The following is a 72,089-nucleotide window of genomic DNA, read 5'->3' as shown; positions in this document are numbered from 1 at the left end:
CCCGTGCCCGTGGGTATCACCCGAACCCGTCCCCGTTTTGACGGGGAATCCCCGCTTTGACTGGGTATGGGTATGGGTATGGGTAATATCCGAAATTTTCAACTGGGGATGGGGATGGGGATGGGGATATATATATACCCGCCCAAATACCCGTCCCCGCTTAAATTACTAAACTATTTATAATTTATTAAATAATCTAAAAAATATATATAAATAAATAATATATTTACACATAAAATATAATATAATATAATATAATATAGTATATATACATATAAATAAAATATACTTTTATATATATATTTACACATATACATGTAATATAATATAATATAATATAATATACATATAATATATATACATAATAATATAATATAATATATATAATATATACGTATAAAACAAATTAATCATTTAACTAGTGAGATCTTTTATAAACAAATTTATAACATTACAAATTTATAAAAATTTAAAAGAAATATATATATATATATATATATATATATATATATATATATATATATATATATATATATATATATAAAAGCATAAAATATCTACGCATATACATATAATATATATACATAATAATATAATATATATTATTATATTTATATTATTATATAATATAATATAATATATACTTAAAATAAATATATATCTATAAATATATATATATATATATATATATATATATATATATAAACATAAGATATCCACACATATAATATATATACATAGTAATAATAATATAATATATAATATAATATAATATATATAAATAATTATATATATATATATAAACATAAGATATCCACACATATAATATATATATATACATAGTAATATAATATATAATATAATATAATATAATATAATATATATATATATATATATATATATATATATATATATATAACATATTTCTCATTCTCTTTGTTTTTTGTTATACACTTTGTTTACTCTCTCAATTGTCTGGTTTGTTTTTTAAGATTTAATTTTGAAGGTAATTTTTCTTCTTCTTATTACATAATTTTTACTCTCTGTACATGGTTATGTTCAAATAGGTGTTCCTCAATTTCATTCTATGAAATAATTTCTAGGTTACACATTTGATTATCTTTATTTATTTATTTATTTTCATGAAAATGTTTGACTCTTATTTTGTAGCTCTTCTTTTTGTTACTTTGGTTATACACTTTTTTACTCTCTTTTAATTGTTTGGCTTGTTCTTTAAGGTTTAAGCAGATCTTCAAGGTACTTTTCCTTTTATCATAATCTTAATTATACATTTTTTTTCCGTTATGTTATGTTCAAATGGATATTCTCAAATTTGGGTCACACATTTAATTATCTTTACTCCTTTATGATAATTTTATTTATTATTTATTTTTTGTTTCATGATAATGTTTAATTCTCAATTTTAAGTGCTCAATTGCATAAATCCTTAATTTAATTCAAGATCAAAAGATGAAGAATCTATGTTTAAATTTGAATTATTATTAATTTAATTTTGTTATTTGTGCTATTTCGTTTAAGTGGTATAATATAAATTTTTAATAGTATAAAAAATATTTGAAATATTTTTAAACTTGATTATTGGTTTTCCTTTTATATTTTGTTAAAAAAGAAATTAACCTTTTTACTTTGTTTGATTTTTTTTGTTACGTATGTTAGTTTCTAGAGAAAATGAGCACAGGAGATCAAGATTTGCAGGTACCAAGTCCACCACAGTGTTCACAACAACCAACTCCCTTTCAAAGTTCCAATAATGACAGTCAATCTCCATTGAATCCATCTACGCAAACACCTTCAGAAGTTCATGATGAAATACATTCAACAACACAAGTAGAGCCTGAGAAAGGGAAATTGAAAAGTGTTGTGTGGGAACACTTTGAAAAGATAAAAGTTGATGGAAAATACAAAGCTAAATGTAACTATTGCAAGAAACTGCTTGGTGGAGAAACAAAGAATGGAACAAAGCACAAATGATAGCATGATTGAAAAAATTAAGGATAAGTTGAAGTTGGACACACTCATTAAGAAAGGGTCTTTGCTTCATATGCGTTGTTCAGCACATATCCTTAATTTGATTGTGAAAGAAGGGTTAGCCGTCCTAAAAGAAGGGGTGGAAAAAATTCGAGAAAGTGTAGCATATTGGACAGCAACTCCTAAAAGAATGGAAAAATTTGAGGAAACAGCTAGACAATTGCGAATTTCTTTCACTAAAAAGTTAAGTTTGGATTGCCCAACTAGATGGAATTCTACTTACAAGATGCTTGATATTGCCATATGTTATAAGGATGTGTTTTTTAGGTTAAAGCAACGTGAAGCTCAATACACTTCTTTGCCAACTGATATGCAGTGGGAATTTGCAAAGGATGTTTGTCGAAGGCTAAAATTATTTAATGACATCACAGAAATCATTTCTGGCTCCAAATACCCAACTGCCAACATCTTTTTCCCAAAGATTTGTGAGATCAAGATTGCAATAAATGATTGGGTTAAATCTCCTGAGATAACCATTCAAAATATGGCAATACAAATGTTAAAGAAATTTGAAAGTTACTGGAGTGTTATTCATGATATATTGGCAATTGCTTCAGTTTTAGATCCAAGGTACAAGATGGACATGTTAGAATATTATTTTTATATATTGTATGGTAATGATTTTGATCTGAAACTTAGTAGGATTCGTCAAATGTGCTATGATTTGGTTTTGGAATATCAATCAAAAAAGAATGAAACTTCTTCTTATAGAGCTACATCATTGGAGTTGGGAAAGGATGTTGATAATGATGCGAATGAATTTTTAGAGTTTATGGCAAAAAAGAAAAAATCTAGAACTACAGTTATGAAAACAGAGTTGGATTATTACTTGGAAGAAGATAATTTGCCGGTTACACAAGAATTTGATATCCTATCATGGTGGAAAACAAATGGGTTAAAGTTTCCAACCCTTCAAGCAATTGCAAGGGATGTTTTAGCTATTCCAATAACAACTGTAGCTTCTGAATCTGCTTTTAGTACTGGTGGTCAGATATTAACTTCTCACCGTAGTCGACTTCATCATATTACTATAGAGGCTTTGATGTGTACAAGAAGTTGGATATGGAACTCAAACCATCTAGGTAAGTTACTCAAATTTATTAATATTTTTTGTTAGTATTTTTTGTGAATTCTCATCTAATATTCTACATTTGGTGTTTGTAGGTGTTAAAAAATTAAAAGGAAAAGATGTTCTCATGAGTGAAAATGAATCTGATGAAGAAGGTACATTATATTCTAGTAATTAAAATTTTCAATTTCAATTATTATATCATATCTAATTTTTCATTTTTTTTCTATGTGTAGGTGGATCGAATGCAAATGAAACCACTGATCATTTGTAAAATTATAAATATTTTGGTTATTATAAAATTTTAGTAATGTGTAATTTTTTAGCTTTTATATAATTATTTGAATTTTATTTAGTTGTTATTTGATACTTTAATTTGAGATTTATACTATTATAATATTTTTCTTAATATTTGACATCATGAAAATCAAAAAGAGTATGTTATTTTAATATTAAATATTTTGATAGTATCATGATTCCGTTGGTGTGATTTTTAAATTTTTTTTATAAAAAATATTTAATTGATATATGGAACAATAAAAAAATGGGTATGAGTATGGGTATAAGAAAATACCCGTTACCCGGTGGGGATGGGGATGGGTCAAAAGTTGTATACCCGTTGGGTTTGGAGATGGGGATGAATTTTTATTATCGGGATGGGGATGGGATCATGATACCCGTACCCGCCCCGCTCCGCTGCCATCCCTACCAACACTATCTCCTTCTGCAACCTATATATATGCCCTTTGGAAATCTGGGCACTGTTTTCTGATGCAGCAAATTGAAGAATGGATATATGGATGTGCATGTGAGACTCTCACGTGGGGAAAGGACGTTGTTTTTATATTTGAAAAGACATGAAAATATAAATAACAGTTTAATGGTAAAGCTGAGACACATACATGGGATTTGTATGGATTCAATTCAACACGACACTAATGTTAGATACGACAACATAGGACAGATATGACTATGATACAGTATTAATACTTGAATACACGATTTTAGATGTTCGATAACTCAATTTTAAGAAGCACAACTATAACTATAATGAAATATTTTATTAGTTTGTCGCATTGTTTTGATATCCCGAATATGTGTCGGTGGTACATAGGAGGTAAATTTGATGGTAGGTAACCCCATTGATAAATCATAAGTGAAGTGATGAGGTTGTTTGGTGTGGCATTATTTGATAATGTTGAGAAGAGAGAATGAAGATGATGTTTTGAGTTCAGAGATGGGAGTACCAGTGATGGAAATTGAAGTACAATTTGAAGCTAAGGACATGAATTTTTGTAGATAAAGTTGAGTAGAAAATTTGTGTGTGCATGAAAGAAGTGCTAATAATTTAGGTGAAGTAAAGGAGTGATAATGTTGATTTGATTTGGAGATAGAGAAAAGGTGTGGACCCAGTCTTAGTTATGTGATGGTACCAAGGATTCAGGGTCTTAACTACAAATAGGACTCAGCATTGCTGTTGTGTACCCACAAAACAATAATACAGATCATACACAGCTGGGTTATTCATGTTCCATAACCAAGCAACAAACACTCTAATTGTTGTCTAATTAAACCAAGGAAAATGTTTTTTTTTTTTACATTACAACGTAATTACAGCTCAAGGGTATTTTAGTAAAAAATTAACCTTTATATTTGTAAAAAAATAAAAATTGAAAGGTAAAATAGTATATATAAAGTGTGTGTGAAAATTTATTCAAAGTCTCCTTAAATGAATTTTTCAACTTCTTGCATCTTCTTCACCTTCAACTTACAACATCACAAGTTTAGATTATTTTTACTGACTTTTTGAAAGTGTTCTTCTAAAGTATCAATCGATTTTGATGACAGAAAGAATGATATAAAAAATTCAGTTGAGAATCTAAATTTCGATATCACCTCTCAAAGTCTTATTAATTGGTTTTTCATTTTCTTTCTTATATGGTATAAAGGAAAATATCTAGTTACTTAAATGACTTACATTTAATACTTTGTACAATAATTAAAGATATTAATGTTTTAGGTTCAAAATATGTTCTTCTATAATAATATTCTCTTATTTTACTTGTTGTAGATATGAGAAATATTTTTATTTTATCTTATTTAAAATCAAGCAAACTTAAATATAATTAAATTTAATTAGTTTACCTTATGTCATTGTTCTTGTATGGAATCAAATTGTCTTGCAAGATGTTGTATTATTTTCTTATTGTTTGTCAAGACATACTTTGTCTTCAAGATTGAGATATCCTCATCAAGTCTGACATAATGTAATTTATCCAATATAATGCTAATGACAGTGATGATGGAGCGAAGATTAAGTCTCCTTACTATAATTATTTATATTTGATAATACTACATATTATAGAAATTAATGAACACATTTTGTTATGACTTTCTTTAAAATTATAAACCATTGATGAATTGTTAGATTTATCAAATGTGTGCCAAATTGAAGAATTTGTTTATTTGAGGATGGATGATTGATTGGAGGACACAATGTTAAAATAAAATATTGTACTTTAGCAAATATAAAAAAATATGTTAATGATGCAAAGACTCTAATATTCTGAATCAATTAATTTCGCATTATTATTAATGGTGTTAATGTTTAATAAATTTGATGACATTCGATATGAGAATTGATAAAAGCTACACATAATTCTTTTAGTTGTTAAATGACATACTTCTAACAAAAAATATATTACTAAATTTATAAGTATAAAGTATAAATAACTAAACATGTACACTGTTAATTATATCACATTATATAAGATGACAACTATTTACTATTTTTTTTATCCAAATAAAGCTAGAGAATGTTTTCAGAGAAAAAAGCAATTTGCTTAATTTAAAATGTTGAAACTTAAAACTTTAAATGTCATAGATATTTTGAAACAAGAAGTATCAAAATATTTTCAAGAAAGAAAGTAGGTGAGAAGAAGAAAAGATGAAAATGATATGTATAAAGATAATGGATTCCACTTTTCTCTGCTTTTAAACTTGTTTAAGTGGCTTCCCCTACCTCCAAAAAATTAAAATTGTCTAAGTATAAATTTATAATTATATGCATATGAACAAAGTCATAAAATTTTAAAAAGATAAAAATTTTTATTAATAGTTAATTTATTAGACACGAGTCACGACACAGGGAGTAGCATGTTTTTATATTAAGAATAAACTCCACCAACAAGAAACGTTATTTCATAATAAAAGACAATTATAAAATCTTATAACGAAGGATTTATTTTTACAAACATCAATTGAAGCCTTAACAAGTTTAACAGACTCAACTTTCAATCAATTAGACAAAACTTGGTGGATGCAATTATTTATATTATACTTTTTAATTAACAAATCTGACTTATATTTTCATGATTTTGATTTATAATAAAATATATTAAAAAATGTCTTTGTAACTTTTTACTAGTGGGAAATCTTGCTTTTCTTTTAGCATCAATGCCTTCGTTGCTTGTAAAGCATAGATAGTTTAAGTGCATTGAATGGTTAGATTTCTAATTTCAAATTGACCATACTTTAGGTAAATTCCCATCCAATTTGAATGATGAAAGCTAGTGCATATGAGGCAAATCTACCCTCATTATTTTCATGTTTCTCTTTTATCAAAGAAAAGCAAAGAATAATATGTTTATTGTGATTTTCAACTGAGATTTCCTTCACCATGTTTTTCAAAGTGCTAATAATATATGGAATATATTCCTAAGGTTAACATATGTGAAAACATTGTGTTCGTCAAACCAAAGTGACACATTAATTTCTAATGAAAACGATATACACAGTGGTATAGATTTTTTTTCTTTTCTCTTTTTTTCCTTTGAAAATGGCATTTAAATTTCAAATTAAGTATTGCATTAGGGCAAATTGTGTTTAACCATTAACTATCTTTGTTTTTCCCACATTAATGGTGTGTTCTTTATTGAGGAATGATCTGAGAGAGACGGAGATGATTGATTTGAATGGATTTGAAAGTGTAATTTATGTAGTTGAGTAGATTTGAAAATAAATTTTGTGGATGATTTGATTGATGTGACTAATAAAAAATAATATGTAATTATGAAAAAAGTTTGATTACCAAATTGTTCCTAGTGTTAAAAATAATTTAAAATAATAATTAGATAAGTTGTAATTGATTTTTAAATTTTTGTGTGGTAAATAAAATTATTAACAATATTTATTAATTTAGAAAAATAAATATTATAATATATTTGATTTGAAAAAATATATAAATGAACCAAGATAACTCATTATTTTGGAATTGGATACAAGAATATTGGAACCGGACAAATGAGATAAAGCTTTTGAAGTTGGAATCTGATCCAACTGTAATGTATCTAGTTCCATTACTTCTTCTATAACAAACTTGCAGATTCACTTTGTCACTGCTACTATCTCTCTGAATGACCATTAACAATTGTGGAAAGCTAGAGAAGTGTTATGGATTACAAGGGACAAATTGGTAAAATGATAAAAACCTCTCTCAAATATTTCAAAACAACAAGATGCAAAATGTTGGTGTATCTCGCAAATCAGCATTTTTCATTCCTTTGCATTCATTGAAAACAAACATGATTATTCTCTACAATCATTGCTCTCTATCACAGTCCTACAATAAATCAGCTAAAAAGAATACGTCCTAAGGAAGGATTGGTAAAAGATATTGAATAACTTTATATTAATTTTGCTAATATTTCTTCATATATCTGTTTAAGTGGTGTATAATTATTTTTAAGAATTTTCATATATTAGTTAAAGCTACGTGTTATTTGAATATTCAAAAGCTAAAAAGGAACTTTTTAAAGGATGAAATAAATTTTCAGTTTCTAAATTTTAAAATGAAATTTGAATTTGTCTAAAACATTTATACAATTTGATCTTTAAACTTAAAAACGAGTAGATATAGTCCGTCTAACCCAATTACATTAAATTTTATTAATGTGTTAAGTGAAATTTTGGATTACCGTTAAAAAAAGGTTAACACATTTGAGTTAAGAGAACCATATTATTCATTTTTTAAAATTGGAGATCAAAATGTATTAAATTTCGACCATAGATAAATTTTAATTTTTTGTCCAAATTTAAAGACTAAAAATATATTTATTTAATATTTTTAAAATATTATTACAAAAATATTATTCATTACTACACAATAATAACTATTAAAGGTAAGCTCAATAGATATATATTAAAAGTTTACTCTTTAGAGTAAATGACATTGAGCTTCGTGAGGGACTTTGGCACCACTAGCTTTCACGGGTCAGGTCAGTTTTTTTTTTTGGCACTTCACGGATAAGTGTTGGTTTGGTAATTACACACCGCATACAGGGCTAAATAGGTAATTAACCTAACAATTTCACGTAATTCCACGTTTTCTCTTCATTTCATATTATATTTTAACTTTTCAAAATTTGTCTACTAATCATCCTAAATAACATAAATTAAATATTTATTACTCTCATAAATCATCTCAAATAAATCCTCCAAAATAGTAATTTATAAATAGTCTAAAATCTGAACTTGGGGAATATAAAATTTATATTTTACTGTTTTGTTGTTCAGTATTTTTGAGCAAATTTATGTGATAAGAAATTGGTCCCAAACGGAAGCCAATAGCAGTAAGAGATCTGAGTGTGCATGTCTGATAAACCATTGCATGACATCCACTTTTCACAATTCTTCTTTCTCTTTTCCTCTCTTCAAAGCACACACCGTTTGCCCGTGATGTCATTTTTTTTTTCTTTTTCTTTTTAAATTCATCAACTTTTTTTTTACAAAATTATTAACAACAAACTCTTTTCATATACTCTTTGCAACTATAATCAAATAATAACACGTTGGAGAAACAATCTTATATTTTACAATATCATGTGGTTCAAGATTTCACGTCACAACTCAAATTTGTATGTGTGAGAAAAACATTTGTTGAGAAAGATCGATTTCTTCTATGATCTTAACATCTTAATTAAGGAGTTAGTTGATGGTTTCCACCTATGTTTCAATTAAGAAAAAAAACACACATTCTTTTTTTAAATACCAACTTGTATTGATTAATTTACTAAGAAAATGCAGCTGTGTGAGTTATCTCTTCATTTTATTGTTTTTAATAAATTTTAATTAATTAAAAGTAATGTGTGAGAAGAATATCTTAAATAGTGTTCCTAATTTATCAGCCGTCTATTTTAATAAGATTATTTTATTTAGTTATACACTATATTTTTTATAGTACAAAACTCACCATGAAGGACACCTATGTAAAAAAAAAAAAACCTTATGTAAAAAACGGAAAAAGAAATTAAAATACAGTGAATAAAAAAACAGATAGAAAAGTAACTAACAGATAATACAAGGTGACCCACATGCATTAAAAAAGTAACTAACCGTCAATGTTATACACAGAATTGAAGTGTAAGATTTTAAAATAGTTGATTCTTTATCGTGAAATTGTTAAATCAGATTTGTCTAATATAGTCTAATCAAAAAATAGGTATGAACTGGTTGTTGAATCTTTTACTGATTCTAAATAAATCTTGAAAGTTTCTTTAACCCTTATGATCCAATTGACCAGTTTTACAGTTATGTGTTAATGGATTGTGTAAAGCAATTAAGAAAATGTGTAAAAGAAGAGAGAAACAAATAACATAACAATTTATACGGGTTTGATTTAAGATGAATTTACGTCCAGTCTTTTCCTAAGCAACCCACGTAGGAGGATTCCACTAAATCAATAGAGATACAAGAATTACAAGAGCATTTATATAATTCAAGACTCTAAAGACTAAGGAGTTTGATCTACAAATCAAGAACTCCCCCTAGATGCAATGCATCCAAACAATTGCACCTAGTCCTTCACTTCACACAATGAATCAATTGTAAACATAAATACAATAAGAAAAGAAACAAGCAACGAATACACCTAGTGGATGTGCAGATTTGTCACTTGATCCTAGATGCAAGCTTGACTCATCAAGGTTGAATCCACCATCAATCTTCTTGAATGTCCAATTGAATGATCTCCCAGGCAAGCACAAGAACTTTGTGAATCTTGATCTCAGAAAAGAAGTCTCTCAATTCGTTTATCAGTAATTCAGTTATTTTTCTCTCTATTTCAAAACTGATTTCAGAAACTGATTTTATACAGAATTCTGCTGCAGTTATTAATAGATTAGGAATTCACCTAATAGAGTATCGTGAGTGTATTTTCATTGCATCAGTGCGGTGCTCTCAGCTAATTTATTAGTTAAGTAGCTAATCTATTTACGAGTTCTGCCTTTTGGTCATATTCAAGAGTTTGATAGCTGATACAATTCAATGCAAGTTTGTTTTACATGTAATTCTAGATCTACAACACCTAATGCAAAAGATAGAAAATCAGGATTAAGCCTAAACCACTGATGTAGATGTTTGTATAGCTTTGGACATCATCAAAATCATCTTCATTGGAGTTGAAGAAGCTCCCCCTTTCAACACAAACTTTTTATTACATCATAATTTATAAACAGTGTAAAATAAACAGTACATTTAATCATATTATTTTCATATAATAAATAAAATTATATTAAATAAATTATTATAAATATATATTTATATAATAATTAAAAGTAATAATACAATAAAAAATTTGAATGTAAACATAAAAAAGTTGTTTTTTTAAAATTAATTTTTTATATAAACATTTTTTTACTATTTTACTAATGTTTTAGTAAATATTACTGATTGTAGGAGAGGTATCCATCGTGATAAGTTTAATTATATTTATTCTTATTTTTAAAGTAAAAGTTCAACTCATGTTTATCTTTAATAATTGATGGTATAAAAAATATTTTATATTCTCATAATATATTCATATTTGTGTTTGTACTCGTCTAAATATTTACTACACAACTTGTTTTACAAAATATATATATATATATATATATATATATATATATATATATATATATATATATATATATATATATATATATATATATATATATATATATATATAAAAGCAAATGAAACATTATGTTAGGAAGAACATATGAGAGACAATTGGTATTGTATATCTCTCACTATCATCTATATTTCAAATAAATAAGTTCCTCACTTGAGCAATACTTGGTTACTTGATTGTGGTGAACAAACTTCAAAATCAAGTATTTAATTCTTATTGAATAAAAACAAATAATTTTCAAAATATTTTTTTCTATTCCACTATATCCAAAACTTTAAACTTTTTAACTTGAAGTTTATTAAAACTTATTTCCATTTATTTATTTACATGTAATCTATTTCTCGTCCTAACATAACATAAATTCTTGGGCAGTGCATATAGCTTTGAACTCCAAGTCAAGGTTTCTTTCACTCATTATCAGCACTCCTTCCTCTTACTTATTTACCACTCATACACACTCATCTCATTATTTTTCTTCCGTTTCGTTAAAAAAAAAATCCAACTCAAAATCAGTTTTAGCCCTGTTGGGCCCTTGTATGTGTATTCATATATTTTGGGCCCGTATTATTAGACAACCTCGTTTCTCGTATGCTATAACGTTGTGGACGTTTCTTCCTGCACCTTCGTAGTTTCTTCTACCACCTTCATATATTTTAAAATTTAAATTTTATCCTCTTTTTATTTTGAGTTCTGGAATACACACTTCAGATATATTTAAATTTAGTTATCATCATGTATAGAACCATGATGAGGGTGTGGAAAGAGAAAAGATGTTATAAATAGCATGATCCATTTACGAATAGATATTTTGTTACCCAACTAGTTCGTATGATCCAATGTTGAGATTGCCGCTAATTCAAGGAAAATATTGCTTTTTAAAAAATAAAATTGATATTGTTTTTCTTCTGAAATATATTAATCCAACTAGCAACAGAACAATTGTTTATAGAATCATGGAAACAGTCATCAACCATTCAGAAAATTCCTTGTTTCACGAAATTTTTTATTAGTTTGTTGACATGCGACAACATAAAAAGTTTCTACCGAAGACGAACTAAGCATAATAGTAAAGGAGACATGTGACCGTTATTGGAAATTATAACGTTCAAAATCATTGTATTCCTAACTACAATTCAAGCACACACTATTAGATAAAAAACACATAAAGTATTGATAAAATCCAACTCTCATGAGACATTGCATTCACTATTATTGATTGTAAATTACAAAATAAAGTGATATTAGAAATTATTTTCTTTCAATTTTAAAAGACAATAAAAAATCATAATGTACTAAATTCATTATTGGTATAAGTATCTTTTGATCAATGTTTTTTCTTCTAATCACATTAATAGATGTCATGTTTTTTCCTAATCCATTAATTTGTAATCTTGTGTTATTACAAAGACATTTTGACTACAAAATTTATTTCATTAAAAAATTTTAGTATAAACCACTCAACTTATATTTTTTAGTTCTCATATGATTGACAACTTGTGTCTAAACTTAAATAAGTAATTTCTTTCCCATTTATGAAATAAAACATGAAGTTGTTAACATGCTGTTTACATTCAATTGTTAGATGTAGAATTAATTTATCATAAAAAATCCAAAAGACATCATATTTAACACAAATTTAGGATAAACTAATTGAACTAATAATAGTAAAGACGATTTACTATTTGAAATTAAATGATCTTGTCGTATTTCAAGTATGCTTTCACCATTTTTATTTAAATTAATGTCTCAATTTTCAATTTTCAGGATCCGATTCTTTAATATTTGTTACAATGTGACTGAGAATTTAACAAAAAAAGAAAACTGATTTAAACAAAAAATAAAAACAGGATTTAAAAGGCCAGACACAAGTTATATTCCATTACATATTGTAATTATATGAGAGCATGTATTCTATATTTTTGGGAAGATTTTTGTGACATGTAATTGCTTTTGTATCCATTATTTTGTATTATATATATATATATATATATATATATATATATATATGAATATTTTAAATATAAAAATTAGAATAAAAGTTATAATGTTAATACATAAGTTTTGTAAAACACTTTATTAAAAGATATTGGTCTCACATATTTAAAATTATGAAATATAAACAAAATATGTTTTAAAATACACTAATATGACATAAAATTTAAACTTGACAGTAAATATTTATTTTTAAATTCTAAAAGTTTGAAAATTGTTGGATGTTTTATTTTTTTTACCGAAGTCTTACGTTAGAACAAATTCACATCATCAAGCATGTATACTTGCTCCACAATGAATTTAAAAAAAAAGCCAAATAAGATAATAAATGAGGGATGTTAAAGCGGGTCAGGTTGTTTCGCCAGTCTATCAAAAAAAGGACGGGTTAGTTTGGAATTTTTAACCCGTCAACCCGTTGTGATTCGACCTGCTTAACTCGTCAATCCGTTTTTTATTTTTTTTATATTTAAAAATTAATAATAATTAAAAATAAATAAATTTTTTATATTATATAAACATATATATATATATATATATATATATAATTTATAAACAATAATTTAAAAAAAATAAAAAAAAAATTAAAAAAAAAATTAAGAAAGATAAAAAATAAATAAAATTTAAAAAGAAAAAAAGTGACGGATTGAACTACTGATCCGTTTGTCAACCCTGAAACAAGACGGATTGAATTGTCAAATTCATTTCTTATCAACATAACAATCCGATCCGATTTGTTTGTTTGTGGATCAAATACGGAGTGGGACAAAACGGACGTTACAACCGTTTTGCCGCCCTAGCTATGTTGCATGATGAAAGTGATAAAAATGCAGTGTCTAAGTATAGAAGATAAAGTTGGTAGGTAGTTAAAAGTTGAAATAGAATAAAGGAAGTGAACCTAACCCGGAGAAGAAAGGGCTGGAAATAGAATTTGTATATACAGTCAATTAGTAACGTAAGGAATAACAAAATAATATTAACAATAATAATATGATGTCTAAAATAAAAAGTAGTAAATGAAAAAATTATAACATATTTTGAGAAAAAATATACTTGGGTAATTATTGCATATTTAGTTAAATAAATTGTGGTAGGACAAACATATTTTTTTATCAGCAATTGATAAACTTTTTTCTAAATATTAATAAAAGAGCTAATCTCATAACCTCTTCGCTCCTCTTTCAATTTTATCATTAAATCTCTTACAACTCTTATTTATCCGAAGACACTAAACATCATTTGAAATAATATTTAAGAAATTCATATACAAAGTTTAGTTTTAAATATTCCCCAAAATATAAATATATATATATATATATATATATATATATATATATATATATATATATATATATATATATATATATAATGAGATATCGGTTTATGTATAAATATATTTATTTTCAACTATTTAAGATAATTTAAAATATATTAACTAAACTACTTTGAACTAAATAATTAGTATTTGAATAAAATATATAGCTATATGAAAAATAACATTATAGCTCCATGCTTGTTTTACAAAATTCTAACCCACCTACGAAATTAAACAATATTTTCCACTATATGATTTCGGTCAAATTATTATTTCTGCCTGTGTTCTTATATGTAGTCCACGCGGAACAAATCAACATGACAATGATTAGGATGAGACAGAAGAAGACGTGAAAATCATAGACTTATCGTGTTGTTAACTTTGTAAGATCATGTTACTGGTAAAATATAATTTTAAAACTCAATTTAATAGTTATTAGAAACTGTTCTAATTTGTATTTTTAACATGTTTAAAGATAAATTAACTTGAATAACGCAATTAGAAAGGTAATTAATGACTAAGTCGATTATGAATAAAGAGATTTGAAAAGTGAGTCATTTGAATGGAGTAATGATTAAGATTATTTTAGATGGTAAAGTAAATAGTAATTAATGTAACCCACAAACCCGAGTCTAGGGCATTGAAAAAGTATGTGGCGGACCCAGTGGAAGCAAATTCAACCCTTTTGATCACTGTAATGAGAACACCACACACACCTCCTTTTCTCTCTCGTCTCTTCTGAACTTTATAATCCTCAAACGCGGTGATCCTTTCCATTCTCGAAATCCATTCTAGGGTTCCGCAAACGAAGAAAAGGGCAAAATTAATCGATGGAGCGGTTGAAGCTGGCGCAACTGGGGGAGAGGCTGAAGACGGGTGGGGCCCAGATGGGGCGAATGGTGAGCGGCAAGGTGAAGGAGATGCTGCAGGCCCCCACGCCGGAGTCCAAGATGGTCGACGAGGCCACGCTGGAAACCATGGAGGATCCTAATTGGGGCATCAATCTCAGGATATGTGCCATGATCAACTCCGACCAATTTAACGGCTCCGAGGTTGTTAAGGCCATCAAGAGGAAGATCAACCACAAGAACCCTCTGGTTCAGACTCTTAGCCTCGACCTCTTGGAAGCCTGCGCCATGAACTGCGACAAGGTCTTCTCCGAAATCGCTTCCGAGAAGCTTCTAGATGACCTCGTTCGCTTGATTGATAACCCGCAGGCCCACCACAACACTCGACGTCGGGCCTTCCAGTTGATTCGGGCCTGGGGCGACTCCGAGGATCTTGCTTATCTTCCCGTCTTTCGTCAAACTTATATGGTCAGTTCCTTTTTCTTTTTTTCGACCGTTAAATAAATCATCGCTTTCGTTCCTGAAAAAAACATTCTTATTTATCTTAGTTATGCTTTGACGTTACACGACTAATCTTTAAGAATTTGAAATTCTACTGTATAATATTCATGTATTGAAGAATCTCTCTTTCGAGTTAGTTTCTGAAAGCCACTCAAATATATCGACATGGAGACTGAATTATGCTTTTCTTGGTTTTTATGAGTAAGTTGCACCGATGTCTTGAACTTTCTTGAGATTGTATATAGTTCTGTTTTTAATCACTTACAACAATCTTCCTTGTAAGATACGCGATATATATGGTTTTTAAACAATTAAGATTAGTCGGTGTAATAGCAAGAAATAAAAAAGAACATTGGCCAAAGTTTGCAAAATTTAAGGGGGAGCGTGGGTGTGATTTCTTTACTTTTATTGTTTTTTCGTTGGCACGTGTTTCGATTGGGCAAAAACGGCTATAACGGGATGTCTTGTTTGTTTCATTTGATACTCTTGTCTTTCCGCTCTCTATTATGTTTTGTCTTTTTCATTATTTGTTCTTGGTACTTGATTTTTATTGCTGTATGTAGCCTCTAGACATTGCTTGGAAAAGTGTATGATGCTAAAAAAATACCCAAGTGAAAGTGGGAATTTTGTCTTTAACGGACTACTGATTTTGATACGCGAAACTGTATTGGGTATCATGTTTTCACTTTCATGTTTTCACTTATTTTCTACGCTTTTAATCAAACGTTTTCTATTTTACAATTTTTCTGTGATAGACTCTTCCGTTTCCTTCACTCTCACATTAATTTGAATTCTACATCCTCTCTGGTTGATGGCAGAGATTGAAAGAAGGGAGGGATGGTCCACTTGACATGGCGGGAGGAAATTCACCATCTATTCCGTATGCCTCAGAGTCATATGCACATCAATATCCTGTAGATCCCCCTGAAAGATACCCAATTCCTGAAGCTGAACTAGCTATCGATGATCCAGCGGCTTTCTCTTCTAATTACCAACACATATCTGTTGAGGAGAAGAAAGAGCATCTAGTGGTTGCTCGGAATAGTCTCGAATTGCTTTCTAGCATATTGAATTCTGAGGCTGAGCCAAAACCTTTGAAGGTAAACACACGTTTTGATAATAAATAAAAGGCAACATTACCAAAATAATGAATTGGTATTTGTATATTTTTATCAAAATGCTATTCATTTAGTGATAGATAATTGCCTGCAGGAAGATTTAACTGTGAGCTTGTTGGGCAAGTGCAAGCAATCACTCTCTATCATCAAGGGGATTGTGGAAAGCACTACAGATGATGAAGCAACGCTTTTTGAGGCTTTATATCTCAATGATGAGCTTCAGCAGGTAGTTTCTAACTATGAGAAGTTAGAAGCTGCTCAAATGTCTGGGACACAAGAGCCTCAAAATGCTGAACCCGCCAAGCATGATGCGGAAGCTGTTCAAAATCCCAATGAGGTACCTGTAAGGTTTGAAATTGATGATTCCGAAGAATCTGAAGCTGATCAGAATCTGGATCGAAAGGTGCCCCAAAAATCGAACACTCTTAAAGTCAATGCAACTGAGGTCGAGGGGAATGGTCTTGCTGAAACTGAAATAGTTAAGGACACAACGGAAAAGAATGGTGAATCTAGCTTCAAGCGAAATACCGAATGAGGAAAAGCATTATTAGCGTGAATCTTCTAGCATTTCATTGTTGTCTTTGTTCATATCTTGTAATAAGCTGTAGTCCTTCCATTTGTGAGGGTGATTTACGTTGCCCAGATATGTAATTGGCAGGAGTTTCATCCCGAGGATTGTGATATTTAATCCTTGTGAGATCAGGCTAGTTCATAAGGTTAATGTAGTTGCACGTTTTTATTCGCTTCATATTAGTTAATGGTGTATCTGTGTGTCTTCATTTAATTCGACACTTTGATTTCATAGAAACAATACTGTAATCGGGCACATTTCGAAACAGATGCATTTTTCTTTTGGACTTCTAGCAGAAAATATTTGTCTTTCAGGATCAGACTAAAACAAAAAATATCACTATTGCTTCTTTTTGTTTTTGGAAGATTCACAAAAATAGTTATTAGTTGTTTGGGAGTTGAAACTTTGAAATTATTAAGCAGAATGTATTCATTTGGGTTTTGTCACTTGCAAGTTATAAAGAATTAGCACTACATATGATGAAGTGTCCCTACAAGTAAAAAAGTGCAAAATTATTATTAGCAGTGAGTGAATCCTATTTACACACTCAAAAAAATTTCCTTTCTTTCTGGTAATATCCACGTTGTAAACCATATCTATCACTGCATTCTCTTTTTTCCTTGTTCTCTTTTGCTCCTTTTCTTTTCTTTATAGAATTAAAATAGTTGTGCTTTTTGTTTTACTATTTTACATTTTGTGGCTCTCTCATCTAAAAAGTGGTATATCGGTGCATGCATGAAATAGATATAATAATGGACTATAATTAGTCGTATTGAGAATAAAAAAGGTTTAAACTAGAATCCATACGTTTTTATTGATTTTGTAATAAGTTTATACCCATTTTAAAATGAAAGTTTATATTCAGTGCGAGAGATTTTTCTGAAATTGTATTGGACAGCTGATGATTTTTATTTTAAAATTAGATAATGATATTTTAACATATGATTATTACATTACATTATTTAGATAATGATATTCTATCACTTGCCGCAATCACACGAAAAGAATAAGGTGGTGTTCAGGCAATAGGTTTTCAATGTCTTTCTCAGTGCTACATTTGATGGGACGCAATTGATTTGAATAAAATTGAAATTTTGGCTCTTAAGTGGTTCATTGTGTTTCTGTCAAACAATTCAATGTGTTATGGCACACAGCATCGGTTGATGACAACAACGTCAATCAGCAGAATCAAAGTTAATTCAAGCGGTGCTGCATTCTCGTGATTGATTTATTTGCCGCCGATTCAAACTTATTTTTGAACATAAAGCGTAAAGCGTTTGATTAATAAATAATAATGACAATTATACAACAAACCTCTTCGATTTTGAAATTAGTTTTTGTTTTTATTAAAAATTAGTATATCAAGCACTGCCAAGCATAAGTGTAGCTGGGTCACAATCTGCCATTAATATTGTCGTAAATATAAAAGGTAAGAAGATTCAAATTTATTGGAAGAATAAGAATGGTCAATAGGGTCAGTTCGTGCAGATCTATCTGTGCAATTCAAAATGCCTTCACGTGTTCCTCGAGAACAGAGTCCACAGTGTGACAGTGTAACGTTCCAACAAACATCAACCATATCCGCAACAAATCTCACACTCCTCCTCACAATTTATCAGCAGCAGATGAGAGCTGAAAAACAGTAGAAGACAAGAATGGCTTCACTCTGCACCACACTTCTCTTTTGTCTTCTCCTAATCCTATCTTTAGCGGCAGCCGCAGAGTCGCATCGTACTCCCGGCTTCCTCTACACTCGCACCAGAGGAAGATGCACCGCGCAGTAAGAAACCCCGTTCCGTTCTGTTAACAATGTCATCAAATCAAAAAACGCGATAACGGTGTACTGATTTCTTGTCAGGTTCTGGAGCGGGAGGAGGGAGGCGTGGCCGAGGATGGTTCCGGAGACGTCGACGGTGTCGAACGTGTTCGGGTCTCGGGTCTACGAACACTACAGATCGGATCTGACATTGATAGAAGCCGCGGCGAGGAACGACGAGGAGAGTAACGCCTTCGGAGGGTTGGTGAAGGAGGGAACCGCGGCGTTGCTTAACTCGTATGCGAGAGAGGGTTTTCCTTACAAACCCTGGCAGGTTAAGACTTTGGTCATAAAAGCGTTGGTGTCCCAAGCTGCAGCTGCATCTCAAGCCAATAACTTCTTGTTGGCTAACCAGGCTTGCTCCTAAAACCTAATCTATTCCTAACTCACTTTATCATATATTAAAATTTCCTTACAAACACTCACCATGATTGATTATCCATGTTTAGCTTAGTTGTGTTATTATTGGGTAAGGTCCACTCGCTTTACCCTTTTTGTTATTGGTCTTCTCATGCGATTTTATCGGAATCACTACTCTGTGACGTGATTTTGGAATGTTAGAAGGGTATTTGTTTGTTGATAAGAAGGAATCGTTGCAATGGAGGGAATTAGTACTCATTATGTATTGCGTCTCTCTAATTATCTTTGTTATTATCAGTCACCATGCCTGGTGCTTTCTGAATTTGTAAGTTCTGGGCTGAGGAAAGTTTATTCCGACGTCACACATAAGTTTTTTTTTTTATTCCGTAGCTATTCTATTTATAATATTTACTTGTATAGTGCTGTTTTTTCATAGCTCAGAATTCGGTTTACTGGTTGAAATTTGATATCAGCAGAACTAGTTGGTACTAGAGCGGTGATTTTTTATTTTTTTTCATTAGTGTACTGTTCCACTTTTTATTTTAATTACACGGATAGCATACTGGAATTGGGATAATGCAACATAATTACACACATAGCATAGTGTAATTTTCATTTTCAGGTCTAAACTCTCCTTTCAAAACCCACAATTTTAAACATGGGTCCAACTCCAACCATCGTTGACAACTCATTGGGTGAGTATGAAACAATTGAGATAACTGGGAAGGTCATGGTGGTGGCTATTATAATATTCATTGTGATTGTGTTCGTTCTTGTGCATCATCTTTATGCGAAATGCTTCTGGAGGAACATGGGGGAGAGAACGTCTCGGGCAAGACCCGATCATCTATGGGACACCAAAATTCGAACACCAAAATTTTAATTTTTTAATTGAATAATTATGGAGGTAAGAATTCAAGTCGCGGATATTGAATTCTGATCCATTTTTAAAATTGTGTTTTCCAAATAAATGTTATGTGTGAAAAATAAAAATAAAACGGGGCGGGTACGGGTATCATGATCCCATCCCCATCTCCATGATAAAAATTCATCCTCATCTCCATCCCCAAACCCAACGGGTATACAACTTTTGACCCATCCCCATCCCCACCGGGTAACGGGTATTTTCTTATACCCATACTCATACCCATTTTTTATTGTTCCATATATCAATTAAATATTTTTTATAAAAAAAATTTAAAAATCACACCAACGGAATCATGATACTATCAAAATATTCAATATTAAAATAACATACTCTTTTTTATTTTCATGATGTCAAATATTAAGAAAAATATTATAATAGTATAAATCTCAAATTAAAGTATCAAATAACAACTAAATAAAATTCAAATAATTATATAAAAGCTAAAAAATTACACATTACTAAAATTTTATAATAACCAAAATATTTATTAATTTTACAAATGATCAGTGGTTTTATTTACATTCGATCCACCTACACATAGAAAAAAAATGAAAAATTAGATATGATATAATAATTGAAATTGAAAATTTTAATTACTAGAATATAATGTACCTTCTTCATCAGATTCATTTTCACTCATGAGAACATCTTTTCCTTTTAATTTTTTAACACCTACAAACACCAAATGTAGAATATTAGATGAGAATTCACAAAAAATACTAACAAAAAATATTAATAAATTTGAGTAACTTACCTAGATGGTTTGAGTTCCATATCCAACTTCTTGTACACATCAAAGCCTCTATAGTAATATGATGAAGTCGACTACGGTGAGAAGTTAATATCTGACCACCAGTACTAAAAGCAGATTCAGAAGCTACAGTTGTTATTGGAATAGCTAAAACATCCCTTGCAATTGCTTGAAGGGTTGGAAACTTTAACCCATTTGTTTTCCACCATGATAGGATATCAAATTCTTGTGTAACCGGCAAATTATCTTCTTCCAAGTAATAATCCAACTCTGTTTTCATAACTGTAGTTCTAGATTTTTTTTTTTTTGCCATAAACTCTAAAAATTCATTCGCATCATTATCAACATCCTTTCCCAACTCTAATGATGTAGCTCTATAAGAAGAAGTTTCATTCTTTTTTGATTGATATTCCAAAACCAAATCATAGCACATTTGACGAATCCTACTAAGTTTCAGATCAAAATCATTACCATACAATTTATAAAAATAATATTCTAACATGTCCATCTTGTACCTTGGATCTAAAACTGAAGCAATTGCCAATATGTTATATAACAAAAAACAAAGAGAATGAGAAATATGTTATATATATATATATATATATATATACATATATATATATATATATATATATATATTATATTATATTATATATTATATTACTATGTATATATATATATTATATGTGTGGATATCTTATGTTTATATATATATATAATTATTTATATATATTATATTATATTATATATTATATTATTATTACTATGTATATATATTATATGTGTGGATATCTTATGTTTATATATATATATATATATATTTATAGATATATATTTATTTTAAGTATATATTATATTATATTATATAATAATATAAATATAATAATATATATTATATTATTATGTATATATATTATATGTATATGCATAGATATTTTATGCTTTTATATATATATATATATATATATATATATATATATATATATATATATATATATATATTTCTTTTAAATTTTTATAAATTTGTAATGTTATAAATTTGTTTATAAAAGATTTCATTAGTTAAATGATTAATTTGTTTTATACGTATATATTATATATATTATATTATATTATTATGTATATATATTATATGTATATTATATTATATTATATTATATTACATGTATATGTGTAAATATATATATATATATATATATATATATATATATATATATAAGTATATTTTATTTATATGTATATATACTATATTATATTATATTATATTATATTTTATGTGTAAATATATTATTTATTTATATATATTTTTTAGATTATTTAATAAATTATAAATAGTTTAGTAATTTAAGCGGGGACGGGTATTTGGGCGGGTATATATATATCCCCATCCCATCCCCATCCCCAGTTGAAAATTTTGGGTATTATCCATACCCATACCCATACCCAGTCAAAGCGGGGATTCCCCGTCAAAACCGGGACGGGTTCGGGTGATACCCACGGGCACGGGTTTATTTGCCATCTCTAGCTAACACAAAGAAAGAAAATTTCTTGTATCCATATTGGACCTGAAGAAGTCAAACTCTTGTCAATTTTTCTTGTTTTGTAAATGAAATAGGAAGGAAAAAAAATATGAAGTTAAAAAGAGTATAAAATAATTAATTAAATATTTAATTATTGGGATGATATCTATTTTGTTATAGTTGTATTAATTTGGTAGCTTCTCAAATGTATTATAATTTTTTACATAATGCTTCAATTCAATTAGGTCTATTTTATTCGAGGATGACTAACGTCGTCAACTTAATTAAAAGACTTAAAAGATTATACTAATTTAAACCTGTTAACATTTGAAATATATTTTTAAAGATTTAAATGAATTGCTAAATATAGTTAATATTAAGAATTTGAGGACATATTTTCTAAATGTAATAAAGTTATTAACTTGATAATTAAATGTTGTAATTTAAGCAGTTATTAACATCTATTGATTTAATTTATACAATAAATTAAAAGTTATAATTAATTATTGAACTAAATATTAAGAAATTTATTGAATTAAGGAATTTATTTAAAACAATTGTAATTTTAAAGGTTAATTTAAAGTTTGTATAAGGAGAAAAGATGAAACATAACTCTCATCAAATTAATATAATAAATAAAGAATAAATTAAGCATACAAGGAGAAGGATCAACATGAATAAATTTGTGCTATATTTAACAGCAGATGAAACGAAATAAATATAGTCATAAATTATTTGTATAAACTCTTCACTATTATTTGTATAACTATGTCACTATTCTTTTTAATCATGTTTTTTTTTTATCTCCAATACTTGAATAAAGTTTGTTGCTTAATAGTAACTCTGACCCCAATGATCTGTTCATACAAGCTCAAATCCTTTCTACAACGACATTAACATTCTGTATATGTCATGGTGTGGACTTGAAAATATGCTACACAGCCATAAAATCTCAGTTTCAATAAACAAATAATGTAAATCCATTGACAAAAATGTGAAGTAAAAAAGGAGAAGATTCTAGTTTTATGCTGAATTAATGTGAATGTAATGTCAGCTTAATAATTAAGCAAGCTAGTTGTATGGTAGTGCAGCTTTATGCTATTCTTATTGTCAAAAATATTCAGCGCGTAATAACTAAGCCACCATGCACAGCATAGCCACCTTTCATGATAACAGTAATATACCATTCCGAAACATGACACTGAAGAAGCAGAGGAATCTAACTCTTGTTACATCTATCTTATAAAGGAACAAACTTTCAATCTGAACTTAATTGAGTTTTCTCTTATCTGAAGCATTGCTCTCTCCTCTTCTGTCATGAAATCCTGCATAAGCCTAAAGCTGAGGTTGAGGCTTCCACCTGCCAGAAAGGCATGGAAGAGCTTCACTTCTACAATTGGTAAACTGAGTAAGTCCAAATCCAAATCCATGAAGAAACCTAGAAAGCCTTCAAAACCTATCACCAAACTTGCTACCTCCAAGGCCCCTCCAAAGTTCATCGTTGGCAAGCGTTTTTTTCGCCACAAAAGGTTAGTGACAGTGAGAAATTTGATCTTGGGGTTCCACAAGAAGCCTGCACCTGTGTACATTGATAAGCTCTTTAAGGAGCCTTCATGTGAGTTGGTGGGGCAGTTGAAGTTGAAGCCACCCACAGCACAGAAACCACGAACTAAAAGGGTCTCTGGGGAAGAAGGAACAAGAAAGAGTGGTGGTAGATCTTGTGGCTCAGATGGTATGTGGGAGTCACTGGCGTTGGCGTCACCTCAGATGCAGGGAATAGATGAACGAGCAGAGGAGTTCATCACTAGATTCAGACAAGAGATGGCGGCGCAAGAGATGATAGCAAGAAATTTGTAGCACATGTTCAGGATCTTAGTGAAGAAATTCTGGAATGTACATGTGAATAGAATTCTTCAAGGATCCAAAAGAAAGAGTTTTATTCGATGTTTATGTTTGTTAAGGCTTTTTGTTTGACATCCAAAGTTGCGATGATGCATATTGGAGATTAGTAGTTATTGAGTTTTTTTGTGTTTTGATATATTTTCATCTTGTATATGTTTTCATCTCTTTAGTTGTTAATACATTCAAACTCATCCATGAAAGAAGAAGCTTTTGACATAACAATTACAAGAACACAGAACATGGTAAAACTGAAAAACAAAAAATGGGATTAAAGAAGGAATGAAGATTAACACACACCTTAATTGAAAGACCAAGAATAAGAGTAAAGAGGAATTTTCCACTGAAAAAGTTATTCAAGATAATAACTAGTGATAAAAATTTTCATATTCTCAAGGCATTCGAAATTCTCAACTGATGTAAGAAAATTCATATCTCATTTCTTTCTAAAATCATCTTGTTAAAGAGCATCAAAACTCGATAAGCAACATATGTAGATGTATGATCAATGGTGTTTAACTTGATAATTAAAAGTCGACAAAGTTATTGACACAAAAATACAACCAAATTCCATAGAGGAGACAATTGTTGGGTAAACTTAAATGTGAGTAGTTGAAAATTGCTATATTAATTATCTAGGAGATTGTAAAAGGTTGAGAGTACTATTGATTAAGCATGCAATAGAGTTCATTAATTGTGAATTAGAGAGTGATTATATTTAATGAATGTAGTTGAAGGATCATGTCCAAAGACTTACAAAAGGATCATATAGTGCTTGATTGAAAAACACAACAAATCTGAATATAGAGAGTATTTATCCAAAAATCTTGTTTGTCAACATCGATAAGACACAAAGAATAACACTAACAAATATCAAACATTAAAGCATAACAGTAGTATGGTTGTCGTAATTTTTTCTTTTATGAAAGTTTTTCATCTTTGTTAACTATTCTTTGTCCTTTTATTTTCTGTTAGTGTGCTTTCATGTTCGTAATTATTTAGAATAAATTTACTTTTATCGCTACCCAGACAGAATTAAAATTTACTTTTGTTGTAGGTCTCGACAAGATAATCCAAACATATTGGGGCTGTGTTCTGTAATTCACAAAGGAAATTTATGAAAAGTAGAAGGCTTTCAATAGAAATTTTAAAGGTGTAAACAGTAATCTCCTTTCAAGATTGCTGTAATTTGGGCTGTTTTGGACAACTTTTTAGTTCCTAGTTTGTTTCGGCATTGCAACGTTGAAGAAGAGAAAAACATTGTTGTCGGACATATTGAACAAAAAATAAAAGATCGTGCATTACCCCTTTTTTGACTTTTTGTTATTTTAACAAGTTATAATAGACAAAAGTGATTTTAATGTTACTCACAGTCTTAATCGGTAAAAAAGTGACACACTACAAACATAAGGGCATTTGATCGATATTTGACATATTTTATTCTTTTATTATGTAAAACAGCATTACATTTTTTCCCTTTGCATACGATAAGCCTACAATCTATGTTTTTTTATTAGATAGATCGATAACTCCAAATCTTTGGTGAGATATGATCACGACCTATTCTAATTAAAGAAAGATGGTGGGCGCGTGTGATTAATGGAACTAATTATAAAAAAAGTGAAAATGTTAAATACAAAATATACACAACAATTTTCTGAAACCATATATGTAAAAAAAAAATTATATAACAATTTGTTCCCTTTTAAGAGGAAGAAAAATATAGAGAAATGGTAATAAATCGTATTGTGCAATGTGTCGTATTATTTGTAATAAGTTTTGTGATCTTATAAAAATAAGTTTGTTGATTTTTACTTTAATTATTTAAAAAAAAAAACTGTAATGAATTAACTCTACACGTTTAATAAAAATAAACTCTTCAATATGTATAACTCCTCATTAAAGGTACAAGTGATCTAAATCTCCATAAGGATGATACAAAAATGTTATTTGCTACAAATGTTAAAAGCTTAATAACAATCATCAATGTATACACAGTTTATTACTAGTTTCTTTCTAGTAACCTACGAATTAACGAGGACAGACATCAATTAATTCAAGTCCAAACAAGAGAACAAAACAAAGAAATGTATGTTTTCCATGGAAGGATTTGGTAGTAATTAATATATAGCTAACATCATAATTCAAGTAACTGGTTGAATTCCTCAGCTCTGGCGTAAACGTTACACCAAAAGTCCATGCCATCGCTCATACTCGACGAACTACCATCTATAAGCACCCCTACTTCTTCGCTAGACAATGGTTCAAACCGACCATAATCAATGCTCGGATATCCACTTGTCTCACCGGAACTATAGTCAGATAACAAAACCTCCGACCAGAAATCCTCGTCCAGTGCAAGATCGTTCTCCGGCGTGTCAATATCATTAACATGCAAGGACATGTCACAATTATTATTATTATTATTGCTGCTATTGTTGTCACTATTTGTGAGGGAAGACATGTCGCTAGAACATTGGGGAGGAGAAAGTGGCATATCCTCTGTGCTATTATCTTCTTTGGTCGATGCATGAACGTGAACGTGAACGTTATTCACGGGTTCTTGTTGTTGTTCTAGTTTGGGTTCTTGGTAATTGGTTTCGGAAGCGTCCCCATCCAACTTTGGTTGTTTTTTGCTTCGTTTTTGCTCTTGGCTTTGTCGGTAATTTTGTGGCAACCTCTTCTTCAAGTGGGTGTGCCACATGTTTTTTATCTCGTTGTCTGTTCTACCAGGTAATCTCGCTGCTATAGCCGACCATCTACAATTGTTATCAAAATATTCATTAAATAAAGGAAACAGAAATAGGGTTCTTCATATACAGTGGTAATAATAATGTTATGTGATGTGTGTTTAAATAATGTGTTGTTTTTTATACAAAAATTAAGCACGTGAAAAGGTTGCAGAAAAAGAGAGAATCTTTGCAGGCCGACATATATCCAACAGGGCATGATTTTGCTTGCCTTGAAAACTAAGAAAAAAATCAAAGTGCAAATGGGCCCAAACCATTATCTATTTGAAAAAAACAACAGTGACAAAACTGTTCCTTTGGAAAACAATAATAAAAAAAACAAAACGAGGCTGGCGAGAAAGAGTTTTATATGCGTTTGTATACTTCCAAGACTTGAAGAAGTTTATGGAGTCACATGCATCTGCAATATCCATCCATCAGTTTCAGGTTACAGAATAGAAAACGACCAGACATAAAGAAAAAAAAAAATGAAGTATTCGGGAATCGTTTGTGGAGGTTTTTCAACGGATTTTGTTCTTGGTTTTCGATAAAAAGAATCTTCTTTCAACCATATAAAGTGAATTAAACTAGGTTATTGGAAATTATAATGTGAGATAGGTAGAAAAAAATTATAACGTCAGTAGTTTACCTGTTTCCCAACATTTCATGCAAAGTGATTATAGCATCCTCTTCTTCTCGGGTGAAGTTACCTCGTTTGATGTCTGGTCTCAGATAATTTATCCACCGGAGTCTACAACTCTTTCCACACCTTAACAGCCCTATTCATCAAGAACAGAGAAAGAGAAACTCTGTTGAATTGAATTCTTGTTCAAATAGTAATTATTATAGCTAAGGCATTTGAAGAAGAATTAGGTTAACTTGTAATCTTAGAATTGACACATACCAGCTAGTTTGGGCAGAGCACGCCAATTAGAATGGCCATAAATGTTGATGTAATTGATGAGAATTTGATCTTCTTCATGAGTCCATGGCCCTCTCTTCAACCCCATTTTCTCGCAGCATGGAGCTCTCCCCATTTTGATCACCACTATGCTTCAAAACTCAAACAATTGTTCAAAGCTTCAACTGCGAACTCTTGTTTTTATACTTCCACACACCAAATTAAAGTGGAGACAAATCTCACTCCAGTTATATGCGCTTTAATATATACGCATAATAGCACGAATGGGGGAATTGAGTTCTACATAACAGTACAAAACTCTTTTATTGTTGTTTATATGATTATTATAATAATAATAATAATGTTACTTCGCCCATCATTTTTTTATTAATTTTTGAGGTCTCTTTCAGACGATTATTATATAGTCAAATAAAACGTGGCTTTTGCCTAATATATTTGGTTGTACACAACAGTATGACATTAACTAGAGTGCACTTACTTTGATCTTCTCTCTCTCTCTCTCTCTCTCAATATCCATTGATCATTTCATCATGCATTCCTACTTTGTCTGACTGTCCTTTTAGTCCTAAATACTTGAGTTTTCAACGTGGTAAGTGGCTGAAAACAACTTATTCACACGAACCAAAAGAAAAAGTTAGATGATTCAAAACAACACTGTATCTCAGCAATTTAGATACACTATTATTTTATGCATTCTATTTTGTTATCTTTTAGCTTTTTTATTGATAGTGTGTGTGTGTGTGTTCATACAGTTTTTCGGCTACACACACCAAATTACTTTAATATCTATCTATGTACAAAATGCTCAAATGAAATTTTTAGGAAGAAAAAACTCTAATATCTGCAATGTCTTAACGCAGTTGACTATTCAAACTCAATTTTCAATTGCATCTTATAACTGAAATATATTGTGGTGTTGACAATTTTCTTTTTGATCACCAAACTAAGAAAAAAACTTGAAGCGTGAGTTACAAGGAGTACTCAAAAATATAATAACTTCAGTGTTCATCCTTTATTGTTTAAATCTAAATATATATTTGGAGTCATTTATTTATACTATTGATAAAGATGGAGATGTTCGATGACTAACTAGCTTTGAAAATGATTTTGCAATGAATGACACAGTTAGGAAAATGAGGATATGGTAGACTAAAACTGCAAAGAGTTAGGGTTTTCAATTTTAACACAAAATATTAATGGGTTAAAGTAAATTTTGTAAAGTTTAATGAATATAAAAGTATGATTCTAGCTTTGTTTTAAAATTTAATAAGGTTTAATTAAAATTTTAATCTTTATATTTTATGAGCTATGCAGTTTAGGTCCTTCATTTTTTTCCAGTAATTTTACTTACTTTTTTTTTAATAATTATTATTGTTGGTTCTTATTTCTTTTATAATTTTGATTCTTAATATTTAGTTATACGTAAATTTGTTTCATTGTCTATAGTGTTTTTTATATATATATATATATATATTTGAGACTGGGAGAAACCCGTAGAAGATACCTGTGACAAGCTACTTTAAGAGTTTCTTATCAAATATAATTTGATATATAGTAATTCAGTATATTCTTTAAAATAAAAAAATAAAAGAGTAAGATTACAAAAAAAAATACTTAGAGACAAAAATTGTGGATTTGTTTGAAATATAGAAAAAAAAAATACAGTTAAACTAAAATTAATATAATAAATATGTGAAGGCATATATAACCATGTGTCGGAAATAGTTCAAATGTGAGTCAAAAAGTCTTATATTGGATAGAATGGACAAAGTTAAATACTATATAAGAATAAAAACTCATAACACACGATTGTCTTAAGATTTTGGAATAAAAGTGATGTCAAATACTTTATATGTGTAAAACTAATATCATATATCCAGAATCATAATCTCAATAACCATATGACAATAACCATGTATGAATATGAAAAAATATATAACCCAACACCATGAATGGGATATATAATAAGTATTCATACTTTTAAAAGAGAAAAATCTCACATTTTGCATATGTTACAAAACCGAACATGTCGTTGGACAAATTTGCTTTTGCTTTTATATTATTCTAAACTTTAATAGGATTATTTCTTTAAAGCTAAAGTTGACATAATTAATTAATAATATTGATACGACTTGTATAAATTATTATTAATATTACATACAGTAAAACAATAAATTTAAAAATATAAAGCAACAAATAAAATATTTAAAATAAATATATAAATAATATTATCCATTAATTAAAAAGGCATTATTAATACATTCATGATAAAAAAAATGCAGTATACTTTTGAAAGGTAATAAGACAAATTAAACAAAGTCAACCAGAAATTATTTATTTTTGTTAAGCAATAGTTACGATTCAGCAGCACAAGAAGTACAATTAAAAAAAGTGCCTCGTATTAAACATGTTTTAAAACATCGAATAAAAATTTCAAAACTCAAAGGCCTGAAAATGAACTTTAATTAGAAAGGGACTATAAGTTTTTAAAATGGCATGGCATGTCATGACACCCATAGGAGTCATGTTCAAATAGGAGAAATGTTCTGTCACAAATGGTAAAAAGAAATAAACACAGTTTCAAAAATAATTCTTTTTAATAAAATAGAGCATACTCGATTTGGTGAAGTATTTATCTCTGTGCATTCTAAAAGGTATTATTTTGTGAGGAAAAATAATTTCATCGTAAATACTTGTAAATAGAAATTTCTAAAGTTATTCTAACAGAAAAATACATTGTTACAAATAATTTCATTTCATACAAAAATTTATATACATTGTGAAGCAGTTAATGTTGGTAAAAGGCAACAAGTTCCTTTGAGAGGGAACTTATTTGCTTGCGGTGATGGGTGAAATAGTAAAAAATTAATCTTAGTGATGGATGTAGCTTGTATGATTATTATGAGGCTCTCTTTGAGCAAACAAAGAAAAGAAATAGTTCATTTGAATTCATATTTTAGAGAAAATATCTTTTAAGATAATTTAAATAAATTGATTTTTTTTCTAAAAATAAATGACAAATATACTATTATGAGAAGAAAAAAGATGTAAAAGTTTATTCAAACGATATTTTAAAAAGATATTGGTGTCTATAGATTTATGTAAATATCTACAGGAATTATATATACAGACAATTAGTTTTGTAGTAATGAGAGGAGTCTACTGATTTTTATTAGGTAGGATAGTATTATATATTTTCTTCCGACTTCATTGTCATCCCACATAATTCCAACAAAAAATGGAAATCAAAGTAAACTACAGCATTGTTAATTACAGATAAATGAAGTGCTGTCCATGTATTTTATTTTCTTATTTTTTTTATATTTCGATTAAATAACACAACACAGCACAACTATATATTTAATATTTAAATTCAATAAATAGCTAAATTAATTAAAATAACTCCTAATTTATATATGTATTTTATTTTGACAATTAAAATAGTTCAATTTGTGTTTAAAGTAGAAGACAAATTAGACAAAATTAGTAGTGTGTAGACTATATGCATGATACGAGAGAATGTTAAAGATAGTCAAGGAAAGAGGCTGGTGACAATGAAGTCGGTAGCTCAATTATTTCTTTAAATAAATAAATGAATGAAAGACTTTTGATGCATTATTTGCATTATTATTATTATTAGCATATTATATGCGTTATTGTGTCTGTATATATAATTTTTTAAATATATTTAATATTATATTAGTAAATAATAATATTATAATATTATTAAGTTAATATATAAAATAAAATTATATTTATTAAAAAATAAAGTAAATTATATAAAAAAAAAGAGAATGACTGTTGATAAATAAAAAAGAACAAAAGAAGCAGAGATAGTCAATTTTATAAAAAATTTACAAGAATAACGATAAATTTTCAAAAATTTAATAAATAATTATATTTTAAAGGATAAAATTGATATTTTAAAGTATAGAGAGGGAATCCTCTTTATATATTACTAGTGTAAACACAGGCGCGATAGCGCCTGTGTGTACGCATTTTTTGAATTATATTAATAATTGATGATATTGTAATGTTATTAATTTAATAAACAAAATAAAAGTATATTTATAAAAAATAAAATAAAATATACGGAGAAAATAAGAGAAAAATAACTGTTGATGAATAGTAAGAGAAAAAAAGAAAAAGGAGATAAGTAAATAATTTTATAAAAACTTGTAAAAGTAACCGTTAATTTTTAAAAATTTAATAAATAATTAAATTATAAAGGGTAAAGTTGGAATTATGAAATGTGGACACAAAAGAGAGAATCCCCTTTATATATAGTTATAGATTATTATTATTATTATTATTTTCTTGTAATAGTTTGGAGGAAATTTTGGGAGAGTGAGTGAAGCAATGGAGAAAGTAGTCAAAGGTAAGAGACTTTAGGCAACCAATGTTGACAAATTTCTTAATTTTCAAAACCTTTCAATTTTCAAACCTACATTTGTCCAATTCCCAAATTTTCTTCCTTATCCTTCCCATTTTTTGACCGTATTCATTGTTTAATCTTCTATTATAATTATCTTCAAACTTTTACTAATTAATCCATTAGTAATGCAAAATTTTCAACAGCCACACCGAATAAACATTAAGTCCTAAGAAAAAAAAGAAAATACTGGTAAGAACATATAGTTTCCTAAAATAGTAATAAACTATAATTTCTTAAACAAGTTATTAGAATGTGAATCTAGGGATTTGTTAGAAGAAAAGAAAATTTCAGAAAAGAAAGGATAGAAAAAAAGAACTTCATTGTTTGAAAGAAAAAGAAAATATACGGGAGTTTATAAAATTAAAAATAGGAAGACATGAAGCACTTTACAATAGCAAGTAAAAGTGTATTTTCTACATATTTAATTATGTCTGAAAATTTAAAAATTATTATGCTATCGTTACGGATTATGGTTTTCGTAATAAATTTTATATTTTATAGTAATAAATACTTTTAATTTATTTTATTTTTGCTTTATCAGCATAAAAATCATTTTTTTCTCTATTCTCTTTTTTTTTTCTTTACTCTCTACGAAGCAAAGGTTGAAATAAACAAAGTTAATGAAAGAAAATAAATCATATTTATGGTTTTGATTTTCTTCCGAAATGCTTTTCTAGAAGAAAAATAAAACACAAGCACAAAAAAAATAGAAAACTACGCATGAGAGTCATTATAAATTACTTATTTATCCTACAGTAATTTTAATTTATGATTTTGTTTTCATTCTTATTAGTTTATCAGTGTCTTCAAATTTCTTAGCGCAATGTTAATTCAATAATTTTATATATATATATATATATATATATATATATATATATATATATATATATATATATAACATTAGAATTTTTAATTATATGATATTTTTTTTTTGTAAATTTATAAAAAAAAATTACAAGAAAATATTTTTTTGTTATTTTTTCTAAAAGTTTTAATTGATCGATAATTTTTTTATAATTATTTTTTATAAAATAATAAAATTTGTAAATATTTTTTACAAAATTGTTTTATATAAAATATTTAAAAAATAAATAATACTGATTTCTTGCAAAAAAAAATTGTAAGTATTTTTTAAAAAAAATTCAAAACGTAGGAAATATATTTTTTTAGTAGGATATATATAAAAATTATCTTGCATTTACATTCATATATTTCCTGAAATTTCCAATTGTATATTTTAATTTCATTTTCTCATTTTAAGCAAAAACGTTATTTTTTTAAAGATTGTAGAATTTCTTTAACTTGAAAAAACTCTTTATGTTTTTAGTTTTTTATTTAAATAAATGTTAAAGTATAATTTTACTTTGTGTTCTTGTGTTTATGTTATATAACAGTAAAATGACTTTTTTTAACATTTCTATATAAATGTTTAAAATAAAATATAAAATGAGATAATGAGCTATTTTGTTAATATATTAGAAAAAGTAAAAAACATAGTGTATTCTTAACAAAAACAAAATTTTAATTTGTTTAAATTATTTATAAGTTTACATGATTAAGAATAAAAATAATTTAAACCATGTTTAACTAGCTTCTCCACACTTTGATTAGCCTCATGTATGAACACGTGATAAACAAAAACTTGGGAATGACAAAAGTAAGATGAGTATGTGTGTCTCATATAATCTTAGCATTGAGTCAACCTCCTCATACTCTTTTGTACAATATTAGTTGAACCACATTATTGAAGGACCAACCCTATATATACATATAAAACCCATTATAACTCACCATCATCAACCATGTCGACTACCAGAATATTCCACCATTCAACTATGACCTAACCCTAATCACCTTAAAATCATATCTCCATGTTTTTCCCAATTTATTAACACCAAATTTTTGTGAGAAAATATAATGAAAATTTTGTGGGACACCTCACATGTATTTTATCCTATACCTTTTAGTGAGACGTGCCAATATTTTGGCGTGATACTTTCATTAATCTTAACGATTTAGTATTAACAATCAGAAGAAAAAAAATACGTATTTGAGGAACAAGATGTTTAGCAAAGGATTTACAGGGATATAGAAACTAAAGGAATCAAATTTATATTCTTACTACTATTTTCAATATATTTACCATGATTTAAAAAAAAAAATTGTGTAAGATCTAGCTTTTTTTTTATGAATAAATTTAAATAAATAATAAAAAATTTATAAATAGAATATAGGCATTCATTATTTATTTTATTAAGAATTTTATCTTTATAAAAACTTTAATTTCTTTAAGTTTCTTAAATTTATAAAATAATTAAAATATTATTATATTATATCATATATATATATATATATATATATATCACGTACATTATTATAATTTTTCATATTACATGAAATTTTTCTTGTAAATTTGTTAACAAAATTTATAAGAAATTAGTTTATTTTGCTATTTTTTTCTAAAAATTTTAATTGGTAGGTAATTCTTTTGTGAATAACTATTTCTTACAAAATTATAATATTTTTTACAAAAAATGTTCATACAAAATATTTTTTTCAAAAAAAATGGTAGTAATTTATTGCAATTTTTTTTTCATAACAAAATTTGTAAGTATTTTCTATGAAAAAAATTCAAAACAAAATTGACAAGAAATATGAGTTTTGTAGTAATGATACTATATATTATTAAATGGGTTGGTGTTATTTTTTGTTTTTTTTAATTCATTTTAATAATAAAAATTACAAAACACAATTTTATTTTCATTAACATTCACACTTTCAAATTTTAGCCGAAACTATTGATAATGTCTATAAATTTCGTACTTATAACATAAATATAATATTTCGTTTGATTCGTCTCAGATCAAGTTAAATATTAGTTTACATATAAGATAACAAAATATTGTGAATTTCATTTATTATATCCAAAATGCAAATATATCTAAAATGTAAATACAGAGTGTCCAAAACATAAACTTACATATCAAAGAGGTAAGAGATTTAGTTTGGGAAGAAATGTTGGACAAGATGAGGAATAAGTTAAGTAATTGGAAAGGTAAATTGTTATCCTTCCTTAGCCGTGTATATGTCTTATAAATTTTGTCATTTCAGTTATTTTTTTTATACTATCTCTCTTTCTTTAAAGTGTCAAAAAGTGTGTGTAATAAACTTATAAAAGTACAAATAAACTTTCTTTGGAAATGTGGATTTGAGGATAGAAAGATAGTTTGAATTAAATGAGAAACTTTATGCAAAACTAAGGATGAAGACAAAGTGGGAATTAGAAATATTGAAAACTTCAACAAAGCCATTTTAGCAAAATGGAAATGGAAATGGAGATTAGGTATGAAAAACCAAGGTTTGTGAAAAGAGGTATTAGAGTCAATTATGGATTTTGGAGAAATTTAAGTGAATCCAGTAGAGCATAAAACAAATCTTGGTGGTGGGGCGATCTATGTATTGTTTGTTGTAGTAGTCATCAAGGTTTATGGTTTGACAACAATGTTGTGTAGAGAGTGGGAGAAGGGGACATGATCAAGTTTTTGAAGGATTAGTGTGTAGGAGGAACAACTATCTATTATAGGCTACTTATATTATATGTAATTTCCAATTGCAAAGAAAAAACTATAGGGGATTTGGGAGGGGGTGGGGTGGGAACAATTCGGTTTGGAATTTAGCTTGGAGAAGAGCTAGACTAGTATGAGAAAGTTTGCAAGAACAAGAATTTATCTTACTCATATCTAGCTAAAAATTCAATAGAAATAGTATTAACTCCTGTGTTTGGATGGAGGAAGAGGATGAATCACTTTCAGTCAAGTTAGCATATAATATATTGTAAGGGAATATAAGATGGGGGAAGACACAACTTTATTTATATTCTTTTGGAGTCTAAAGATTATCCCGAAGGTCCACATTATAGGTGGAAGGTATTTTTGGACAAGTTGCCAACAAAGGTTAACTTGTATGTAGAAGAGTATAATTTAGTAGTTTAGTAGAAGCATTGTCTCAATTGTTTATAGAAGATTATGAGAGCGTTAAACATTTATTCTTTAATCATAAAATAACTCAAGTTGTCTAGGATATATGTGACAAGTGGGTGAGAGTGAATTTTGTGCATCAACACCAACCTAGAGTCAACTTCGAAAACTTCAAACACTTTTATCTCATGCAAATAAATGGAAAGCAAAATAAAATTTAGAAAAGTATGTAACTAGCAATTATTTGAAAACATGGAAATGAGATTATTTTTAAACAAGGGAGGATAGATCCACCAGAAATTTTTGTTATGACGCAATTGAATGTGTAAATATGGATGAAACACAAACAACCTAATGCTAAGTTCTTTATTATTTTTTGTCGTTAAAAAATAAGTTTTTAAATTTCATATTAATTTTGTAATGTTCATACTCATTTTAAAATTATAGTGCAGAATTTAAAATAAATTACCAATTATGAGTTGAAGTTTGCCTTACTAATGTCGACAACGTAAAAAGGATCAATAGTGTGGAGGCTACAAATAATACTTAAACATACAACAACTAAATAATTATATTATCACTTTAAAAAATCATCTACGTGCACGCTTTTATGAATAATTTAAATAAAATTTAACAATCTATATTTCTAATATTTATTCCTCACGATAAGAATATTTTCATTTAATACAGTCTCTATATTTTTTATTTATTTTAAAAGTTCATTTTGTCGACACAAATATAAAAAAAAAATGATGTCACACATGATGTCGTCTATTAATTAGGTTGAAAACTACACACCGCTTTGAAGTTATGGATAATGACATCGTGATCTCCGTGAAAAATATGATCCAATGATTTTAAATTTTAATATGGATAACAAGTACAGCTCCACTAATATGACATTTTATAAACTTAAATAAACATGTATACCTAATTACGGTAAGAGAAGATGAAAATGTGTGACAGTCAAATTATTTGAACTCCACTTTTGATAGTTAGATTATTGAAAGTGAGCTTTTAAACTTTTTCTCTTGAGGAATAAAAGAACTGTTATATTGACTTCTAACCAAAGTACGAATTTTGATAATTCTAATATTGTTCAACTAACAATCATGTTAAATATGATGTTTGAAAAACTTTTTCCTGGCTAGTTAAATGTACTTGGACCAAATTTCGATTCACTAAAACTCCTACTTTTCTTCGTTTGAGTAAACCTGCCCCTATATTTTATACAAACCTGGAAAAAAAAAATGGATTGGATCACTTTAAAGTACTAAAGTTAGTATATGAATTAAAAAATAATACAGCAAATTTAGATCATTCGGCCTCTTAATGTTTTTTAGTAAATTGAAGATACTCAATTAAATAAATATAAATTTTATCATAAATTGAGTTAAATTTAAATGTGATATCAAAATCATTTAGAAATGATATATTAAATATTTCCTGTTAATAACATTATTCTAACTTGTTTTAAAAATTATATTTATAAATTGGATTAAATTTTAAGTTTAGTTTTTAGTAAAAGAAACTTTTACTTTTAATTATTTAAATTAAAAAAAAAAAGTGGGGAAATTTATTTTTTAAATTTAAATTTGTTTATATTATGAAACTTAATTTCGGATACTGTTTATGGAGAACATTTATATAATAAAGAAAATTATAAATATGTAGAACCAGTTTATTTTACTGTTTTTCTTCTGTCATAAACTTTTACCATTTTTACCATTCAAAGTATGACAAAAATCATTAATAAAAAGTTAATTTATAAAAAAAAAAAGAGAATTTGCATAACAAATAACAAAATGATCTAAACAAGTATAAAAACGCACTAATTTCTGTATATCATACAAATAGTAAAATATTACATCTTAAAAGATACCATAATTATAAGTGTTCACTTTCGGACGAAAAGTTATAATTATTAAATAAAATGTATTATTTTTATTTAAGAACATAATGATCACAAGTTAGGATTTGCTTGTAATTAGACACATTTATTGATATACTATACAATAATCACCTCTTCAACAATCCTTTCCTAAGAAAATAACTTAAGACTTTAATTTTGATACTAATTATTTGATTAAACTTTTATCATATAACCAAGACATAATTATTTCTATCTAAGGTGGTATCGTAACATCTAAACACCTTACAACATAATTAGTTGTAGTTATTTTTTTAATTAAGAGATTAGAAAGTAAAATAATTTTAAATTTGATTATTATATCCCTCAAATATAACACTAAAAACATAACAAAGATCCATATATAATATTTAAAATAAAACATATTTTTAAGTCATAATTAAAAAATAACGTAAATATATTTTGCTAGTATGTATAGGAATTAAATACATTTTTTTCCATCGTGCTAACTACTTTAGTTTGACCCCAGCTTGCGTGCAACCTTATCCTAAGTTTATCTTAAACCTGATTCATCCATAATTAGCATTTGAGAATATTCTTTTAAAAGAAAAAATCATTTAAGAATATTAGACATGTGAAAGCTGAGTTTGGATTCTTCTTAAATTTTTGGTATTATCTCTCTATGAATCTTCAAATAATATTTTTAAATATATTAAAAACATTTTTTAATTTATCAAAACTGGTATGCTTTAAAGGTATAAAAGAACAACAAAAAAAAACAACAGAACCTAGATTTGCACAAATTAAAAAAAAAAAACAAATATGCATTCGTCAATAACAATATTTAAATTCGACAAATATTTTGAAATATCAAACTAGAAGTGATGATGATAATCTCTAGTATGTTAGCAATTATAAGTATGTGTTTCGAAAAATAAAAGTGATTAGTTAGATCACTTTTAACGTTGTTATTTTCCGAAATTGCTTAACAATAAACAGTTTAACTAAATTTCTCACTACAGGCTACAGCAGGTAAATTATATGTAAAATGAAAATTAGTTGAAAAAACGGTTAAATTAACGAGAATTCATATTTAATTTCTTTCATGTTCAAAGGAAACTTGTGCACGCTGAACAATAAACAGAAACATACATACATATATTTGTCCAGCACAACTTAATAACTCTTCAACCACATTTTGTTGTATTATATTTATCCAACAGCATAACAGTCCATTTCAAAAATACATTTAATTCAATAAAGACAACTTATTAACTTTCTACTAACTATTAAATAGTTGTCCAGCTATTTTATTAAATTAAAAGTATTTCATCAAATTAATTGTTGAACTAATAATAAGATGGGTGAAAAGGTACGAAAGAGCAATAAAAAACTACTATCTAGCTATTAAACAATCTCAAGTTCTACCGTTTTTCATCACTGGCTAGCAAATATAACTAACAATACTCATTTGAACAACTTTTGCTTTCTCCCGTTTTAAAAAGAATGAACAAGAAAATAAGGTGTTACTAAGTTTGAAGTTATCAAATAGACCAAATAAAACATTGGGTATAATTATAAGATGAATTTGTGGCTAGATATAAACTCACGAGGCAAACGAGGTTGTGCAATATGGAATTTTTAGGAGCATTATAATGCAAAACGGGTCCCAGTTCCATCCAAAAACCGATCAGTGTGCCACCCTTTGTTCTGTAATTCTTTCAAGAATAAAGGAAACACACCATTCATTTTCTGATAAGCCTCATGCATGACACTATCACTGAGCTCATGACGAGAGGAACTCACAACTTGTGCAGCATATGCAGCAACTAGCCACCCTCTCAATGCATCTTCACCACTAGCATCTTGCTCCAATACCATGTCAACGTATTTATTCCCTAAGTTTAAGAGAAACTTCTCCTCATGGAACACTTGTTTCAATTCAAGAAGCCTAGAAGGCTTAATGGCCTTGTGCACAGCCTTCCCCACTCTTACATTTCCCGTATCTTCTTTGAGTTGCAGATTAAACAGCAGATTTTCCCTATATCTTAGATCAGAAGGGCTTGATACAACTCCTGCCTGCATTGGAATTCATCAAACAGTGATCAGCATTTCATTTTTTTTTCTTTCTACAAATAATGGACAGGAAATCATGAAAGCTTTCATTTACTTCACTAGTTCATACTATACCTTAAGAAAATCATCCACCACCATTGCAGTTCTTCGTGGATTCAAGGTATTGATAGGAGCTGCTCTCATTTCTTCAGACACACTGTATAAATGTATAATTGAAAGGAGAGGACCCGCAACCAACTGACAAAAATCGTCTCATAATTCATTAATTGGAATCATCAGACTTCAATACAAGTATAATTATCATCAAGAGATTCAACATGATCAATTATATCTCTATAAAGTAAACTAGGAAACAAATACTCGTTTCCTTTTACATTCTGAGTGATGATCTTGAGTGCAATAAATACGACCAATGTTTGAAAGGAGTGGACCCACAAACCAACTGACAAACAAAGATTCATAATCCACAGTTGGGAATTGTAAATAAAATGAATACTTGTGTCTAGAAAATGTTTCCTTTAATATTTTGAGTAATGGTTCTAATTGCAAATAAAGAATATACACAGCCTACATGCCCATGACTCCATCAACATTTGATTCCTATCTAGCCTTCTACTGTAACTTTTGGTTTAAATTGCATACGTTAAATTTTCATCACTAGCTATTACTATGTATTCTATAACTTCTGCTTAAAAATTACTTATTAAGCTTAGCAATTTAACAAAACAATTTTCAATCTACCCCTCTATTGAAGTTCTGGTTTATTTTGCAGGTTATCCCTAAAAGAAAAAGAAAATGAAACTTTGGGGGTTGATAAACGTTAAGCTGCTATTTTAGCACAATTTATCCTAATAATTTTGACAGCGCCTAAAAATTAATAAACCTAGTAGTACAAACTTGCATTGTTAAGAAGATTACAGGAAGACTTAGCCTTACCTTGGTGCTAGCTGGAATATAATCATGAAGCTTAAATCGTGAGTTCTTTCGGAAGCTCATCAATAGTCCAACTTCATGGAAGATCTCTCCTAAAAGTGAATTATGTCCCCTCTTACCCATTTCTATATAAATTAAAGTACATTTTATTGTAATATTGTAACCAACTTCAAAAAATTTCACATTATGTTAATATATTTCAATTCTCAAGCCTTTCAGTAATAACCACGTCCAAGAACATCATCACATATATTGTTAGCGAAAACCAATTGCAAGAGTCAGAACCCACACTTAACTGAACACCGAGGCCCGAGAAGAAAAAATAAAAGCGCTATACCTTTCCCTGCATTGATGCGCAGATAGTAGATGCTAATTGAATTCCAACTCCGATTCCTATAACACTAAAGAGAGTTGAAAAAGCCTCTCCTTTAGCAAATAGGTCGCTGAGATTTCCTTCTTTAGCAAATGAAGAATATATGGGCAATCTTGTTGCTCTTGCTGCAACAACTGCCATCCCCTGTTGACTCCACAATAACAGAAAGAGAAGTAAGTTGCCTAAAATAAATTCTACTTTTACTCAAAATCTAGAATAGGACGCTAAAGACCCCAAACAGAAAAACGTAGAATTGAATGAGCCATTAGCTATGAGCAAACTTTATATTGCAAACTCTACCAGAATATGTAATTATTTTTGAAAATCTTAAACCTTTGCAAAATTTCCTAAGCCTGCCATTTCAAGAAAAAGATGTGGGCATAATGGAGAAAGTACTTCCAAGCCAATGCCTATATCATAGAGAACATCAGCTGCAAAAAATATAAAGCTAATTGTCAGACAACTTTAGAACTTAGCAATTAAGAGGTAACATAATATCTCAAAGAGAGAAGGCGGTGAAGAAAAGCACCAGCCCACATGCAAACCTAGCAGTCTCCAACGTTTAGGCTCAGAATCCATTCTAGCACCCCAATTGCTACAGATCAGCTTCCCTACATGTTGAATTCCATCTTTCAAAATCTGGAAATAAGCCGGAGAAAACATCCAGTACAATACATCAAACACATTCAATGGTTACTGCTGATTTGAGAAATTGTCAATTAGAAATTAATATCAAATTACCCAACTAACAGCTGTCGCTTGTGCAGGAGATGGCCGCAACCCTGCAGCAAATAGTAAGGACTGCAGAAGAATAAGCATAGAGACCAAGGACACCCACTCAATTATTTCATGATAATCAATTCATGAAAAAGATTACATAATACATAATTGCAATCAACAAAGTGTACTCTATATCTCAGTTGTCAAGAAAGCAAGTTTGATTTTCCAATGTCAAAGAAAGGAACATTTGCATTACATCCTTTATGAGTGTTTCATGTTACCGGAAGAAGACCTGAGTTGATAGCACCGATAGCGTTGCCCTGGTAACATGTTGCAGGGCTCGAAACTGTGTGTATCTAAGGTAGCCTTCATTAACACTACAAGAGAAACACAGAAAAACTCTTTCACTGAACAACATTTCCTAGTTTCTACATCATAAACCATAACATAATTTTAGGAAAAATAAATAAACCTGTATGGATATCCCGAGGGATAAAACTTATTCATGAAAGATCCAACCACCCTTTGGTAGAAAGGCCTCGAATCACCAACAATCACAACCTACAAAGAAACTAAAAGCACTTGTTAGGGTGAAGAAAGACACACAAACACTTTGAAATTCAAACACAAACAATTTTAGAACACTACCCATACTTTGCTTCCCCACATAAACAAACATACGATATCAAATCACAAATTTGAGTGTTAAGAGTCAAAGAACTGACATAACAGGAAGAAATCAACACCTTTTCCAGTTGTGTTAACATCAAATTATAAATTTCAGCTTCGGAAGTGAGTTGACGTTGACCAAATTTCAAGCATACAAGTCATGAGGGTTTTGAAAATAACATGTTTGTTATATACGGAGAGTCGAAAAAAGAGACATTGAAGAGAGACATACGGAGAGTCGACCATCGGGTTCAAACTGGTGTCGGCGACAAACAGAATCCGAGGTTTCGAACCACAACGGGGAGGCTTCACCCTCTTTCTTCTCCTGTGTTTTCAATAATCGATTTGAAGTTTGAACCCACATAAATAAGCCGAATAATAACGAAGGAAAAGAGAGAGAAAATGGGTGCAGAACAGAGCACCATATCCATAGAGAATTAACCAATTGTTTCGCCGGCAACCCCCAAAAAGCCTCCGCTACGCTATTTACGGCGCATAATTTTTCATCAGCGTCTCAATTACTAAATGGTGTGTTTACGACAGAGTAAAGGGTCATGTTTAACTATAATTATCACTCACCAATATGTTTAGCCATAATTAAGTAAGTTTATCAATTTTTAATTTTAATCATTTTAAAAGTTATATCCAATAATAACTTCTAATTGGCTGATAATGTAATTTTTTTCATTTTTGGAACTAGCTAGAATGTTTATTTCTATGAAATTAAAACACAGTGAATTAATCCTTTTAAGTATATAACTATATTTTAGATTTAAGATCAAAACTTCAAATTCAAATTAAACATGGAAGTTCTAACTTCAAAAAAAAAAATTATTTTGCGAATGACAATTTAAAAAAATAATAATTATATTTTAAATTCTGATAAATTGGGGAACTTAGTCTTATTAAAATTTTAGAATTTACTGAGTAGTTAATAAAATTATTTTTTCAATTGAATTTTCTAGATTGGTACGTGATTGTTAAGTGATTATGTGATTATTATCTTCTTATGTCAACTTGTTCAATTGTCATGTAATTTTATTATTTTTAAATTTATAAATTATAATTTTATAATTTATGATTTTATAATTTTATAATTTTAAAATTTAATAAATATAACAATATGATGATATAACAATAATAATATAATGATATAACGATATAACAATACGACGATATGATGATATAACGATATGACAATATGACGATATGAAATATGAAGATATAACAATATGACAATATAATAATATAACGATAAGATAATATATGGTATGACGATATAACGATATGATGATATAACGATATGAGAATATAACGATATAATGATAACACAATATAATGATAATGCGATATGATAATATGACAATACAATGATACGATGATATAACAATGAGATATGACGATATAACAATATAATGATACGATAATATACGTTACGATGATATGATGATTTAATGATATAACAATATAATAATATAATGATAATATGATAATGATATTACGATAATACGACAGTATAACGATATAACAATATGATAATATAATATTGTGACGATATAACAATATGGGAATATAACGATATAATAATATAATAATAAAATAAAATTATAATTTTTAAATTTTTAAAATAATAAAATAATAAAATAATATTTTACAACAACCCAACCAATCAAGTGACATGACAAAATAATAATCATCTCACCCACCCATAGTTACATCACAAAAGTGCAACAAATTTTACATTTATTGAGTAGTCAATAGACATCCGTAAAATTTTTCATATTTCATGCTTACAAAAGTATTATAAAATTTTACAATATTTTTTTTACTATTTTTACCGAGAGTTTTAATTGGCATGTGAGACTATCACACAAAAAAAGTATTATTTATAATTATTTCTTACAAAATTATAAAATTTGTAAAATTCTTTTACAAAATTTTATGTAAAAAACGTGTTTTGCAAAAATAATTTTAAAAAAATAATAACAATTTCTTATAAATTATTATTTATAACAAAATTTATAAATATTAAAAAAATATAAAAAAAATAAATTGACAGTGCATTTCTTTTAGTAGTGGAACCATAAAAATATATTAAACACTCATTTGAAGGTTCTAATTTTATCCCGACTTTATTAAGCCAAAAATATGTTTTACATTAAGGATAAATTCTACCTATTCTCACGATACTTTTAAAAAATAAAAAAATCAAAGTACTACTACAGCGATACTTATAGCGAAAAATATGTATATGTTACAAATTTTAATTATTTAACCCTTTAATTTAAAAGGCTTTACGATAATAATTATGCAAAAGAGTACATGCAAAATTTACTAAATATTTATCATTATAAAACGCTTTCACATTAGTACAAAGTAATCCTAAATATTTATCAACGAATCTTTTAAAACTTTAATACTAACTAAACACAAATATATAATAAAAAGAATTGTTAAACTTTATTTCTAACCACAAAAGCTTCAAGTAATTCTTTGATAAAAACGAAAAACGAGTGGCTACTTAAAAATTATAATTTGAGTAGCAATGTCATTATAAGAAAGTGTTAGAAAAAGATTATTGAGGCTCATGTTTTTAAATAATAAAATACAAATAAGTATATTTTAAAGTATTGAATGAAATATTAATGCCCCCATTAAATTCTAAATCTTACACTCAGTATTAAATCATATATTTTTTAAGAATTTAGTTTGAAAGTACATTCTTTTTAAGTTTATAAGAGAAAACAATAAATATTTTACAATAATAAATTTATTTGATATTATTTTTTGAAATTTATTTTCAACATATATGCTGAAAGAGATCATTTATGAACATAAAAATAAGATATTGGATCAAACCGAATCAAAAGACCTACGTTGAGTAAAAGACATGTATATCTTTTGAGTGAATATGTTACATGTTAATGTATAATAATACATATTTTTTTTCTTTTTAGAATAAACAATATAACCTAAAGATTTTTTAACATTTTATAATAATTTACTATGGATATAGGAAAACAAGATACTATAAAATATATTATTCTATCCATAAAAACACAATATACTATAAAATTGTTTTGTTTTTTTTTTTATTGATTAACACTCTGAAATTTACTTTTTTATTCATCTCTATCTTATTGACGTCTGTAAAGAAAAAGTTAGTTTCTTTTAGTCGTTTGTTATTTTTTATCTTTTCTCACTTCCTCTATTTCTCGTGCATCTATGTCTTTTCCTTTTACATTTTTCATATACTTTTTAACCAAACATATGTAATATTCATCTTATGTATTTTATGTGGAGAAATGATATGTTTATATACAGTGATGTCAAAATTAATTTTGATACATTAGCCAATTTAATCGTAGATTCGAGTTGAATTGAGTTGGAAATTTTTTAGTTATATTGAACATTGGTTAAGTGAGAATTGAAGTGAGTATGATTCACTTAATTTATAAGTTAAATGAATTTGAGTTGAATTAAAGGCGAATTGATCTATAACTCATTAATAATAACACTTTATTAATATTTTTATCATTTCTTATAAGTTTTCTATTGGAATTATTTAATATTTTTAAATATAAATGTTCACAATTTAATATTTTTAAGTGATAAAATATTGTTAAATAATATTTTAACAGTTAAGGTGTTTAATTTATTTGTTTAATAAGTTATATAAGTTGATATTTAAATTTTTTACTATTAATTTTATTATAATATTTGGAGAATTAGGTAACATGTAACATCTCATTTAAATAATAACATAATTAAATGAAATCTTACATCGGATAATATAAAGAGCCAAGTTGTGGACTATAAAGTCACTCTCCTTATAGTTATCCAAGATACTTAAAAGGAAATACTAAAGTTCACTACAATGCCTACAACCCAAAAGGAGTAAGAGATAGCCAGTATTCGAAATAAAGCCTTAGGGCAATACAATACACGGGCCTTCGCCCTAAAGAAAAACTCAAAGAGACATGAAGTCCAACACGAGTAGACTGTGCAGTAGAACCATCCCTTCTCTGTTAACCTCGAGTACCTCTCGCATGTGCTCCCATCAATAAATTGATGATCATCGCAACGGTAGAAGAACAACTACAAGGCAATCAAACAAGCAAAAGGGTAAGCTAGAGCCAAAAAGATTTTATCATGCAATCAGATATACTTTCACAGTCCAATATACATACATCATCCAAGCATGTTATGACCTCTCAATCAATACACTAAGACTCGACTCGACTCATCCGGATACATATAATCTAGTCGGATTCAGCGGATGCTCGCACTTGTGGTGGATACCTCTGCTCACCCCCGAGCTATGTGTTACAAGTGTTACAAGTGTTACAATGAATCAATTCCCTCACACACAAGGTTAACCCTTAATGAATTTCAGGCCTCCTGCTACTCTCACCACAGGAGTCAGTCCGCTCTAAGTGAGACTAACGGACTCCTTAGAGTGTCAGGATGCAATCCTTACCTTGAATCCTTACCAAATTATATAGATGGGATACCACCATGCACACCCACTAACAGGGGCCATGGAATTACGTTCCGACCACTGAAGCACGTCCCTGAAATCCCACTTAGAGATTTCAAGGAATTACGCACTGACCACAGACCAATCATGTTCAATCAATCAAGTAATGTATACCATACACAATATCTCATGCCAACCTTTACAACCCATTCTCATTCATAACCAAATGTTGAATCCATACCAACTCATCCTTCCCAAACAGTGAATATATATTTGTATTTCATATCAATACCATGTCTCCTTGATACCAACCATCTCATTTAAATCACATGCCAAGTTCATACCAAACCCATCATCCATAATCCATGAATCACATCACTCATGCATAATCATTTATCACATGTTTTTAATATAACAATTAGATTCAAGCCAGTAATAACCATTCAAGATCAGAGAAACAACCAACCTACAACGATCTTGCGATAAAAATTGCTCTCACTATAGAGCTCTGATTCAAGATCGGACCGATCAAAGTCAAAATCTATGTGTTAAGGATCAACTATTAAAATATCAGCTCGATCCAACTGTTAACGAAGTAGTAACTTTCATTTTACGAAAAGTGTGTAATGCTGTCAACAACACAAATTCAGTGACCTTGCGATAAAAACTGCTCTCACTATAGAGCTCCGATTAAAGATCCGACCGGTCAAAGTCAAGAATTATGTGTTAAGGATCAGCTGTTAAAATTTCAGCTCGATCCAACGGTTAACATAGTATAAATCTTCATTTTACGAAAAGTGTGCAGTGTAGAAAAAGAGTAGTGCCACATCAATCAAACATACTTGCACACCAATACATTTTTATTTGACCAACAACCTCATTCAAGCATCACAACCATACAACAGACCAAAAATCGGCAAAATAACTTTAAAAACATAAACCCTAGCTTCCATTATCTGGAAAGAGCTAGTCAAAACGACCCCGACCCTTAAGCGAATGAGCAAGACAGCTCCAAGAGCATATTTAAGAGCGGAAAATTTCAATACAGAGGAAGCATGAGATTATTACGAGGAACCCTAACGGCAAGTAGGAAGATTAAACTAAAAAAGAAGAGTATGCATCGAAAGTAACTTAAAAGAAATGGGTTGAACTCAATTGAACTTGGATGATCCCCAAACCCTAGTAGAGGAACGTTACTGTTCTAAGAGAAAGGAGGCTATTTTTTTGAAAGTGAGAAGAATGAAAGTGTTTCAACTGGTTTAGGGACTTTGGTTCTTTATGGGTCAGCCCTAAGCTCAACTTATTTGGCGTAGTCCTTTAAAATAAAGGTAGTAAAGTAAGTGGGCCTTACATAACACTTTCATTCCATTCCAATAAGAAAAGAATCGAGTCAATCTATTTTTTTTGTACTACAATAAATATTTAAAATAAATTACAAAAATCAAATTTTCGTAAATGGATCAATCCACGAACTCACCAACTCATGATGAGTCGAATCGAATTATAAAATTTATAATTTAAAAAAAATAAAATAGGATTGAGTTTACCTTTATTTTAGCTCAATCCATAATAAACCAATATAGACAATTCAAACAAAATCCTCGTTACATTTTAAAATAACAATATTTAATGATATTTATTTTATTTTAAAAATAAAATTTTCATATATATTATTATATTATTAAATTAGGTTGTATGTATTTCTATAAGAAGGAGGCAAAAAGTATTATTTCTCCTTTATTTATCATTTATTATACCATTAACTTATTTCCTTTCACCTTATGCAGTCAACCAATTTCCTTGGCCAGTCAACCTAAACTAACAGAAAATGAACGTTTTTTAGTAACTCTTGGCATCCGATAGTTGTCTACGAAAAATAAAAATAAAACAAAATACGCGGCGAAGGGATATGGTGAGCATTGAACACACGTGGGTCCCATGGGCGGTGGAAAATCCTTGTTTTTTTCGCAGATTCACGATCCCCTATTCCACTTTGCGTTGCTACAACGCACCGCCCCAATCATCATAACCTCTTTTATTCACTCAACAATCTTTTCTCTAACTCTTTATAATAATTTCTCTTCACTCCTACCCTTCCATACTTCACTTTCTCCTTCTTCAACTCCAACTTCACTCGTCATCATGTCTTTCAGAGGCCTCAGCAGGGTAACATTTTACATCTTTCACTTTCTTTTTTTCTTTTTTGTTTTTTCTGTCAAGTTTTGGCATGTGAATGTTTGAGTGCGTGTTTGATTTCTAAATTTGATTTCAAAATCAAGTCTTGGTTGAAAGGCTATTGACCCAGATACGTTTAAATTCCAGCCAAATGCTTCATCGGGCATGGGTGTTGCTGATCACAGCAAAAACACCTTCATGGAACTGAAGCAGAAGAAGGTCCATCGTTATGTGATCTTTAAGGTTGATGAGAAGAAAAGGGAGGTTGTGGTTGAGAAGACCGGTGGCCCCGCTGAGAGCTATGATGATTTCGCTGCATCTTTGCCTGAGAATGATTGCAGATATGCTGTCTTTGACTTTGATTTCGTCACTTCTGAGAATTGTCAAAAGAGCAAAATCTTCTTCATTGCATGGTTAGTTTAGTTTCTCTCACTGTTCTGGTTTTATATGTTAAAGAAAAGGATCTCTAACTTTGTCCACAAGTAAAGCTTTGTTACACTAACCATCAAGTTGTTTGTGAGGTATTATACTTGGTATGTTTTTTCTGGTGCAAACAAAGCAAATTCCGCAGCTTATATGATCATATGTTTGGTAGTTTCGAAATAACCATGTCATGCCATGCTATTCTTGTAAGCTCGTGGTAGTATTGCACTGATTAAGTGTCACTCTTTGCTTGTTCTCTGTTGTATTATGGAGCGAAATGTTCTTTGTTTTATTTGTCTTGAGGTTAAATTTCTTGCCTTATTCTTTGGTGGGGCAAAGAATTTGTTGCTCATTAGGCAGCTTGTCTTAGTAAATGTGGTATTTTGAGATTTTTGGTCCTACATCTCTCCTTTTCCAATCTGGATATCAATCTGATACCAATTTCAATGGCATCCTCTGTTAGTTGTATTTAAGTTGCAGATAGATCATTCTTACTGAGTAGAGGTTCTTAAGTTTATACGAAAAATGATATATAAATAATTAATCATAGCAAACATTATCATGCTTGATGCTTTAGTTGAACCATATCAAGAGTAGGTTTCCTGAGTATCATTTTTTTGGTGGGGGTGGGTTGGAATTTGTCTTGCCCATTATCAGAGAATTATAAAACTGGAAGAGGTAAAGCTTTGCGTGTTTTGCTATTATTGCTTTGTTTAGTTACGATTTTCAGAGTTCCCTCATACAAGATTATGCACTTCAAGGAAATGGTAGTATTTTCCATCATCATGTATAGTGGAATAGTTTATTTTTTTCAGTTTCTGGAAGAACCTCTGTCTCTACATATTTACGTAGCTTCTCGGAACAAAAAATGTATAAATGTAAATATCAAATGGACTTTCTAGTTGAACTGATTTAGCACTCTATTTATTGCATCTTTGGAGCTGATAGTCTGTGGAAAGACTTCTTTGTCTCTCTGATCAACCATTATTCATTTCTTGCTTGAGTGGCATCTTGACTCACACTTCCTAGCAGTATATTTTCCATAACTTATTTGAAGTATCTCCCTTTCCTCTTGTGGAGAACAAACTTGGATTGGACTATTTTTGCTCCTGCCTTCATCCATCCTCAACATCATGCTTCTTTATTTACTTTTTCTGTGATTTGGCCAGAAATATCATTCTTAGTTATTCCATTGCATGATATTGGTCAGGTCTCCTTCAACTTCTCGGATCCGTGCCAAGATGCTCTACGCCACAACTAAAGACAGGTTTAGACGTGAGCTAGATGGTGTTCATTATGAAATCCAGGCTACTGACCCCACTGAAATGGATCTTGAAGTGCTGAGAGACCGTGCACATTGAAATGTTTATGTACTTATTCATTTTCTTTTCAGATTCTACTAGGTTTTTACTTTCAATGAATTGCAGAGCCCATCTTGCCACAGAAATATGCCTCCAATAATATGAATCTGAAGGGGGATGGGTTTAAAGCTCTGAGCTGTCATTACTGTAAATCCCCCAATTTACTGGTCCTGTATTATAGAGCGTGACTTTATGATAATGTGGTGGATATACAAGTCTTTGCTTGTAGCTCTAGCAAAGAATCTCTAGAAAGTTTCAAAACTTGCATTTATCAATATTTTCTTCTTAAAATTAACCGTGTTTATGTTTGGTTTTGAGGAAGGGGAGCTAAGAAATACTGTGATGTTTGCTGGGATGAAAGAGAATGAGAGATAATTAAAAAATGTAGAATTCATTGGACTATTTCTGATTATTATTTTCGGTGAACAAACTTTGCGCGGGGAAATGTAGGAGAACTTTGACACAACAAAATTTTATACAAGACATCAACTTAAAATCCTAAGGTTATATTTGATACTGATGAAATACAAACGTTTACAAGACATCAAGACATAACGTAGTAGGCCTTATCTCCTGCAAGGTCATGAAAGAATCACATGCAACGAGCCTATCATAAATGTATAACTTGTTCGTTAGCAAGATGATGGATAAGTGTTGTTCCAGCCAAAGCCAAGTTGAAGGAGATCAATTATAGAGCCTTGCGATATTGTTGTGTTTCTTTCTAGTGAAATTCCATAATACAAGAGTATAAAATTCCTAATATAAACTTGTATCTAAGACTTTCAAAGTGAGTCTTCATCTGCGAGCTTCATTCAAATATATGATTGCAAACTGGTTCAACTTATGCTCAGGAAATAATATTTAGTACTACATATCACTGTTATATATTTTTCCCTGTTATTTGTGTTGGAAAATCATAGAAAAATATAAATAGAAACTCACAGAAAATTTAATGTGGTTCTGAACCTTAAGATTCAACACCTCAAGGTCTATGTCTACAAATACTCAACAAAAATCATTATCAATCACTTCATGATCCAATTTTTCTGACAAAAATTGTAAATTTTTAATGACACACAACTATCTAAACCTATTTATAATATTTTTTCACTGTTCTTAATATGAGACTTCGGTCACTTAAGAACTAACTATTTGTTTTGTTAAGACACACTTATTGAGCTAGACTTAGCTCAGTTGATGAGGGAATCAAGATACTAGTCACGGTCAGTGAGAGTAGGTATTTTTGCGTAGGTAAGGAATGACTTTTTATCTCATGGTGTACTAAGTAACAAAAGGTATTGATTAGTGGTGTTCTGATTTTTTGAAAATAACAACTGTTTTTATCCTATCCAATGTTTTTTAACAAAGCAAAAGGACCCAATAGTCCAGCACAGTTCGTGAAATAAGAATATGATTACGTGAATAGTCTGATACCTGTTAAAATATCAAAATTTTCAGTTTTCGGGTCCCATTGATTATAAAATTATCATCCATGAAATCAGGCTTGGAGCAATGTTGACTAGGAGAAATAAAAATAGTGAATGAAGCTGATGTTAAGCTGTGAAATACAAGGTTTTACACACACAATGAAGTCGGTTTAATGGCTTGGAGTTTTCAACAGAAATATAATATAAAGGTAAAATGTCAGATGTTGTGATGAAGTATGAACTAGTGAGATATAAATAAATTATACAAAAGTTTACCTGTACCTCATGTCCAAAGAAAAGTCTACTGATCATTTAAAGACTGGTTGAAAGCAGTTTCCATGGAAGAATAACTTGATCTGTGTGGACCATAAAGTGATGCGAGAGGTAGACAATTGAAGATAGTAAGTCGGTGAGACTGAAAACGCCAATGCAACTTCCCACTACAACTTTAGCTTTCAAATTTCAATCAGCAATCGTATTTGAAGTGTACAAGTCAAATATGTGCCGTGAATGGACTGGAACTGCAACTAGTAGCATTATGGTCATATTTTTCGTCTACTCACATTGAAAAATAAATAATCTTTATCCGTATTCAACTGTAGTCTTTTTTTTTTTTTAAAGATTTCAATCATACACATGCCTCGTGTAATGCCATCGTTTTCCTTAGAGGTAAGTGAAATTGAAATGTTGAAACAACGAAGTCAAAAGGGAAAAGGAAAATAAAGATGGCATGCAGAACATAGCTGGTCTGTGAAACTGGTTATTGAAAGTTCTATACACCAATACGATTATACATCAAATGTAACTCAAACTTGCCAATATTCTTAAAAGAGATAGACCTAGTTCCTGCTACACGATGTCCAAGCAAAACTTAACAGAAATATTGGTGATGGGCAAGGAAAGCTTTTGTGCTTTCCAAGTCTAATTGAAGCCACTGCTTTATTGTAACAACAACATTATAGATGAAGCTAACCTAAACATACGGAACAGTTTTGTTGTTGTTGTTGTGAGAATGTGATTGTTCTGACTCTTCCCCGCTTCCAACATCCTCTTCATTCTCACCTGACATCTCCTCTAACGATCTTCCCTTTGCCTCAGGAACCAAGAAAGTGAAGAAGAAGCCTAATACGTTAACTACACCTAAGACGATAAGTGCATTCTTCACACCAATACCTGCAGGGTACCCTGCATCAGCTTTGCTTTTGTCCTTGTTTTGTGCCAAGTACAAGAACCCAAAGGAACCAACTATAGCCCCAAGCTTTCCAGATGCTGATGAAATTCCATGACAAGTACTTCGGAATCTAGCAGGGAAAATCTCTGCTGGCACCACAAATGTGGTGGCATTGGGCCCAAAATTTGCAAAGAAAAAGGTCAATGAATACATCACCACAAATCCTATCCGGTTCTCCTTATGAGTCCAGTGGTCATAGGGGATGGCAAGAGCAAACATGAAGACAGTCATGAAGAAGAACCCCATCAATTGGATAGCAAATCTTCCCATCTTGTCAATCAAAGCCACCGTGAACCAGTAGCCAGGAACTGTACTGCACAGAGCAATGAGTGTTTGAGCCCTTGCAATTTTGTAAACCTCCTCAATAGCATTCATGGTTTTGGCTGGAGGTATCCAACCAATTGCACTGAAGATATCCTTCTGGAAAAGATTTTGACTGTAAAATGCAATATCAAGCAAGAACCAAGTGCTTGATGTACCAAGCAGATGCAGTCCATGGCGACTGAGGAACTCTTTTGAGAACAAGCCATATGGCTTGGGCTTTGCCGGATCTTCTCTCTGTGGTTCAGCTTGAATCTCGACCTGCAGAACCTTAGACATATCTGCTGCTGCCTGCTTCATGTTCTTGGCTACTAGAGCAGTGTAACGGGCAGTTTCCGGCATCTTCATCCGCCAGTAGTAAGTCAATGCCGCTGGGAGTGCTCCCACCATCACAATTATCCTCCAAATGTAGTCTGCTTGTACAACTGTTGACCCAACTGGATCAACCTCATATGCTGGAGCAGGATACCAGCTATTGAATGCAGCTGAAATTATAATTGCAAATATACCACCTGCCAAAATGCCAAAACCCTGCATGGCAAACACTGCAGCAATGAAGGCACCGCGAGTCTTCTTGTTAGAATACTCAGACATTATGGTAGCAGAAAGTGGATAGTCTCCACCAATGCCAAACCCAAGCCAGAACCGGAAGAAGCAGAGAGTTGCCATTACAGTTTTTGCACTATGGCCGAATGAAAGTCCGGAAGCGACGGAACATATCACCATCATCATCAGAGTCATGCCATAGACTCTTTTCCTTCCCATCTTATCACCAAGCCATCCAAAGAAAAGTTGACCTGAAAGTGTTCCACAGAAAGCCACACCATTTACAGCAGCTGCAACATTGGGAGGCAACGAACCGGGCTTTGCTGCACCATCAACATGGTAGTATATGCGGCCAAGCAACTTTGTAACAAGGGATACGCAGAATAGATCATATGCATCGGTGAAGAAGCCCATTCCAGCGATGACGATTGCTGTGAAATGGTACCATTGTGTTTTTGCAACATCAAGCGCATTTAGTACCTGAATTTGCTCCTTTGCCATGGCTTTTTCAAGCCAAAATTACAAGGCTATTTCTGTATCTTTATCAAAAGCTTTCCTTCACTGCAGAAGTGGAAACAAGAGTCAGACTTGATCAATCTGTGAGATCATTGATCAAATAAAAGAACTAGGAATTCGATAATAGCTAATCGATTTGAAAAAGTTATCAAATGAAATCAACCAATAGACATACAGTTACATCACCTATTAGTCCACTATGAAAAAGTTGTTTACCTATCACAGTAACTATTGATTACACCACTAGCTGAACCATCCAAATTCATAATTAAGGCTCAGAGGTTGAAATTAGTAGAGAGCCTCTATATAGTGACAAAATATAAGGAAGATAAAGCGTTCTCAATACAAGCAAGTAAGCAAAGTTGTCAAGCTACCGCACTTTTTGTTACACCACAAATTAGAAAACTGGAAGGAACTCCTAATCTCTCACCTAAATCCCAGAATATATGAATATAAAGCAAAAACAAAAGGTAAATAAGGACCTTTTAGCTTCTCTCCCCACTTTTTTTTTTTCTTATAAAATTTCTTCAAAAATTATTATGTTTTGAAATTGTTTCTAAAGAAAAAAGAAAACAGAAACAAATCTTTAGGTAAACAGAAATGTACAAAGCGAGAAACAGTTTCAAATGCGCCCAGATACAAACAAACTTTAAGAAACAGAAAACTGATTATTCATTTTTTTTTTTTAAAAAAAAAGAGGTTACAGATTGGAGATGCTCAAATATCTCTAGAAAGCAAAATTTACGCAAAACTCACCGACCCATGTTCTCAAGAACTAAAAAAATACCGGAAAAGAAATCAGGTTAATTTTTAAATCATCGTAACAAACAATTACCAGACTCCCAGATAAGAATCGAAAAAAAATATAAAAAAATAAGAACAAACGATTTCAAACGGATTAAACCAATCAACCCATGCAAAATAATCGATTTTCATTTGAGAAATTTTCACACCGAATGAAGCCATACATGCAGAAGGTGCGTCTTTTCTAAAGGGTACAGTACCCACAATGTTGGAAATGATCAGAAACAGCTGAAACAAGTATTACAGATCAAGATGAAATCATGAACATGAATGTAAAGTGAAGGAAAGCACATGAAATGGATCTTAACTGTCACAAGAAAAAGAACTAAGGACTCGGGGAAGTTAAGTGATAGTCCCGTGATGCATGCATGAAGTGACACATTAGAAAGATGCATGACAATGCCAAAAAAGAATGCAATTTTAATAATAATATTAAAAAAAAATGGATGTACCTGCAGTGGGAGAAAGTTGTAGAGAGAGATAGAGAAATAGAAAGATTTGATGTGGGGAAAAAATGTGAAGAGAGTGGAAAGAATTTATAGGAAAAGAAGGTTAGAAACCATGACATAAAAGAAACAGTTTCAGAACAAAATATTCCACTCGCATATACCCCTCTTTTTTCGCCCAGTCAAGTCAACCGCTCATGCCTTTTACGACGCCGTTCCTTCCCCGAAGCCCTTGGATCAAATATTTTATAATTACACTGTTTCTTAATTCAAAGTAATTAAAATCCTTTTTTGTTTCTCTTTTATTTATTCACCATTTTAAAATTTCTGATTCATTCTTTATAATATAAGAACGTATTAATTTAATGCTGCTGTCAGATGAAACATTGTCATGAAAAATTAATGACGTGATGTGTTAGTGATGTGTTATCCAAATCATGTGACACCTAAACAATAAGTCAATTCGATGAAAAATACCATATTATTAAATTTTTTTGGATTAAGTATGTTTTTAGTTCCTCAACTTTGGTCTAAAATTGGAATTCGTCTCTAGTCGAAACATTGATAAATTTTTTTGGTCCCTAAACTTAAAAAATGAATGAATATAATCCTTTTAACCCAATTTTGTTAACTCTTTTCTAAGTTTCGAAAGCATTTCTCAATAATTATTGGAGTTGTTTACACCGTTTGACACATTCTCGACTTAATATTTACTGAGATATGCGTTCGAAATGTAAAAAAAAAAATTAACAAAAATTGGGTTAAAAGGACTATATTCATTCATTTTTAAAGTTTAGGGACCAAAATTTATCAAAATTTTAACCAGGGACGAATTCCAATTTTAAGTCAAAGTTCAAGGACTAAAAACATTCTTAACCCTAAATTTTTTTAACAAAAGTGAAATATAGTTGATTTTTTTTTAAAGAACGTAACCAAGTTAAAATAAAAAATATGCTATTAAAAGGAGTTAATAGTATACAAATCGTTTTGCCGATGCCGACATAAAAGGAGTTAATAGTATGCAAAATTAAGCACTTTTTTTTTTATAGTGAATAGTTAATATATACACAATTTTTTTAGTGTCTTTGTTTTCTAATTTTATTTTATTAATATTACTTAAACTAAATTTATCTGTTAACTGTTTTTTTTTTTAATTTACTTATTTTTATAATTAAAAAATTACCTACAAAATAAATAAAATTGTAAAAATTAGTTACATTTAATTTTATAATTATAATAACAATAATAATAATTTTATTATTATAAAAAAAATGACACACATGCCATTTGTTTTTCACTAATAATATAATATAATATGGAGAGTTTTAAAGAATCTTTCTTCTGGTATTTCTGAAAATAAAATAACCCAATTTGGCTTTAAGAAATCGAAATTCCATTCACACAGAACTGATGAAGTATTTTGGTGTTTTAATTTACTTATACGGAAATGGTGAGTTGAATTTGTTGTTAACTCACCAAAACTTATGCTCTGTTTGTTTCAACTCAACTAGTCAAATTCAAACCACTCAAGTTATATGTGGGAATCAATGATCAATTAGTTTTGATTTTTAAATGGCAACAAACATTTTATTAATCATTTTCTTGTTTTGACTTTTAAGAATCATAATGAATGAATTCATAGTACCCATACCTTTTTGTATTACACATCTCTCAATTATGGTCGCTATTAAATTATAATAACTATTTTCTAATGAATTCAACTCCCTGTAATGTAATGTTATACTTCTTTATTTGTACAAACCAACACGTTCACACGTAACGAAAATCATTAATTATTTATTCGATAACTATGTGTAAGTAATACGCTATATCACATGTCACATTAATAGTCTTTAACCCAATATACGAGACAAAACTCATGGATAAAAAAAAAACACGAAACAAAAGATGAGAATAATTTGACAATTTTTCCTAATGCGACTATTATGGTTTAATAAAAAATTTAAATTAAGGGATAAACTATTTTTTATTTAGAATTAGAAAGTATAAGACGTTCAAAAGATAGACAAAACGTTCCGTTACTATCTAAGCTCGTAGGTGAGGGGTTTTTATTCTTTTTAAATATGTTTTTGGTTTAGTGAAATTTGGAACTAGTCCATCTTTATTCATTTAGTCTTTCATCTTTACAAATATATGAATTTAGTTCTCATAACCATTTGTTAAGTTTACCTGACGTCTCAAGCGTATTTCATAATAGTATTTAAATTGTTTACATCGTTTAACCAATTTTTGCTTAAATGCTAGCTCAAATATTATCATAAAACGCGTTTGGAACTTCAAATAAACTTAACAAAATTTGATTATAATGACTAAATTCACGCATTTCTAAATACGAATGACTAAATTGGTCAAAAATTTTGATGAAAGAATAATTTCAAATTTCACTGAAACTTGAGGGATAAAAACATATTTAACTTTTTTTTATGTATATATTTTTAGATAACTTTTATTTTATCTTATATATTTTTAAGTTGAGATATTTATTCTTGAAGTTTTAAAGATGTGTAAATGTATTCCTGAACTTTATTAGGAATATGTGGTTTATCTTTTATTTTTAGACTTAAAATTTAGTGATTTTTGTTAGCACGGAAAAATTAGAAAATATATAAAATTAGCATATTTTAAAAACTTAATAAAGCATTTAATTTAATATTCAAAATACAAACCCACACTCACACACACATTATATATATTACTAACATATATTTCACTTTTAAAACATAATGGATCATTAAACAAATGTCATATATAATTGAGATCACTTTACATTCTTAAATCAAAGAACTAATAATAACTGCATACTACACTCTATTCATGATATTTAAGTGTTTTTTCTATACCTTCCGGTAGTTTTGTTAAATATTGTATATGTAATAGTTAATTATAACAATGTTATTTTAAAAAATATGAAAGACGAATTCTCCTGTGGTTCTAAAGATGAATCTTCACTTCTTTAGTTTTCAATGTTAAAAAAAAAAACACATATTTTATACTAATTTTTTTAAAAATACATGTAAATTTTGTTATAAATAATGGTTTGCAAGAATTTATTACCCAATTTTTTATAAAATATTTTGTATAGCAGAAAAATTTGTAGAAAAAAATTAGTTATAAAGAAATTACCTGTTAATTAATATTTGTAGGAAAAATAATAAAAGAAAGTATTTTCTTGCAAAATTTTAAATACCATGAAATATGAAAAATTCTAGTAATGTCTCAATTAGGACAAATAAAAAAATTGTTCCAAAGATGAATCTTTGTTCTCATTAGACATTAACTAGAGGATGCTTAAATGTCTTATATAACTTAAGAGTTGATAATTAACATTATAATATTTTTATTTTATTTATTTTATATCTTATTGTTATTTTATTTTTAGATTTTATTTGATATTTTAGGTTTTATTCAATAAAAATAAAAAAGATAAATATGTGAATTATATTTTATAAATAAATGAAAATTTCAAAAGATTTAAAAAAAAATTATTACCAAAATAAGTGAAATAACGAATAGTAAAAGTATAAACCAATAATCTTTTATTTGTCCACGTGGAACGAAATAAAAAACCCTTTATCCATAGTACTATTCGGTGGCGGACCATAGTAATGCCAAGGGGACCATTGACCCCCATTTTTTTTATATTTATATAATTTTAAATATATTTTTTAAAAATTAAATATTTTTAATATATTTTACATATTTGATATTTTAAAAAAAAATACATCTATATCTATGTATAAAAAAAAATTTTCTATATTTATTTTTCAATTTTATCTTTTGAAATGTTTTTCTAAATAAAAATAATTATTTTATTAATATTATCTTTTAAGTAATATTTTTATAATTTAACCTTTTTTTATTTGACTATTTTTTTAAAATTAATTATTATAAAACTATAAAAAATATTTATTTTTAATTTATAATTATAATAATAACAATAATTATAGTTTTATTTTTTTTATTATCATAAAAAAATTATATATATTGTTTTTACTACTTTATATAAAAAATGGAATTACTCTTTAGTTTCTGTTTTCGTTCAAAAATATCAAGTTGGTCTTCCAATGTTTTTTAGTCTCAATTTAGTCTTGATTTTTAAAAAAATGATGCAATTTGGTATTTTTTGTTAAATTTCTTAAATTAGATCAAGATTTTTTATTAAAATTGAAGTTGTGAATAATGATAATTTGCTTTATTGATGTAATTGACATAATTATAGTGTCAATTTTATGAAAAATCATGGCTCCACTTCAAGAATTTAACAAATTTAACAAAAATGATTAAATTACATAAGTTTTTTAAAATTGGGACAAAATTGAGATTAAAAAAAACTAAAGAACTAACTTGACATTTTTGGACAAAAAAATGAACCAAAAGTTTAATTTAACCAAAATGTTTACATTCTAAAATATTAGTTGAAGATCCGCCACCAATACTATTCGTGACATATAGATTACCTTTGTTATTTTAACAAGTTCTACATATTATATACCATATAATTGGATTTTATCTGGGAAAGATGTAAACCTATATATGTATGGATATGGAACGTTCCAACTAGATAAGAACTTTTAATATTCACATGAAAGGATAGATGTTTTACTCATAAAATGTCTTACAAGGTATGTCTAACAAAAAAAAACTATACAAATGTAGTCCTAATCACTTAGTAAACAATGTATATTTATCCTCTATTTAAGCCAAATGTCATCAAACAAATAGTTTAACAAAGACACTTCTACCTGACTCATCAGATGAAGCTATCATAATTATTTGACTACACAAAACTAGTATATAATATGTCCTTATGTTAAATTAAAGGAAATTCATGTGTCTAACATGATGCAATTTTAATTCTATAGATTTATATATATTCTTTTAATAATTATGTTTTACTAGTTAAATATAAAATTATATAATATGAAGAAGACATGACACTCCTCACTTATGAAGTCATTATTTAATCAAATATCGTTTTCCTAACTTTATAATATCATAAATATTAAAAGGTTTAATTTTTAATTCGATCCTTTAATTTTATTTGGATTTAAAAAAAATAGTTTTTAATTTTTTGAATTTAATCTTATAATTTTTAAAAAGATCTATTTTGGTTATTTATGTTAGATTGACTTTAACACTATTTTCATACATGTCACGTGTCAATTGGTGATACTTTCAATTTTTTTAATTTTAATTTATTTTTTCATTTTTTTTACCTCTTTTGAAAAACAAAAAGTATCATGTGTTAGTTCTTTGCAGTACGAATTGTCACTTTTACAGTCATATGACTCATGACGGTGTTTGTTTACAATTTAGTCAACATATTTACAATTTTGATTTAATTTAGTTTTTTTTTTTAAATTGAACAATTTGATCTCTTTTCAATTTAAGACCAAATTAGTAATTAAATTTAATTATAACTTACATATTCATGTTATAATATATTTTTTAAATTTATACATGAACTCAGTCTACTTAAATATTTATTTTTTTTACATTTTTACAAAAAAAAAATCTCTATTTAAACTTATAATTTCTGAAAATATTAGAAATCTAAATGTAAAGTGACACTTGAAAATTTTAAATGTTTAATGTGACATGTGTCACTTTCCCTTTACATTTTTAATATTTTTAAAAAGTTATAAGCTTATATAGTTTTTTTATGTAAAAATGTAAATAAAAATTGAATATGTAGGTGGAGTAGTTTTATGTATAAATTATAAAAAAATATTTTAATATATATATATATATATGTCATAATTAACTTTAATTATTAATTTGGTCTCAAATTGAAGAGGGATCAAATTGTTTCATTTTAGAAAAAATGAGGACTAAATTGAATAAAAATTATAAATATGGAGACTAAATTGAAAATAATCATTGTCATGTGACAGTAACAGTGACATGTGGTATGACCATGACCTGTGACATCTTTATTTTTTCTAAAAAGAAATCAAATTGGAGAGGAACTAAATTGCTTAAATTGAATCAAAATTATAAATATGAAGACTAAATTGAAAACAAACACACTCAAGTGACAATGACAGTAACAATGACATATGACACGACGCATAACAATTTTTGTTTTTCTAAGAAAAATTAAATAAAATTTAAAATTTTCATCAATTGACACATGACATATATGGACACATCATCAACGTCAATCTAACACAAATGACCAAATTGAACATTTTTAAAAAAGTGAATAACTAAATTAAAAGAATAAAAATATTAAGTCTTTTAAAAAATTGAAATAAAATTAGGAGAGCAAATTAAAAATTAAATAAAATTTAATGTTACTTAGAAATTATCTATTTTAATTTTGAACACTTGTTAATTATTTTTTTTCTACGTTTTATGTGTGATAACTAATCTCTTAAAAGAAAATCAAATTTAATAATGTATTCTAATTATACTATGTGATCATACATGACTTGAGATTAGACCAAGTAAATTTACATTGTAGAAAATTACATAGCGTAGTATAATCGATAATTATGTTATTTTAATAATAAAATTTTAAATTTATTATACAAATTGATGAGCAGACTAAGACTAATTTCTAGTTCTTAAATGACATTTATAATGTTCTTAAACTTATCATACATAATAAAAGATTAATATGAACCTAGACAAATTTGTTGAAAAAGTAATTAAAAGTGATGACTTTAACAAGAAATTCGTCAAAATGGGTGAGCTGCAGTTACACAGGAGAAGGAGACACAGATGATCACAAAGTTTCTTAGTGTGAGTGTGCTGAGGACTTTGAATGAATGCAACTTGTGAGTAGTTTTCGTATCTCAAATATTTCTCCCTTAACAGAAAACAAATAAACCATTATATTTAAAATGATTTTATATTTATTAATTATATAGGACTTTTGTGCAATGTGATATTTGTTTTCAATGTTTGAATTATATAGGACTTGATAGCATATGAATGACATGGTGAAGATATGTATTGGTATGTCGTTAACAGGTTAAGAAAAATCTTGTAAATAAACTCAGGAAAAGTAAAAACCTTGGAGATGTTGGAAAAAATTTTCTTTAATCATGTTAGTGTGCTTTTGAGCGGAGAGATGTCAAATAAATTCGTCATCATGAATATTATTCGAATCCGTCTCCGTTTTGACGACGAATCCCTGGATTGACTGGGTATGGGTATGGGTATGAGTATGAGAAATTCCAGACTTTTTCAATTAGGTATAGGAATGTACATATCTCCACCATAATACCCCTCCCCACCATATTTATGTCTCCGTTTAAATTTTTAAAATATTCACAATTAATTAACTAATCATATATATATATATATATATATATATTATTTTTTATTTTTTCTAATTATTTGGTTTGTCATGAAAGTCATTCGCATCTCCAATATATTTTTTATCTTATCATAACATTTATGTAATAATGTTAAAATTATGTATGTCAATTAAATTTTTTTTATACCTCACATTTGAATATTTCTATTATTTTTTACTATTTTTATTTATTATATATTTTTCTTTAACATGAGAATGTTTAATACTCTCAATTTAACGATATAAAAAAAAGTATTTACTTATTATTATTAATTTTTGTTTAATTTTAAGAACTCTTTTGTTTCGTTAAAATAATTTTTGTTTTTTTCTCAATCATTGGGTACGTATGTTGATATTTGAAAAGTTTTCTTACATCTTTAAGGTATTTTTCATCTTATTATACCTTAATTATACATTTGATTTCCTTTGTACGATTTCTTTCAATAGTCTCTCAAATTATTTCTAGGACACACATTTGTTAACTTTTTAATATTTTTATTTATTGTTTATTTTCATCATGTAGAATAATATTTTGATATATTCTATCTAATTATTTTTTATTTTCTAACTCATTATCAATCATATTGTAACTTTTTTACTTTAATTGTCTAAATAACATTTATTTACTACAATATAAAAATTTATTGTAATTGCCATGAATATTTTTTTGTCACTATCCCACATATATTGAAGTTCAAAAGATACAAAATCTATTTCAAAATTTTATTATTATGTTTACTGTTTGTTCTTTGTGTTATTTTGATCAAGTGATCTATTATTACTTTTATTAGTGTATAAAAAAGAGATTCATTAGAATTTAAAAAATTGAAGTAAACAAATATTTAAAATATATTTTAATTTGAATATTTGTTTTCCTTTTATATTTTTTTAAACATTTTTTAATTTTATCAACTAAGTTTCATTAATGTTTTAGTTTGCAAATTTAATAAATGTTTTGATTCTCATGAAATTTTATTTGGTATTTTAATCTAAAATGTAAACAATTATAATTTATTTCAAAGTATTTGATATGGAAGAAACAATCATCTTCCTAATATTGAATATTTGAAATATTATGTTTCCTTTACCGTAATTTTTTTTTCTTTTATAAAAATTAATATTGAAGTAGTTAGAAAACGGGTATGAGATTATACCCGTTACTCGGTAAAGATGGGGATGAGACAAAAGTTTGATACCCGTTGAGTTTGGGTATGGGGATGGAGATGAATTCTTTTTACGGGGATGGATATGGGATAGCGAAACTCGTTCCTGTCCCAGTTTGTTGCCATCCCTATTAGTGACTTGTGGTCACTCAAGCCAGACTTAAGGGATGAGCATTAATTAATCATTTAAGTGACAATATGTACATCTTAAGTTTTGGCTTATAACTTAGTAAAAGAGACTCTGGAATCATATTGCTTAAGCATCGAAAAAGATACTCAAATGATATAGTTATAGGAGTGACCAAAGAGTTTGGAAGACCTAAAACAAACTTAAAAAAATGTGATCTTTTATTTAAAATTTACTTTTTAAACTTTTTTGATACAAAATTATTTATTAAACTTTCATAATTAATTTCATAATTAAAGTGTCAAAACTATTTAAATTTTTTTTGATAAATTAATTTCAATATATAATAAAGCTCATTCATTTAATCTTTTTTGAGACATTGTTGAATTTAAATAAGTTTTTTATTATCTTTATATGTGAGAAATTTCTTTTGTCTGAACCAACTGACACCAGAATTGTTAGCATTATTTTATAAGTTATATATGCATTTGAAAAATAATCCATTCTTTTTATAATTAAAAATGTCAATTGGTTTATCATTTTTCAAATCTATAATTTTTCTTAAGATATTCAATTTTGAAAATAAATCAAATCCATCGATATCTGAATTATCATGTTTTAAACATTTTTCAAGATTTAAGATTTTTTCTTTAAAAAATGATAGTGACTTTAATTTTTTAACACTAAATAAAAAACAAAAATATCTTTATATATTTTAATTTTTTCAAAACTACTTTGAAGAACGATAATTGTTTTGTTTATTATATAGAAAAAGTAATCAATTCTAAATGATTCTTGAAGAGATTTTACAATTTCATTATCAATATTTTCATCAAATTATTTCTTTATTCATCGAGTACGTTTTTCACAAAACTTAGGTTCTTCTCAACTTGATAGGAAGTTTTTTTTCTTCTTACACTTGAATTATTTTTAGGTGGATAATTGGATCGTTTATATACATATATATGTGTTGGTATATGTAGACATTGTTTGATCCTAGAAAAGTGACAATAATAGGTGGCGTAAGAATATCTATAGATGACAGATTTAACACCCTAATTTAGTGTGGACAATTCAAATTATGTATTTATACACTCTCAACTAAACACATGTCTATCATAGAATAATGGTCAACAAATTTAAATAAAAAATTAGGGACAAAATATATATTTTTCAAATATTTACTAATAATTTTAAGAAAACTAAGAGATATACCTGCACACCGGTATATAGGTCCGCCAGTGTCTAAAATGATAGGTGATTAACATGAAACTCACTTAAAGAAGTATTTTTATTTATTATTAGATTATTGCTATATCCCAAAAAAATTAATAAAATCAAATAAATTAGAAAGAATTTATAATATTTAAAAATATATTATTTTGTTATGTAATTATTACTGCAATTTAAATATTTTATACAAAGACTTAAAGGTAATGATAAGTATGCGACTTTTTAAAATAATCTGACTAAAATAACCTAATTTCCCAATAAACGCATTAGTGTCAACGAGGATAATTAGTTTATAGACAAATTAAAATCGAAACATTAATACTTAATGGTAAATAAAAGCATCAATAATTTTAAGTATGCTTTTTTATAAATACATACATTTTGAGAGAAAGGGAGTGACTTATATTTTATGAAAAATTTAAATAACATTCTTAATCAGTTGAAGTTATTCTACTTATATTTAGGTTTAGAGATAACACTATGTATGATAAATTTTCTTATCTTTTTAAACTTTTTATTGATAATAAGTTCCATTTAATTGATAGCGTATTTTTTTATATTATTGATATATAGTAATGCTAATTAAATTCTTATGAAATAAAGAAAAAATATTTAATTCAAAATTTCAAAACAATATGATTGCGTAGCATACTGACAAACAGTGGTAATAATTTACAAAAATCCAAAAACCCATAAATGTTGTTTCCTTTTTCAAGATGATATGGCCATCTTGGTTCACATTTCAAGGTTAGGTTGTCTGATTTATTGACTTTTTAGCATCATGTTTCGTTGACTTTATCTACACGCGTCTTTCTAGTCTAGTAAACAAATTTTGCAAATGATTAAAAACATATTTTAACAATTTAATTAAATAGAATTAGTATGATAAATTTTGTACACAATCATATGACTACATAATGTTATGAACTTATAAATTTCAAGACTTATACCATTTTTTTAAGACAATATAATAGTTTTCTTGATCTTACTAAAATAAATATTAGACTATTTTTATTATTTCTTCTTGAAATAATAAACATGTTGCCAAAATAATAAAAGAAAATAAGCATGTTGCCAAAATAGAATTAGCAATTGAAATATTTGATTACTAAATTCATACACCAACAGTTCAGTAATCAAAATTTTATCACAATTTTAATTTCTACAAATAAATTAAATCCCTGACTGAGTGTATAAGAACTAACCACCAACAGGTTATATAATATTTTTTGTAGCTAAATTGATTTCAATTTTTATGCGACAAAAATTTAGTGATTAAATAGAAACAAAATTTGTGGTAATTATTTGGTGACCAATAAATTTTTGGTTTCCAAATGGTTTTTGATTAGATTTTTTCTCACCATTTGAATCTGGTGATTAATAGGTCATGTATAACGATCAAATGCTATTAATTAAAATTGAACAAAAATGACATATAAAAATTAAATTGAATATATATATATATATATATATATATATATATATAAGAATTAAATTGAAATTAAAATAGTGATATTTGATATTGATATCAACACGCATTGTTATGTTACATGAAGCATTAGAAATCTGACATATTACAACAAAAAAAATTTGTAAAAAAAAAAATCAAAAAGAAAAATCACATATTAACATATAGCATAATATTATGACGTTAAAAATTATTTGTTTGAATGACTTAATTAATTTTTTTTTTAATTTTTCTACTTAAACGAGTAACTAAACATATATATTAAGTTAATAATAAATATATAGAAGACCAAGGAATAATAACCTTATATTCTTATATTAATAAAGGACGAGTTGACTTCGAAAATGTTGACAACATTATCTCATTAAATATATTAAAAATATTTATTTAATTCAATTATTATATTATTGTGTATGTGACATATTGTTCACTTGAATGTTAGAATTAGGGATATAATGGAACAGTTAGGTATTCGTGATAAACATTAGTTATGTATCCATATCAATATTCATTTGGGTATCGGGTATTTGTTACTTAGGTACCTGTATGATTTTTTAATATTTATGAATATTCACGAATATTTGCGGATATTTACAAAATGAAAAATTAATATTTAACAACAAATTTTAATCATAAATTCAAATAAAAATATAATACATAATATTTATAAATTTTAAAGGGAAATAATCTATTTAAATAGTGTTGAATGACACCGTTTACAAATAAATGAATTTTTTTAAAAACCAATTGATAAAAAATAACCTATTCAATGTCGATGTGTTAATACTTTAATCATTTTTTTATATATTTTTTAATTTAAATTAGAATATAGCGGGTACGGGTATCACAGATACAAATACTATGATACATGTACCTGTTCAGTTAATATTCGAATATAAAAAATACATGTACCTATTACTTGCATATATCTATTTTCAATATCAATTTTTTATCTATTGCGAGTTTTATTCACAAACATCCGTATATACAATTTACGAATTTTTTTTACATCTTAGTCGGATTTCCGACTAAAGACGCGAGATCAAGCTCGGCAGGCATATTCGCATAATGAAAACACATCAGAAGATATATATTAGGTGTTGTATTTGAACTTATAAATTAAAGAGTGGTTATAATATCCTAAACTAAATTATGAATAAATTAGTATTCCAACTTAATTATTTTAAGAAATACATAATTCATTTTGCTCCCCACTCTGTGTTGTGTCTCCACTGATGGCATATATTTTATGACAACAAATCTTGTGAATCAATGATGACAGTATACAAACTTAACTGGAAATGAAAAACCGCTAAATATTGTATTGGAGAGATTGAAAATGAACCCTTGGAAGTTGTAGCAAATGATTACAAGATTGAAAATGAATTGCCCACATTCTGTGATCCACGCATTTTCTTCTGTATTTGTTTCGGCGATTCAAAGTGTAACATATGAAGCCACTAAGCGTTTCACGGCTAAAATTATGGGATTCCCTTTTTTGCCTTAATTTACTGTCAAAATATAATGAAAACCACAACACACACAAACTCTACCTACCTATGTGGGAAAGTATGTTTGTTTTTTTTAAATAAGGTTTTGACTTGGAGTCTTGCGTGTGTAAACAAAACTCCCTTCCCTAACCAATTGTCATAAATATTTTTAATTGCCATAAAGTTGTCTCTCATAAAAAATTAAGTTGACTCTCATATAAACAGATACAAGAAAACAACTACGTGTTCTACTTTTTATATAACTTTTTGTTTAACAAAATTTAATATCTTGTTTCATTACTTAAAGGTCTCTTACTTATGCCTTCCAAATAAAAAAAAATGAAACCATTTTACATCGTACGTGCTCTCAAAATGGCTAATTCCAATCCCAGTTAATTCTAGTCAAAATATATCAAAGAGATAAAATAATTCGTTAAATCAAATTATTATTTTTATATATATATATATATATAATAAAAATATAATATATTAATTTTTACTGTATAAAGATAAAATAATAATCTTATATTTTAATATATTAAAAATTTTATTTATCTATCATATGAGTCAAATTACTCACAAATATTTATAAACTTTACCTCTAAATATTCATTCACTTTTACATTAAAATCTTTAAAAGAAGCACACAAATTATATCTTCAAATTCATCAACTCAATCTTCCTCAAATCCATCTTCAAACAAAAACACATCATTTGACAACATAATAAAATATTAACATGTGGTTACCATAACTATAAAAGTGCTCATATTTTGATACCATAAGAAAAAATCATCCTTTGCCAACATAAAATATTCATATTTTAATTACATTTTTTTTAAATTAAAATACTACTATATATTATTATATTATTAACTAAAACGAGTTATTAATTGTATTTTTTTTTCTTTTGAAAAGGGTGAAATTATTATTTTCCAACTATAATGAAAGAGTGTATGGAGCAAATATTAATAAGTCAACTATTACATACAAATCGGATCTGATTATAAGAAAAACTGGTTGTAATGCATGCGCGGCCCCTTAAATAACACCAAGCAATGTATTCTCACCAAACAAAACGATAAGAGGAACACAACGAAGTAAATAGCGATTGATTGGAGATGAAGATTTTAAAGAGGTGGGCACAAGAATTGAAATTGCAATGTAAATTGAAATTTTAGGAAGTATGCCACTAATCTTTCAAAATAAAGTATCATTATATGAATGTCTATATCACAGTGGGGACAAATAATACAAATTCAATACACTAACCATGGTAGACTAAAAACCAGAAAATTTAAGAATCTAAGGAGCCCTTTTTTTTCCATTTGGAGAAACACCTCAACTGCTTGTGGTAAAACCTTCAAAATAAGTCTTAAATGGAACCCAAGTTTATTGTTCACCACCTAATATCATCATAAGATTTGGAGCATGAACATATTGTGCCCCTAAGATGAAACAAAAAATAAAATTGATATTCTCCTTTTGTTCACGTTGGATCGGACTTAAATTTTGACACTAGGTTTATAATATATGATTTTTCATTTTTACGGTTGGAATTGTAAATTAGATTTATATGGTTAAAGAAATTAGTATTACGTTGTCACTCTATTTTAGATTTTTCTTTGAATTTTCATACTTGAAAATATTAATATTTTAATGTATTGGTTTGTTGTAATCACAACTTGTATTAGTGAATTCTTAATTCTTACATCAAACAAGTTTTTTCACTTTAAAAATATTAGTGTTCTATTTAGTAATTAGTACTATAATTACTATAATTTTCTATTGTTGCTCCTCGTAGATTTTATGAGAATTATTTCTACTATTGATAATTTTGAAATAAGGTTATGATAGACATTATTATGAAATTGACATCTCGTCTATGGTGACACTTCAAAGTTCATCAATCATATGTCATCACATGAAAATTTATTTAAAAGAAAAAATAATAAAAGAATATAAAGCATGAAAGACCACATCAAACCCATAATAAAATTTATATTTCATATATAGGCAAATGATACCTATTATTAAAATAAATAAATAAATAAATACATAGAGAAAAAACATTAAATGGCCTATATTGTTCTCGATGAATGAAAGCTAAATTAGTTAACTTATTAGCACAATGATTTCTTTCACTAAAAATATTGAGAAACTTTG

General features: G+C 28.2%; 7 protein-coding genes across 12 annotated transcripts; 4 read left to right on the top strand and 3 right to left on the bottom strand.

Annotated features, from left to right (window-relative positions):
• Positions 1–15,039: 15,039 nt before the first annotated feature.
• Positions 15,040–17,621, top strand: LOC114186894 (ENTH/VHS/GAT family protein). The gene is made up of 3 exons (XM_028074968.2): positions 15,040–15,686; positions 16,538–16,819; positions 16,932–17,621. Exons 1-3 carry the CDS (start codon positions 15,201–15,203, stop codon positions 17,370–17,372), a joined length of 1,209 nt encoding a protein of 402 aa, XP_027930769.2. The 5' UTR covers positions 15,040–15,200; the 3' UTR covers positions 17,373–17,621.
• A 1,247-nt stretch (positions 17,622–18,868) lies between these two features.
• Positions 18,869–20,017, top strand: LOC114194687 (pollen Ole e I family allergen protein). The gene is made up of 2 exons (XM_028085057.2): positions 18,869–19,188; positions 19,267–20,017. Exons 1-2 carry the CDS (start codon positions 19,064–19,066, stop codon positions 19,589–19,591), a joined length of 450 nt encoding a protein of 149 aa, XP_027940858.1. The 5' UTR covers positions 18,869–19,063; the 3' UTR covers positions 19,592–20,017.
• Positions 20,018–23,960: 3,943 nt separating this feature from the next.
• Positions 23,961–24,821, top strand: LOC114180383 (uncharacterized). The gene has a single exon (XM_028066694.2). It carries the CDS (start codon positions 24,101–24,103, stop codon positions 24,638–24,640), a length of 540 nt encoding a protein of 179 aa, XP_027922495.1. The 5' UTR covers positions 23,961–24,100; the 3' UTR covers positions 24,641–24,821.
• Positions 24,822–26,612: 1,791 nt separating this feature from the next.
• LOC114179762 (transcription factor MYB30-like) lies at positions 26,613–28,583 on the bottom strand. The gene is made up of 3 exons (XM_028066213.2): positions 28,316–28,583; positions 28,061–28,190; positions 26,613–27,441 (listed from the first exon to the last, which is right to left on the bottom strand). Exons 1-3 carry the CDS (start codon positions 28,446–28,448, stop codon positions 26,820–26,822), a joined length of 885 nt encoding a protein of 294 aa, XP_027922014.1. The 5' UTR covers positions 28,449–28,583; the 3' UTR covers positions 26,613–26,819.
• Positions 28,584–40,085: 11,502 nt separating this feature from the next.
• On the bottom strand, positions 40,086–43,948 carry LOC114184805 (protein root UVB sensitive 2, chloroplastic-like). 4 transcript variants are annotated; one of them, XM_028072122.2, is made up of 10 exons: positions 43,809–43,948; positions 43,619–43,711; positions 43,190–43,278; positions 43,010–43,094; positions 42,739–42,798; positions 42,527–42,636; positions 42,331–42,445; positions 41,962–42,141; positions 40,806–40,928; positions 40,086–40,694 (listed from the first exon to the last, which is right to left on the bottom strand). In XM_028072122.2, the coding sequence occupies exons 1-10, from the start codon at positions 43,815–43,817 to the stop codon at positions 40,266–40,268; spliced, it is 1,293 nt and encodes a 430-aa protein (XP_027927923.1). In that variant the 5' UTR covers positions 43,818–43,948; the 3' UTR covers positions 40,086–40,265. The 4 variants fall into 4 exon arrangements, with proteins under 4 accessions (XP_027927923.1, XP_085528906.1, XP_027927916.1 ...); XM_085672780.1 differs by having other exon boundaries at positions 42,331–42,428; positions 42,543–42,636; XM_028072115.2 differs by having other exon boundaries at positions 43,619–43,914.
• A 5,904-nt stretch (positions 43,949–49,852) lies between these two features.
• On the top strand, positions 49,853–52,116 carry ADF6 (actin depolymerizing factor 6). Its single transcript, XM_028059325.2, has 3 exons — positions 49,853–50,032; positions 50,189–50,454; positions 51,675–52,116. The coding sequence occupies exons 1-3, from the start codon at positions 50,009–50,011 to the stop codon at positions 51,823–51,825; spliced, it is 441 nt and encodes a 146-aa protein (XP_027915126.1). The 5' UTR covers positions 49,853–50,008; the 3' UTR covers positions 51,826–52,116.
• Positions 52,117–53,992: 1,876 nt separating this feature from the next.
• Positions 53,993–57,248, bottom strand: LOC114174473 (inorganic phosphate transporter 1-4-like). Of its 3 annotated transcripts, none has more exons than XM_028059316.2 (2): positions 57,123–57,248; positions 53,993–55,911 (listed from the first exon to the last, which is right to left on the bottom strand). In XM_028059316.2, exon 2 carries the CDS (start codon positions 55,849–55,851, stop codon positions 54,226–54,228), a length of 1,626 nt encoding a protein of 541 aa, XP_027915117.2. In that variant the 5' UTR covers positions 55,852–55,911; positions 57,123–57,248; the 3' UTR covers positions 53,993–54,225. The 3 variants fall into 3 exon arrangements, with proteins under 3 accessions (XP_027915117.2, XP_085528903.1, XP_085528900.1); XM_085672777.1 differs by lacking the exon at positions 57,123–57,248 and adding an exon at positions 56,835–56,854; XM_085672774.1 differs by lacking the exon at positions 57,123–57,248 and adding an exon at positions 56,083–56,441.
• Positions 57,249–72,089: the final 14,841 nt, after the last annotated feature.

The sequence above is a fragment of the Vigna unguiculata genome, chromosome 1 (assembly GCF_037176805.1).
Source record: "Vigna unguiculata cultivar grain cowpea cultivar isolate G323 ecotype 2 chromosome 1, ASM3717680v1, whole genome shotgun sequence".
Classification (NCBI taxonomy): Eukaryota; Viridiplantae; Streptophyta; class Magnoliopsida; order Fabales; family Fabaceae; genus Vigna; species Vigna unguiculata.
This window is presented reverse-complemented; position numbering and strand designations above follow the sequence as displayed.

Excerpts from the sequence above, each read along its gene's own strand:
- LOC114186894 (XM_028074968.2), top strand. The coding sequence starts at position 15,201 with ATGGAGCGGTTGAAGCTGGCGCAACTGGGGGAGAGGCTGAAGACGGGT. Across the intron at positions 15,687-16,537 it reads TCTTTCGTCAAACTTATATG|AGATTGAAAGAAGGGAGGGA; the intron begins GTCAGTTCCTTT and ends GGTTGATGGCAG. Across the intron at positions 16,820-16,931 it reads CTGAGCCAAAACCTTTGAAG|GAAGATTTAACTGTGAGCTT; the intron begins GTAAACACACGT and ends AATTGCCTGCAG.
- LOC114194687 (XM_028085057.2), top strand. The coding sequence starts at position 19,064 with ATGGCTTCACTCTGCACCACACTTCTCTTTTGTCTTCTCCTAATCCTA. Across the intron at positions 19,189-19,266 it reads AGAGGAAGATGCACCGCGCA|GTTCTGGAGCGGGAGGAGGG; the intron begins GTAAGAAACCCC and ends ATTTCTTGTCAG.
- LOC114180383 (XM_028066694.2), top strand. The coding sequence starts at position 24,101 with ATGAAATCCTGCATAAGCCTAAAGCTGAGGTTGAGGCTTCCACCTGCC.
- LOC114179762 (XM_028066213.2), bottom strand. The coding sequence starts at position 28,448 with ATGGGGAGAGCTCCATGCTGCGAGAAAATGGGGTTGAAGAGAGGGCCA. Across the intron at positions 28,191-28,315 it reads TGCTCTGCCCAAACTAGCTG|GGCTGTTAAGGTGTGGAAAG; the intron begins GTATGTGTCAAT and ends CTTGATGAATAG. Across the intron at positions 27,442-28,060 it reads CATGAAATGTTGGGAAACAG|ATGGTCGGCTATAGCAGCGA; the intron begins GTAAACTACTGA and ends TAACAATTGTAG.
- LOC114184805 (XM_028072115.2), bottom strand. The coding sequence starts at position 43,750 with ATGTGGGTTCAAACTTCAAATCGATTATTGAAAACACAGGAGAAGAAA. Across the intron at positions 43,279-43,618 it reads AACCCGATGGTCGACTCTCC|GTTGTGATTGTTGGTGATTC; the intron begins GTATGTCTCTCT and ends GTTTCTTTGTAG. Across the intron at positions 43,095-43,189 it reads CCCTCGGGATATCCATACAG|TGTTAATGAAGGCTACCTTA; the intron begins GTTTATTTATTT and ends TTTCTCTTGTAG.
- ADF6 (XM_028059325.2), top strand. The coding sequence starts at position 50,009 with ATGTCTTTCAGAGGCCTCAGCAGG. Across the intron at positions 50,033-50,188 it reads CTTTCAGAGGCCTCAGCAGG|CCAAATGCTTCATCGGGCAT; the intron begins GTAACATTTTAC and ends TTTAAATTCCAG. Across the intron at positions 50,455-51,674 it reads AAAATCTTCTTCATTGCATG|GTCTCCTTCAACTTCTCGGA; the intron begins GTTAGTTTAGTT and ends GATATTGGTCAG.
- LOC114174473 (XM_028059316.2), bottom strand. The coding sequence starts at position 55,851 with ATGGCAAAGGAGCAAATTCAGGTACTAAATGCGCTTGATGTTGCAAAA.